At 42.4% G+C, this 62,144-nt stretch overlaps 1 protein-coding gene and 1 non-coding gene across 2 annotated transcripts; one reads left to right on the top strand and one right to left on the bottom strand.

Annotated features, from left to right (window-relative positions):
• Nucleotides 1–37,886: 37,886 nt before the first annotated feature.
• Nucleotides 37,887–37,991, bottom strand: LOC123840036 (U6 spliceosomal RNA). Its single transcript, XR_006789860.1, has one exon. It is a non-coding gene; the product is annotated as a U6 spliceosomal RNA (small nuclear RNA).
• A 22,649-nt stretch (nt 37,992–60,640) lies between these two features.
• Nucleotides 60,641–61,714, top strand: RNF228 (ring finger protein 228). The gene has a single exon (XM_045867443.2). The coding sequence runs from the start codon at nt 60,701–60,703 to the stop codon at nt 61,712–61,714; it is 1,014 nt and encodes a 337-aa protein (XP_045723399.1). The 5' UTR covers nt 60,641–60,700.
• Nucleotides 61,715–62,144: the final 430 nt, after the last annotated feature.

The following is a 62,144-nucleotide window of genomic DNA, read 5'->3' as shown; positions in this document are numbered from 1 at the left end:
TGTATTTGAATTTCCTTGATTGAATTTCACCCATCTGGACCTTTGTGGAACTTCACTTGAGGGTATGTTTACACGTCGGCAATTTTAATAAGGATATTGTCTTGTTCAAATAACACTTATCTCCCCAGAAAAATTAGCCAGCGTGCTAATTTATAATTTTGCTCATCATGCTTTCTCATTGCTAATAGCCTTCTTTACTGAACTCCCTCTCCTGTTGCCAGTAATTCTGGGAGGCAGAATGATCTGGCATATCCCTCGTTCAAATCCAGGCCTTTCATTTAGTCTTCGGTCAATTCTCTTAATTCTCTGAGCCCAGGTTTAACCCTCTGTAACCATGGGGAATATCATTCCATAGCCTACTTTTTTTTTTGAGCATCATAGAGTTTTCTCCAGATGCCCCAGTTTTTTCCTCTCTGCATTATCGTTGACTCAGCTTCCCCTACGTCGTCATTTGGCTAATTCGCTCTGTGAGGTGAGATTCAGAGCTTTGTTGGAATACGGCGAAATGGCCTCACGCTGACATGCCTGGCCGACGTGAGGTTCAGAAGAGCTGTCTTCGTGGTCAGTGAGGGCAATGGCAGGAGGCAGACGGAACAACCAAACACACTTTGATCTCTGAACAGTGCTTGTCACCTGTGAGTTCGAGAGTCTCAAGTACTAACCGCTTCTCCAGTGGTTTTTATCGTTGATGTTATGTCTCAGGAAAATACCAGCGTATGACTTGGGTAACAAATACCCGTGGAGACGTCAATCCACATTCTGGTCACGAATGGAATTTATGAACCAGGGTAAATACTATTTGTAGAAATGAGGTCATTGGTAGCTGTGGGTTTGTCGAATCGTGGAAAGAATGCTGGAGAGTTCTTTCAGTTGGTTGGCGGATTGCTTCCACACCCGTGAGCTTTTAATTCATACGAGATAGGAAGTTGCCCCCCTCTTTTTGGTGGGCGCGAAATCCTCTCCCGAGCCTGGGTTAAACAGTCAACTTCCTTTTCTGGACTCGGTTAACCTTCACTTTGGTGACTAGTTTTGGGGAGTAGCAGAGCTCCCAGTGTCCGTGACCCATGAACAGTAAACATCACCCACATCTTGCGGGCTTCTAGGAGAAAGTGCCAGAGCCAGAGTCCAGGGCCAGGAGGGCCCATGGCGCCTGCCAGCACCTTCACAGCTAAAATCGTGGGCTTTTGCTGGCCTTCGCTGTGTGGAAGGAAGAAGGAGAACAATTTTTTGGTTATTGAAGTTAATATAATTTCACCTTATAGATTCATGTCTTCTCTCTGATTTTTTTTTTTAAAAAGAATCCTTCTAAGCTCTCCCTTTACCACAGGGTTGGAGGCCTCAAGACAACATTTCCCAGACTCACGGTCCCTGGCAGAGGTCCAGTTTAGAGTCCTCCCGCAGGAGCTGCTGGTGTGATATTTGAAGCGGGAGTCGTCTTGCTCCCGTGGCATCAGCTGCCTAGTGTGGAAGGTTCCACAGACGACAGATATTTGGCCAGCAGCTTCTGGGTGCCTTGCTATGAATCACCCACTTCTTATGACTCACCACACAATCCTGCGATTCCAGGCGTGGATTCCTGATTACAGCTGAGGCCAGGAAAACCAGTGGTATAGTTCTGGTCTGAGTCCTAAGGCCCCAGAACCAGGAGAATCCATGGTGTAAGGTGGCACTTTACAAACATTATCTCTAATTATCACAGCAACTGAGAAGTTTAAAGAAGTTCCTACTACTCTACTTGACAGAAGAGAACACTGAGAACTGGGAAGGTTAAATGACTTGCTATAAAATAGAACTTTATTTTATTTTATTTTATTTATTTAACAGAGACAGAGATAGCGAGAGCAGGAACACAAGCAGCAGGAGTGGGAGAGGGAGAGCAGGCTTCCCGCGGAGCAGGGAGCCCCATGCGGGGCTCGATCCCAGGACCCTGGGATCATGACCTGAGCCGAAGGCAGACGCTTAACGACTGAGCCACCCAGGCGCCCGACTTGCTATAAAATAGAACTTTAATCCATTATTAACTAGCATTATCAATTCATGAGTGGCCTAACCATTGATGAACAATCCTGTGTTTTAGGGGAAAAACAAGTTTCTTTTCCATTAAGCTGCTGTTGGGGGGGTGTCCCATTTAATCCCTTTTCCCAGCAGCCACCTATGAAATCACCTGGATGGCCAACATTATGCACTGGCATGGTAAATAACTTTTAGCACAGGGTGAGGAAGGCAGGATTGGACTAGTCCATTCTGCAGGGATGTCAGGCTGACAAATAGAAATCCGGGAAGGATACATCAGACAAAAGACAGAAGGTGCAGCACAAAGAAAAGCAGAACCAGAATGGTGTGGGAGGAAGTCAGGGAGCGATGTGAAGGGGAAAAGTTAGGTCACAGGTTGAGGGAAGAGATTAACAAAAATGGCCTGATCATGATCTACAGAGGAGGCCAGCAACAGGCCTTGTACGGATGAAGTTAAAATAACAAACCATCTAATTCTAGACAATAATTCAAATATTTTTCTGATTAGTAAATTTAATTATGAGGTCAGACTGACAAAATTTTACTGAATATTAACTTACTAAGTAATTTACTAAATATTAACTTATTAACTAGAAAATATGTAGCTACTAAGTGCTAGCAGAGACATTGAACTACATGTATTTGTCTTAAAAAAATGAAAGTGAAACCAGTTGTCATCTTAAGAAGTTATAGGTCTCCATGCAGTGCTTTAATATTTTAAAGAAGAATTCCATTATGTTTAGAAGCCAGCAGCACTGGATGTTTGTCACATACACGGGGTATGTTTTTTTTTTTTTTAAGATTTTATTTATTTATTAGAGACAGAGAGCACATGAGAGGGGGGAGGGTCAGAGGGAGAAGCAGGCTCCCTGCCGAGCAGGGAGCCCGACGCGGGACTCGATCCCGGGACTCCAGGATCATGACCTGAGCCGAAGGCAGTCGCTTAACCAACTGAGCCACCCAGGCGCCCGGGGTATGTTTATTTTAATACAAGTAGTTAAATGCTGGGTTCATGACACCATTAAAGTGGATTAGGATCTTTTTTTTTCTCAGATGATTTGGATCTGCATATCTTCATTTCAAAATATAAATGGGGCACCTGGGTGGCTCAGTTGGTTAAGCATCTGCCTTCAGCTCAGGTCATGCTCCCAGAGTCCTGGCATTGGGCTCCCTGCTCAGCGGAGAGTCTGCTTCTCCCTCCCCCTGCCTGTGTGCGTGCGCTGAGTATGTGCTCAATCTCTCTCCCCATCTCAAATAAAATATTTAAAAAAAAAAGAAATATAAATGAAGAAGAAAAGATTCATGGTACCAACTTTAGGTGGACAAATATTAGATTAGTAGATCATCTACTAATATTATTTATTATTTGGGGAAATATTATTTGGTAAGACTTGTGTTGCTTTAGGAGAGGGTATAGCTTCTCTAAAAATGAGCCAAAGGAAGAAACCCGTGACTGATGACAGCAGCAGAGCTCCTATGGCAGGCTGGTCAACTAACGGGTCCTTGAATTGGCCAAGAGATCAGCTTCTGCAGATACAGGAGGAAGAATAATCATGTTGCTAAAAATACACATCAGTGTTTGGCTCTTAGATATCAAATGGCTCACCCAGTACCAAATGCATGAAGCTAAGAACACCTTGCAAAATAGCTGTGAGGAGGTGCCCAGAATAGGTAAATCTATAGAGACAGTCAGTAGATCAGGGGTTGGCTGGGACTGGAGGGCAGAGTAGACGTGGGGAATGACTACTAATGGGATTTCTTTGGGGGATGATGACAATGTTCTAAAATTAGATTGCAGTGATGTTTGCAGGACTCTGTGAATATATTATAAGGCAATGAATTGTATGCTTGCAATGGGTGAACTTTCTGGTATGTAAATTATATTCCAATAGAACTTTTTTTTTTTTAATCCTTTAGAAAAGAGAAAATCACAGAGACACCAGCCCACAACCCTGATATTTAGCTGCTGAACCAGCGTCAGCAACGGTGTACCTACAAACAGCTTGTTGGGTAAAAAAATAATCCTGGCTTTAGTCAGGTTTTCTGTGTCTTGCAGTTAAAAGTATTCCTAACTAATGAACCTGAAGTTTTCATTCAACTGATATGTATTGAATGCATTCTATATGACAAATTGTGCACATAGTTGAGAAACAGATCGACAGTCACTGCGTTCCCATAATGTGCCAAAGGATTTATATACTTAGGGTCATCGGTGCCTCCTGGCAGCTCTGGAAAGAATGGGCTGTCCCCTCAAGGCACGTATAGTGTCGAGAACTGTTTCTCTCCAGTGGTCTGTGGACCCCCCACCTCCTAACTCTCCAATGGTGCTGTGGAGAAATGCAGATTCCTGGCTTCACTCTGGACTTGCTGAATCAGATCCACTAAGGATATATCACCGCTGACACTCTGCAAAGATGGCCCATTAAACACACTTGTGCCTCAGGTATGTGACAGAAATCTGCAATCACTGAAATAAACTCATCTGAACAGAACTTCAGACAGAGGGAAAACATCACAAGGACCTTGTGATAGGAAAGATAAGGAGTTGAAAAATATGTGTAAGGCCCAGCCAGTCTCTGTCCTCCAGAAGGTGTGCCGGGCAGAATTCCCAGCCCCTGATGTACACACACCTCCGAAATATCCAATCAAATGCTAACCAGGTACTGCTGGGAAGGGATCTGAAGATGTCTTTAAGGTTGCAAATCAGTTGACCTTAAGATAGGGAGGTTGTCCAGGTCTGGGCCCAAATCTGGGTCTAGAGAGACAGAGGAAGTCAGAGATTTGAAGCATGAGAGGGTTTGGGTGTGTGAGAAGTTGTCCATTGCTGGCTTGAAGATGAAAGGGGGCAAGAGATGCGGGCGGCCTCTGGGAGCTGAAAGCAACCCCTGGCTTATGACCAACAAGGAAATGGGGGCCCCAGTCCTACAAATGCAACGAATTGAATTTTGCTGGAACTGTGTGGGCAGCCCAGCTGACATCTTGATTTCAACCTTGTCAAACCCTCAGCAGAAAACTTAGTTTAGCAGTGCCTAGACTCCTGACCCACAGGAACTGTGAGGTAATGAATTGACGTTTCAGACTGCTAAGTTTGTGGTAATTTTTATGGAGTAACAGAAAACTAATGTAGAAGCAAACTTGGGGAAGACATACTATAGAGGGAAAATCAGTGAAGTCAACAACTAATGGAATACTCAAAATGAGAGAGTGGGAAGAACCAGAAATGGCTTCTCTATATTGAAGTACTTCTATGTCCTTTAATGATAAACATTTAAGGGTGGTGTCGGTAAGGAACGCTTTTGGCTGTTAAGTAAGTGGAATGCCCAGCTACTACTATTGAACACCGAGTAGCACAAGCAATTTTTCTCTCAGAGTTAGTGTGGCCACTCAGTGATGCTGGCGTAAGTCCTTTTTATCTTTCCGAGTTCCCGCCATTTTTTATTTGTTGGCTTTTTGTCCTCATGTGCCAGTGATGGTAAGATGCCTCTGGGCATCTCATGTTTTCTTGTCAGGAAGAAAAGGATGGGCAAAGGGTTTTCCCGACTGAATCTGATCTTTCATATTGAGAAAGCAAAATGTTTTCTGAAAGCCTACTTAGAAAACTCATTTACATCTGGATTACATGGCCACCCTTTGAGCAATACTGGCCAAGGGGAATGAATTTACCAGCACTGGTTTAGACCAATCACAATTCATCCCCTTGCTTTGGGAGAGAGACACCTATCACCACCAACAACAAATCAAGGTTTTCTTCACAAGAAGGGCAGAGATAAGAATGGATATTGAGTAGGCAACAAATGGTGTCTCAAAGGGCAATTCATCACTAATTCAACAAATATTTATTGAGCACTTGTTAGGGTAAGGCCCAAGGTTTACAAAGATGGTGTGTGTGCATGCCCATATATACGTGGGTGTGTGGGTGTGTGAGTTGGGGAGGGAGGAGGACACAGGCATGTAAACAATAATCACAGTGAGAACTGCTTTAATTGCAAAATGAAAAGTCTCTCCTTCTGTACTGACCATAATGTACTCCTGACCATAGATACATCGGGTGAATCACAAAAACAGCAATAATAGGACCCAAGAAAGCATCTATTGATTTGTGCTTTTAAAAAAGAGAAAATGTTTTCATTGGTAGAAAATATATTTAGAGCAAACTTCTAAGAACTATCGAACTAAGTATGAATCAATACCTTGAACTAAATCTGGCAAGAGACATAGCTCTCATTTAAAATGCAAAAGTATGAGCACATAGGTGTGCAATGCTCTCCGAATGAAGTATTGCAATCTGTCTCTTTTATGGGAACTGTAATACTGAGTTTTAATAGAATTTACACAAGATTCTCAGGTGCACCACCCCTTTTAATGTACTTTGTTTAACGATTTTATTTATTTGTCAGAGAGAGAGAGAAAGAGAGAACAAGCAGGGGGAGAAGCAGGCAGAGAGAGAAGCAGGCTCCCCGCCGAACAAGGAGCCTGATGTGGGACTCGATCCCAGGACCGTGGGACCATGACCTGAGCCCAAGGCAGACGCTTAACCAACTAAGCCATCCAGGTGTCCCAATGTACTTTGGATATATATATCTATCTTTTTAAATATCAAATATCAAAAATCTTTTTCAAATATCACTATATATATATCTTTTACAAATATTTAGCCTTTGGTTCACCAACTTCATTCTTGTGTAATGTCTTTATGGAAACAATAATTTTTCCCAAACCATAATTTGAGGATATGGAATGTGACACTTGAGCTTACTCATATTAGAGAAACTAATTCAGTAATTACTCATTCTGACATAAACTTGACTTTAATCATGAAAACTGGTTCACACTAGCATAATTAACCAGATGGATTTTGCTCTGACATCCTAAGCCCCTACAGTGACTGGAGATGTACTCTAAGAGACATGCTAGTGTGCTTTCCTACTCCATGGTGCTCTTTAAAGAATTGTGTAGGGGCGCCTGGGTGGCTCGGTTGGTTGATTGGCTGCTTTCGGCTCAGGTCACGATCCTGGAGTCCTGGGGCTTCCTGCTCAGCCGGGAGTCTGCTTCTCCCTCTGCCCCTCCCCCTCCTCATGCTCTCTCTCTCTCTCCCTCAAATAAATAAAATCTTTAAAAAAAAAAAAGAATTCTGTAAAAATAAAACTCTTTGTTAAAATAGCTGAGCTTGGGCATTGTGGTGGTGCTCTTTGGGTCTTTCTGATTTTCCACCCCGGCTATCTGCTAACTGCCCCATTCTGCCTTCTCTCCCCTGTGCTAAGCACTGCCTCACTCTCTAGGACAAGTCCTGGCTCCAAAGAGAGGAATCAGCATCAATAGCGATTCAGTTTTGCTGTTGGTTCACACATCCCCTTTGGAGACCATTTCTCGCAGTGACGCACTCTTTGGTTCTGGTGGCTCCATTGGCTGGGCTTCCAAACCCTCCTTCCTGCACCCTGTCCCAGCCTGCAGCTTCTGGCCTCTCCAGATGGAGATTCACCGGAGCGCTTGAACTTTCTCTTTTGTCAAGGTAGTAGACTGCTTCTTAAAGCGCGGGTATTTTTCGTCCGTAATGCTTGCATGTAGGAAAACAATCCCATCATTTATCTAACTAGCCCACATTGCTGGCCACCTGGAGCTGTTCCTAGCTCTCAGAAACCAGGATGCAGTGAGCATTCTATGGTATTCAGCTTGGTGCAGAGCGTCTCTTAACGTCTTCGGGATCAACTCCTGGGGGTGAACTTGCTGGGTTAAAGGGTTGTGCATTTTTAATTTTGAAAGATAGTCCAAAATTATCCTGCAGAGAGCCGTCACCAATTTCAAGGCCCTCTAAGAACATATGAAACTCCTTTCCTACTCAATCGCTGCTATTAAGCATTATCAACATTTTAAATATTTGCCTATTTGGTAGGTGAAAAGGGCATCTCATTACTTTAATTGCTTCTTTGTAATTAGAAGGGTTTATGGCCCTAATGTATCTCCTTTGTTATGAACTGTCTCATCATTTTCCTTTGCTCATTTTTTTCTATTTTTTCCATATATTTTTTTCAGTTGCTTATGGATTCTTTGTACTATCACAAAAATGGCTCTTTTTCCATAGTACGTATGGAAATTTCCCCCGTTTCATGTTTTTACTTTGATGTTATTTTTGCCATGCAGAACTTTAAAATTTTATATGGTCATGTTTAGCAATGTTTTTCCATCATGGAATTGGTTTGGGTTTTGTAATATGCTTTAAAAGGTCTTCTATATGCTCATATTATTTTTTAAAAATCCACCCACATCTTCTTCCAGCACTGTTATTATTTCAGTTTCTAAGTTTAATATGGATCCATGTGGAATTTATTTTAGTATAGGGAATGAAGTAGGGATTTGGCTCTCCCAACCCAATTTGGATTTATCTTCCATACATTTCTATTTCTTACTATCTATCAAGAGTGGGGTGGTTCCTATAAGTTAACTACCAAGGGCAGAAGCTGAGACGACTAGGATTCAACTGAATGAATGTATTAACCGGCTCCTTGTCCATCCCTCCCCCCTTCTCTTTCTCCATTCGCTTCCCATCTTCCTCCTCCCTCTCCCTCTCTGCCCCCCCCTTCCTACCCCTCCCTTCCTCTTCCTCCTCTACCTCATCTCATTAGTTGCTGTCTCTAAGTGAGAACTGATTTTTCCTTTATGCTGCAAATCCATGATTCTCAAGCTGCAGTGGGTTGGAGGAAGCACACAGCCTAGAGTCTGGGTGGGACATGGCCAAATGTAGATTAGAAACAAAGTGAAGAGCTCCACCCACTGATTTCACTTGTCTTGGTCCTAAAGGAGGGATAGAAGCTTTATGTTTACAGAAGGGTGTATGACTTTCAGAAGAAACATCGCTTTCTAGAATACCTACATCACAGTATCTACTTCCGTGCTTGATTGTGTGTCAGTGGCATTCATGCAGCCTGAGTGTCGCTGGCTCTTATGTCCCCTTCCCTTTCAGCATTGTCCTCGAGCTCCCTTTCTCTATCAGCTTCTCTCCCTCTGCCTTTGAGATTTCAAAGTTCTCCACTACAAAAGTAAGACCTTGTGAATCCTGCTGCCTAGTTTGGTATCTTACCAATTTCTTCCATTGTCCAGTTTCCCGATTCAATGTCCTCCTTTGCTGCTGCCTATTGACTCAGCCTGTTCTCTGTTTACCCTACACTCTGACTTCAGTGTCCACTGCCATATGAAAAGTGTTTTTATTTTCCTTACACATTCTCCTTTACCTCTTTGTTTCCAATTCCCCCCCCCTTTTTTTTTTAAAGATTCAGTTTTTTTGTTACCTTATACCCAAGTGGTTCTCAACAGGGAGGTGGGATTTTGCCCCCAGGGGACATTTGGCAATGCCTGGAGATATTTTTGTTTATTACAATGGGAGAGGGGTGCTCCTGACCTTGACCGAGAAGAGGCCAAGGATGCGACTAAACATCCTACAGTACACAGGATGGCCCCTAGCAACAGAGGACCCTCTAGCTCAAAATGTCAATATTGCCAAGGTTGGGAAATCCTGCCATAACCAGTAGTAGAGTGCCTGGAGGGGCATTCAAAAATGTGAGGAGCAATGGCCATCACTTTGGTGGTTACAATGGCTGAATAACTGGAGCTAAGAATGCAAAACATCCTGGGGAGCTGCCCAGCCCAACATGCAAAGAGCACACTTTTTTTTTTTTTTTTTTTTTTGGAAATGAGCAATCCTGTTGTACCTCTACTTGCTCTATTTCCTTTATTGGTCTTCCCCTCTTGCCAAAATTGTGAGTGTTATTCAAGCCCTCAGTTTCTCTTTCTACTTCTGCAAGCTCATCCTATCTCTTGATTTACTCCAGCTTTAACCACCTAGCAATGACGTTGGCGAGATTGAGCTTCTGTGGATGACAGCACGAGTTTGGCAGTCAAGATAAAAGCTTGCAGTTATCTTTCAGTGCCTGAAAGATGTCACTTGATTGTGTTCTGGCCTCCATTGTTTCTGGTGACGTCATCCACTATTTGTATTGTGTCCACTATTTGTATTGAATGTGATGTGTCTTTTTCTTTGCCTGCCTTTAAGATTTGCCTTCATTTTTGGTTTGGTTATGCTGTGCTTACATGTGGATTTCTTTGTACTTATTGTGCTTTGATTTTAGGATCTGTGAATTTATATCATTCATCATTTTGGAGTGTTCTTGACATCTTTTCACACATTTGTTTGCCCCATTCTATCTGCCCCCCATATCTGGGAATCACATTTCTCATGTGTGAAGCTGAATGATATTGTCACACAGATCTTGAGATATTCTCTGTTCTGTCCTCTCCCCCCACCAGCTTTTCTGTGTTTCAGTTTGTGATTCAAATGCTCATCTCTTCCAGATACATCCTCACAAAAACATCCAGAAATAATGTTTTACCACTATCTGGGCATTTCTCAACCCAGTCAAGCTGATGCATAAGCTGAATCAGCACATCACCACCAGACCCCATACAGTACATCTTGTGCCTCCAACACCATCAGCTCTGATAATTGGATGCTGCCTCTGGAAATTCCATACAGTTTTCCCAACTGCCTCCCCTTGCCAGGATGGACTCTGCATAGTATTCATTTATTCAGGTGACAAATATCTACTGAGCATCTATCATATGCCTCTTCTAGGGGCTGCAGAAACCCCAATAAGCAACCAAGACTCCTGCCTTTGTAGAGCATATATGCAAGCTAGATAAACAACTTGCCCAGTTTGCCTGGACTCTCCCAGTTTAGTCCCAACCCCAGGAAATCCTTCAGTTCAATGGATACCTGGAGGAAGAACGTTCTAGGCAATGGGAACAGTAATGACCTTGAGGTGACTGAGGCTCTGTTATTAGAGGAATGGCAAAGACCACAGTGTGGTTCTGGTGGACTGAGAGAGATTTATATATTATATATTAAATTAAATAATTTATAATAATAATAAATTAATAGTATCTCCAAGTTTTGGTTTCTTCATTAGTAATTTGGAAAAAATAGACAGTCTTTTGCTAGTTCCTGAGAAGGACCAAAAGATCATTATATTCAATTACACAGAAGGCTCTTTGGAGAGATTAGGCATATGGCTCAAGGATCCCCTTGGTCATCTCACCAGAAGCCAGGAATAGATTTGGGATCATTCAGGAAAGATTTGTGGAGGAACCTCTTGTCTAATGGAGTAAATCTCTGTGACAAATGACAGAGACCCACAATGTGGTTGAGAATGTTATACCATCACAAACACTGCCAATTTGGATTGTAAGGTATAGAGAGGACAAAAGGAAAGAACGCTGACACACTTCTCAAATTCTACAGTCAGGAAACGGACAGATAAAACATTTAAGCTACAAATATGTGTTACCTTTCATGAAAAAGGAAGGACTACTTCCAGTGCAGAGCAGTGAGCCCAGAGGGCAAAGTTGTTTTTCAGAACACTGGGGAAATGTCCAAGTTGTAACAGTGTTTTAAGAAATGAAAACAAGATATGAATACATACCTGTTGAAGGCAGAGAAAACTTTCAGCTTTAGCTAGAATAGACACATTACATTCTATGTCATAAAATCTGCAAATGAAAGTTCTCAATTTCAATAATATAATAATAAAATGTACCCCACCTTATTTTAAAAAATCCTTTTTTCTCCATAGTTTAATGTGTATGATATGCTTGCCAGAGTATAAAAAGCTGTCTAGTTGATACTCTTTTGTCTTTATTTAATAAACAAAACATTTATTCATTAATTAAAAGAGCACGTACTTTTCATCTGCCATCTTTAGTTTAAGTGGGTAGGATATGAACCTTGCTTGTAGGAATGAATAATTCCTGAAACTCTATGAAGCTGACCCTAGGACCAACTGAACTAACAAGAAGTCTTGTCCATGTTCAGTTATGACTGAATGATTTTAAAGTAGCTTCAAAATGACTACTGAAAAACATTCTGCAGGAAGAGACATCTCAAAGCCTACAAGAGAGAAGCAAGCAAGAAAACTCTAATTTTAAATATAATTTTTTGGCAGCTGGGTCTTATATCAGTTGGCTTTCTTTTAGTTATTATGGACCTCAAAAGCCAACCTAAATAAAAGATACTAAATTAATTTGAAGTGATTCATGTTTCTAATGCATATGGGATATAAAGAAACCTAATTGTCTAAGACTGGTCGAAACTACTAGGCTGCTTCTCATCGTAGGAAAAATAAAACCAACATCCTTGCAAAGAAACTTTTGGAATATGCTACTTAACTCCTCTACAACAGGAAAACACCCAATCTCTGATGAACTTTGAAAACCCTGAAATAATGCATTGCTCCAACTCACAATATTACCAGCCAAAGGGAAGAGGTTTAGGCCTTATGCTCTACAGAATATGTTAACAAGGGAGAGAAGTACAAAGAAAATAAAGAAATCCAAATCTGCTTTCCAAGGACTAAAATAGAACTTCTCCAAAAGATGGGAAGGATTTCTCCATCTCATGGAAAGGCAGTGGTCCGTGGCATTGCCGACTTTGTGGGGTTGAGGAAATAACTCTAGTTTATTTTAATGTACCGTGTAATCTGGCTCATTTCCCATATTGTTCTGTGATCTTAACTATGCAATTCAAAGGAAAAGTTGGGCCAGCGTTTCAAATGTCATCTTGATACAACCTTTCCCATTTCCAAACCCACTTCAGTAATTTATTTGCTTTCCTTCCCCCCCCTTTCTTATTGCTCTTAGAAAGTTAAGCCAATGATAATAAAATAAACAGAAACGAGCGACAATGAAATAAGTTAGCACAGTACACAAAGAGCAGGGGTTGGAAGGCAGATTCCTGGCCCTTGCGACACGCTTTCCAGTACATGAGGGGCATTTTACTGGGATTACTTCTTGTTGGTAAATGCTTCACTTCCAACTCCTTCTGCTTTTATTCTGTTTCTCCCTAGAGTGTCCAGGTGTGTTGTACCCCTTCGGTATTTGGGTGGGGTTCTCTCTGTCTCCCTCCCTCTCCCAGCCCCCACAGCAACTTCTACTGCAAAGTCTCTGGTATGAAGGTTACAGTTGACACAGTTCGGGCTCTAACGGAAGGTCATTTTCAACAAAGGAATTCTGGCTCGTGTTTGTGTACGGCAGAGCTCCACTTAGGAACATGCAAGGTTGACATAAGTTTGCCATCCGCATGGTCCTCCGTTCGGGCACAGTAAGCCTTGGCAGAAGAACACCCCAAAACCAAAAACGACTCCTGGGAATGGAGTCTATCCCAATAGGCTGTGACCTTGGCCAAGAAGGATAAGATGATCTCTAAAGCCCCCTACTGGGCATTTCTATCTATTTTAGACATAAAGAGATACCCTTAATGCGGAGAAAGGAGAACCCTCCTACACCCTTGGTGGGAATGCAAGCTGGGGCAGCCACTCTGGAGAACAGTGTGGAGGTTCCTCAAAAAGTTAGTAATAGAACTACCCTACAATCCAGCAATTGCACTACTAGGGATTTACCCAAAGGATACAAAAATACAGATTCAAAGGGGTACATGCACCCCGATGTTTATAGCAGCATTATCAACAAGAGCCAAACAAGGGAGAGAGCCCAGGTGTCCATCGACTGCTGAATGGATAAAGAAGATGTGGTGGTATACATATACAATGGACTATTACTCAACCATCAAAAAAAATGAAATCTTGCCATTTGCAATAATGTGGATGGAGCTAGAGGGTATTTTGCTAAGTGAAATAAGTCAGTCAGAGAAAGACAAATGCCATATGATCTCACTCATATGTGGAATTTAAGAAAGAAAACAGATGAACATAGGGGAAGGGAGAAAAGAAAAAAAAGGAGAGAGGGAAGCAAACCATAAGAGACTCTTAAACATAGAGAACAAACTGAGGGTGGCAGGAGGGAGGTGGGCAGGGGAGGGGCTAGACGGGTGAGGGGGATGAAGGAGGGCACTTGTGATGAGCACAGGGTGTTATGTAAGTGATGAATCACTGATTTCTACTCCGGAAACCAACATTGCCCTGGATGGTAACTAACTAAAATTTAAATTAAAAAAAAAGAGAGATACCCTCAGATGGATAAATGTCCATCCTCAGACATAAGAAATGGGGTTCTGTGGTATGAAGATAATGACTATCCCTAAGCCCCCAAACTCTTTGCATGAATCCTTGCCACAATGAAGTCAAAGCCTTTTCAACATCAACGATTTGTCTGCCATTATAATCAGGTGATTTGACAGAAATTCTCATCTCTCTTGTAGTGGTCTAGAAAATAGCGCGCTTCCAAGCTCTAAACTGAAGAAACACTTTTCTCTTAAAGAAAAGAGCCTGTATCACATGTTCTGTTTCTTCGTCAACATAAACTACAGCCCCAAATCATTTCCCATATTCGATTACAAGAGTCAGGATTTGGTCCAGCTCTAATTGACTCCAGGAATATTTCATTTTTTCATTTAAAAGATAATTTAATTCACCGCCATATGTTTGCTGGAGTCGTTCGCTGGTCTTGGCCTCAAGGACGCCTCTGTCCTCATTGCCAGGTGTCGTTCCAAGGAACTCTGAGACCCCCTCTTTGCTCTGGTCTCCACAGTTTTCACTGCCTAATCTTCTCTGAACGGCATTTATTCTTCCGTGGGTTTTTTTTTTTTTTTTCCCTCTAGTGTCTTTTGCTTTTTTTTATTTTTTATTTTTAAAGATTTTATTTATTTATTTGACAGAGAGAGACAGCGAGAGAAGGAACACAAGCAGGGGGAGTGGGAGAGGGAGAAGCAGGCTTCCTGCCGAGCAGGGAGCCCGATGCGGGGCTCGATCCCAGGACGCTGGGATCATGACCTGAGCCGAAGGCAGACGCTTAACGACTGAGCCACCCAGGCGCCCCTCTTTTGCTATTTTTTAATCATGAAAGTATCCACGCTTGAATTGAAATAGTGAAGTCAGCTTCAAATGCTTAACTCAAAATATCAGAGAGGAGCTACCAATTTCATGGTTCACAAAATAATGGTATCGATCTGTACTGTTTAAGAGATACCAGAATCTTTTGACCCAAATGCAAACTCCAGTGGCCTTGAAATAATTTTTCTCATATCTGATAACGGAAGAGTCATATTAAGGTTTTGCTTGGAATTTTCCAGGTCAATGACTATCATCACTGACCTTCATCCTTAAAGGGGTAGAATTGGGGGGTTTTAAGAGAATACTCATTTGAACCTCAGAAGATTCAGAATTACATTTTTCTGGAAAAATCAAGTGCCTTCATCCAACTTATAAGTTCATGTAACTCACTTTTGTGCAGAAATAGGTTGGCCCTCGATTAATTTAGGTGTGGGATTCATTTTCCCCTCTATATCAGTCAACTATTGTTTGTATAATAAACTATCCCAAAACTTAATGGCTTAAAACAACAATCATTTGTTACTTCTCTTGAGTCTGTAGGTTGGCTCTGTAGTTCTGCTGATCTGGGCTTGCTCATGTGTCTGTGGTCAGCTGGCTGGTCGGCCAAGGGCTGGCTGGTCTAGGATGGTCTCAGCTGATGATGGTCCCCTTGCACATCTGCTCACACTCCTGCAGCAGGCTAGCTTGGGCATGTTCTCCAGGTGGTGGCCCAATTATGAGAAGGAGGGCTCAATTGTGCAAGAGAACAAGTGGAAACCTGCACCACTTTTCAAGCCTATGCTTTGTCAAGTTAGGTCTTGTCCCGTTAGCCAAAGAAAGTCACATGGCCAAGTCCAGGGGCAGCGTGGGAGAGTATGACCAATGGCCATGGATAGAGGAAGGCAGGAAAAGTTGGGGCTATCAATGCAATCAGCCTGTCATCCTTACCCAGATATAACTAGAGAATGACAGCCCCAAAGGCCAGATGTGCTGCTGATGTGCAGGCATGGGGGAGGAAGGCAATGGAAGTAGAGTCTAAGGATGCCAAAATAAAGACCTGGACGTCCAAGTCCAAATCAGTCGGTCAAACAAGAGGTGAAGGACAAAATTGGCGTGTGCTTCTATAACGAAGGGGTCAAAGAGACAGAAAAGCCTAGAATGGGGACATGGAGTGTAGCCAGCCATGAGACATTTTACCTTGCCCGGGGGCAGCACATTTGGAAGAACCTAAATGCAAAACCTTCGCATATTTAAAAGCATACAGGACATAACCTACGCAAAATGGCCATTAAAAGATTCCAACACCTACAGGCGACAGAAATTGTGAAATTTCTATGCAAAGGAGTTTTTGTTTGCTTTGAAGAAATAGTTGCTACTATGCCATTTAGAATATATATTCGGTCAAAGCCACAATGTGAACCATTCTACAGGACATGTGACCAGGTTTCTTGAAGAAGTCAATGGTCCAGAACAAACAAATAAAAGTGGGAAGAGACCATTTCAGATTAAGAGTCAAGACAGATCTAAGATTATGAACAGCCAAGTACAATGAATGGACCTTGTTTGGATTTTGAGATGTACCATTTTCTTGATATGCACAGTTTTCAAGATGTTTTTTAGCAAATAGGGGAGATTTTATTATGGCCAGGGTATTAGATAGCATTAGACATTATCATTAGCTTTATTGTGTGTGGCCATGCAATGCAGTTAAGTAGGAAACTGCTCCCTTCCTTTTTTGAGATTCGTGCTATAGTATTTAGGGCTAAAATAACCTGATGTCTGACATTTGCTTTAAAAACTTGAGAGAGGAAGGATAGAGGCAATTAGTGTGGAAATTAATGGTGGACATTGATGGCGGCTGCAGAGTCCTGGGATGATTGCATGAGTTTGTGATATTCTCTACTTCTGTGTACTTTTTGGAAGTTTATATACTACAATATAAAATTCGGCATAATTTTTTTAGTGTAATTTTGAAATATTACATAGAAAAGAGCCTAAAAGGACACAATACTTTCTTTTTTCAACTTTTTTTTTTTAAAGATTTTATTTATTTATTTGACAGAGAAAGACACAGCGAGAGAGGGAACACAAACGGGGAGTGGGAGAGGGAGAAGCAGACTCCCTGCCGAGCAGGAAGCCCAATGTGGGACTCGATCCCGGGACTCCAGGATCATGACCTGAGCCGAAGGCAGTCGCTCAACCAACTGAGCCACCCAGGCGCCCAACTTTTTTTTTTTTTTTAAGATTTCACTCATTTATTAGAGAGAGACACAGAGAGAGAGACACAAGCAGGGGAGCGGGAGAGGGTGAAGCAGGCTTCCCGCGGAGCAGGGAGCCCCATGTGGGGCTCGATCCCAGGACCCTGGGATCACGACCTGAGCCGAAGGCAGACGCTTAATGACTGAGCCATCCAGGCGTCCCTCTTTTTTCAACTTTCAAATATTCTTATTAACATCATTTGCTGTTTTGTTTCTAATTATGAAAGTAACATATACTCAATATTTTAAAAACGAAACAATACAACAAAAAGCAAAGAGAAGATGAAAGTTACATGAAATCATATATAGATGATTTGAGGAGAAACAAAAGAGATCACCTGAAGAAATAACCATAAATTTCCCCTCTGGTCTTTTGCAATTATTATTGTATTTACTTGTTTAAAGAAGTAGCTTTGGGGTCAGCTATGTGTCTAATAAATTTTCTTTTACTCATGGGTGGGTTCTATTCAACGACAAGCCGTTGGCATTTGATAAGAACCTCAAATGTTGGATCATTTCAGTGATGTGGCTTCCCCACTGTAGCAACTGGGACCATTTCCAACAAGAGGCCCAGAACATTACAGATGATCAATAAAAATGCTTTCATTCTTCTACTTCTTCTCTTCACTTTCTTTAACTTTTCTTATTCAATTTCAGCTTTTTTTTTTTTTTTAAGAGATTTATTTATTTGAGAGAGAGGGAGAGGGAGTGCACGAGCGGGGGTAGGGGCAGAGGGAGCAAATCCTCAAGCAGACTCCCCGCTGAGCACGGAGCCCACTACAGAGCTCCATCCCATGACCCTGAGATCATGACCTGAGCCCAAATCAATAGTCAGTTGCTCAACCGACTGAGATACCCGGGCACCCCATCAGTTTCAGCTTCTGATTAAAACAATGCCATAATTTAGTAATTTCTTTGCAAGTGGTAATGGGTGGAAGCGCTCCTTTTATTTTGTATTAAGTAACTACCTACTTCTTTAAAATGGGGAAGAATGGAGTAGTTACCAATTTGGTCAGCAGAAGTTATATATTAGCTTGATTCTGCCTATACAGAAGGCTACTGACACAACTCCAAAGCTGGGTAGAGCAAAGTCGTCAGACTGATGATACCTGTTAGTGTTAAAATTTAGAACAGACATATGTGGCTGTAATTTGGTGAGATAATCTCCCCGCAACCAATGTGGGTGCTGCTGGTGGGTGTTGGTCAGTCTGAACATGAGGGAAGGTACCACTTACTACCCATAGTGTCTTACAAACCCTGACGGCTGAAGGGTGACCTGACATTAAAATCCACGGGAGATAGCACCTTGAGGGATCCCCTTAGCAGGAATCTGTCTTCTTAATCCACATTTAATCAGGTTCAAAAGTCAGCCCTCTATTGACGTGATGGGCTTTCTGTTGTCGCTGTTTTTTTTAAAAGATTTTATTTATTTATTTGACAGCAAGAGACAGGGCACAAGCAGGGGGAGTGGGAGAGGGAGAAGCAGGCTTCCCGCGGAGCAGGGAGCCCGATGTGGGGCTCGATGCCAGGACCCCGGGATCATGACCTGAGCCGGAGGCAGGCGCTCAACCGACTGAGCCACCCAGGCGCCCCAGGGCTTTGTGTTATCATGTGATGGAAGTACCCAGCATCGTCTATGAAGTTTTCTTGCCAAAACATGTAACCTGAATTTAATCAAGCCTCTATATCTGCATTACCTGCTTTTGCTGCAGAACAGATCAGCCCAAAACTTAGTGGTTTAGAATAACCATTTATTATTTCCTATTGTTCTTTGGATCAGAGAGATGATTCTGGGCTGAGCCAGCCCGATAGCTGAGGATGGCTTCACGCTCGACGTTGGCAAGGGGTATGGAGATGTTAGCACACGCCGCCCTCAGCCAGCAGGCTGGCCCACTCAGTCCCAGGGCCCCCAAGGGCAGCAAGGACTGGCAAGTCCTGCCGCACAAGCATATTTCAAGTCTCTGCTCCTGTCACATTTGCTTGGACAAAGCAAGTCACATGGCTGGGCCTGGAGTCAAGGGGAGGAGAAAGAGACTCTAAGATGTAATAGAAAAAATACTGTCAGTTCTACAATCTAACCACATCTAACTTCTATTTATATAAACAGAGTCTGGAGAGGAACAAGTTAAATTAGATCATAAGGAAATAATTGGTCAAATCTAAAATGTGAAGCATTCTATAGACAACCTGCCAGTGTTTTCAAAAAATTAGTGCTATATGGGGGGTGGGGCAGGGAACAAAGATGCGATGGGTGGCAGGGCAGGATAGACTATTCTAGATGTTTTTTTTTTTCTTTTCAGATTTTATTTATTTGAGAGAGAGAGAGAGAGAGAAAAAGCACGAGCAGGAAGGAAGGGCAGAGGCAGAGGGAGAAGCAGGCTTCCTGCCAAGCAGGGAGCCTGATGTGGGGCTCCATCCCAGGACCCTGGGATCACGACCTGAGACGAAGGCAGACGCTTAACGACTGAGCCACCTAGGCGCCCCAAGACTATTCTAGATTTTAAAAGACTAAAAGGACATAAAAACCAAATTCAAGTATGAATCTTATTGGATCATTATCTAGGAAAATAAAAAACAGTCGTAAAAATTCTCTGGATAATTGGGGAAAATCAATATGGATTAAATACATAGAATATTTTAAATTTTCTCAAGTGTGATAATGGTATTAAGGTTACATAAAAACCCAACATTCTTATTCTCAAGAGATGCAAAGTGATATATTTAGGGGGCACCTGGGTGGTGCAGCTGGTTGAATGTCCGACTCATGGTTTCAGCTCGGGTTGTGACCTCAGGGTCATGAGATAGAGCCCCTTGTCTGGCTCTAAGCTCAGTACAGAGTCTGTTTAGTATTCTCTCTCCTTCTGCCTCCCTCCCTCCCCACCGCCCTGCTCAAATAAATAAATCTTTTTAAAAAGTGACGTAAGGGTGCTTGGGTGGTTAAGTGTCTGCCTTTGGCTTAGGTCATGATCCCAGGGTCCTGGGATCGAATCCTGCATCGGGCTCCCTGCTTGGCAGAGAGACTGCTTCTCCCTCTCCTTCTACTGCTCCCCATGCTTGTGCTCTCTCTCTCTGTTAAATAAATAAGTAAAATCTTAAAAAAAAAAAAAAGTAATGTATTTAGGAGTGAGACGTCATAATGTCTGTTACAGATTTCAAGTGGATCATCAAATCAATACATCTATATATTTATATATGATAGGAAGAAGTGGGCTGAATTATGACCCCCCACCAAAATTCATATGTTGACATCCTCACTCCTAGTACCTCAGAATATGACTGTATTTAAAAATAGAGCCTTTAGGGGCACCTGGGTGGCTCAGTCGGTTAAGTGCCTGCCTTCAGCTCAGGTCATGATCCCAGGGTCCTGGGATCAAGCCCCATATTGGGCTCCCCACGCAGCGGAAAGTCTGCTTCTCCCTCTGCCTCTCCCCCTGGCTTGTGCTCTCTCTCTCGATCACTCTCTAATAAATAAATAAAATCTTTAAAAAAAAATAGAGCCTTTAGGGGTGCCTGGGTGGTTCAGTCGGTTGAGCTTCCAACTCTTGGTTTCAGCTCAGGTCTTGATCTCAGGGTCATGAGATCAAAGGCCCATGAAGGGCTCACGCTCAGCCCCTCCTTCTCCCTTTCTGCTCCTCCCTGCCCTACACTCTCTCACGCTCTCTTTCTAAAACAAATAAAATAAAATCTTTAAAATAAATAAATAAAATAAAAATATGGTCTTTGAAGAGGTGCTTAAGTCAAAATGAGGCCCTTAGAGCAGGCTCTAATCCAATCTGACTAGTGTCGTTATAAGAAGAGATTAGGATACAGACATATCCAGAGAGAAGGTCAAGTGAAGACACAGGGAATATGGCCATCCATACAAGCCAAGGAGAATGGCCTCAGAAGAAACCAACTCTGTCCACACCTTGATCTTGAACTTCTAGCCTCTGGAATTGTGAAAAAATAAGTCCCTGTTGTCTGAGTCACCCAGTTATGCCAACCCTCGCACACTGATAGTCACAACAAAATGCCGTCAATTGTTCAATCTGAATGTGGGATACACAGATCTTTGTTGTGCTACTTTTTTCAACTTTTCTGCATGTTTGAAAATTTATGTATTAAAAAGCTGGAAGGACAAAACCTTCTAGGACATTGTCTTTAGTCAACTGGCTCTTAAGAAAACATTTTCAGTCAATTATGATTGAATTCTGAAATATAGAGGTTTGGCTGCAACTTTGCTTATAGAAGAGCTGAGGGGTTGGAAGTCTGACAAATTAAATGGGAAAGCCATTTCTCCCCAGTAGCAGTTCCATTGTTTCAGATTTCAGGCCATTATATCCAGAGAGACACCTAGTGAGATGATAGATTTGGGAAATTATTTTATGCATCAGAAGAAAAGCAGTGGTAGCTTTGAGTTCCAGCTCCAAGTTCTTCCAGAATAGGAGCAATGGTAGCCAGCAAACCCTGGGACACGGTGACATGGATAAACGTCAAGGCTGGAATTATCCAACGGGTGCATTAACTCTGTCAGTCGGCCAGCAGCTCAAATATTTCCTGATAAAGTTTTATTGCTTCTTGAGTAAACACTTTGGAGGTCTTGGTCATCAGATTTGATCGAAGCAAAAAAGGAGTTCATTTTGTATATGAAGCCTGTACTTTTTCTTTTTTTTTTCTTCCCTGCACCTTCCAACAATTGCCCAGACGCCCATTGTCCTGGCTATTTCGTTTCTCCTTGGGATCAATGAAATGTAGAAGGTGTTATTATTATATATTATTATATATATTATTAGCATGCTATTATATATTTAGGTGTTACTATTCTCGATGGGTGTTGGCTTGCTTAACAGAAGGGTTCTCGACTCTGGCTGCACATTAGAATCACCTGGAGGATTTAAACAAAACAAAATACCAAACAAAGACAATGATGCTAAGACAGACCCCTAAATATTCTGGTTTAATAGTTCTGAGGCAGGACCTTGGTATCAGGATTTGTTGTAAAACTTCCCAGGTGATAACAACGGACAGCCATTCTCTAACCTATAGAGAATTCCTAAACACAAATCCAGGCACTTCTTGGGGAGCTCTGAGGAACCTTTGCAGGGTTCTTTAAATCTTCTCCAAAATGATTTTTCTTTGATTTTAAAATTCATTTTGAAAAAAAAAAGTTATGCCTAAGTATGCTATTAAAGTAGAAATTCACTCAAAACAATTTTAGAGTATTTACCAGCCTGGGATGCTGTTGTGCATAAAAGGGTAAAAAAGGTCTAATGACTGTAGTTGCCAGGCTATAACATCTAAAATATTTTTCCCCATTGACAATGTAGACTTCTAGAGAGCCCAGACTTTGATTTGTAAATAATATTTTCTACTAAAGGGAAGCAGGACTTCTTAGAGAAATGAGCCATTTCAGGTCTGGAGCATGGAAAGTACATGGCAAGGCGAACATCTGTTTGCCCTAAGGCAAGAAAGTGCTCAAAGTCTAATGGGGATGTTTCAAAAGGGCCCCAAAGCCAGAATGAAGGAGCTAAATTTAGGACAACTGGAGCATCAGAAGGAATAATGACTATACAGTGATGGTAAAAGTAAATAAATAAAAATCCCTGGTCCATATGACATTCAAACTTAAAAAGAAGGAAAAGAACGGGGTAAAAAAGAAGAAATTCATTTAACACTATTGGAAGTGATTATTAATCATAAGGCTTTATTCTGGGAGGAGAGGAAGAGACTGTAACTCTTACCTTATAGAAGGAACAGAGGCTCATCTCCAGGTGATGAAAGAAAGCTCTTCTTTATAGAGAGATGCTACCTAATAAAGAAGAAATGGAGAAATTGTCAGCTATGCCCTTAGCAGGACCTACCATGGGATCACTTTTTGATTTTCCTCCCTTGTGTTGCACTACCACCATCAAAGAATACCTTTTATAATCCCCTTTTAGATATGCAGAGACCACTGATAACTTTAGAATGGAATCTGCAAAGTAAAACTGCCACTAGAAAAACCATCTCAATATTCTCTATAGAGATGGAGCTCTGTGATGCTTTGCAGAACATCTATACCTCCAGCTTTGGAGAAGAAATGTATGTGCTTCATGGCTTTCTACCTAGGCAAACACTGATGGCAAAGAAAACTGCGAACTTTCCCGTGTTAAGCCTGGTGGCCCATTTTCATGGAAGACATCCACTTCAGATCCTCAAACCACCACTTCTTGAGGAGTTAGTTTGAAACAAGAAGGGCAGCAGAAAATAATGTACTTTTCTTATATACAGAAATTTGCTGGCTTTCTAGAAGACAGGTCTTCAGCACCTGAATGATCTTCAGGAAAACAAATATGTTACAAGTAAAGGAATATTTACTTAGGACAACTGGACATGGATGACTTTATTCATGGCTTATTGGTGGATACTTCTAATCAAATCAACGAGGTCATTCTTTCCATTCAAATCCTTACATTCTATTAGGAAAGCTGCTAACCCTCTCTTCCATGCAAACTGCTCCTCTGGAAAAGAAGGCAGGAAGAGGCAATCACATTGAATTTTCAATGCTAGAAAAAAGTATTTCTTTAGGCTGAAATAGAGAGTGATTTTTTTTTTTCCAATTTTTCTGCAGGCAAAAATCTGTAGGCACCTGGAACCCTACAGAATCCTTTTGATGGTTATTTCTGCTCCAGTGATCTTGAAATTAAATGTGTGTTCATGACCCTTAACTTGCTGACATCAAGCATGCAGGCAATGCCAAAAATGACCTCACAAAGGAACAGATGCTACATGGATTAACCCAAAGAGTCCTGGAAAAATCTGCCTCAAGCCTGCCCTTGTCTCAAAAAGCGTGCTGTGGGAGCTCTGATTCTATTACTGCGTTAGTGAACTATATTTGTGAACAAGAGTTTTTCATCACTTGTCGGCCAAATCAAAAGCTAGAAACCACTGAATGTCAAAGATGGCATTTCTGTTTTATCACATAGCACTCCACAATTTCATCCTCTCATTCAAGCTCAACAGCAGCAACTTTGCTGTTAAATTCACTTTGAACAGATGAAAGAGTATCTTTTATTTGTCTGTATGGAACACTTCACATTTGCATATCTTTGTAACAATTTTGCCTCTTTTTCAAAAAATGGCCATTAATTTCTGCCTGAAAAATGGCAGTGAAGTACAAGCATAAAGATTGTTTTTATATTCTGTACGAGCGTAAAAAATAAATTTCCTTTGTTGCAAATGGTGTGAAACATGCTTTTTCCTCGGATGCATCCCACTCCTTCCCTTAGTTTCTGAAGTGATGCTATAACCTGAGGCAGTAAGGAACTCTGCTAAAGGAATGGAGCTCTGACTGGAATTCCAGGCATTGGGCAGTAGCCAGGACAGAATTCGTCAAGGACCCAGCTCTTTCCAGTGGCCTAAAATCTCACCATTAAGGGGGTCTTCTCCATCATCTCTTGCACAGTGTACTTCAAGAAATTAACAAAGAAAGAATATGGAAAGCCAACAGCTGATCGTTAAAAAAAAGAAAAAAAATCCAAATGTAACCCCTTGCAAAAGTGACTTAGAAATACTATGTTTGGGGCACGTGGGTGGCTCAGTCAGTTAAGCATTTGCCTTTGGCCCAGGTCAGAGCCTGGGGTCCTGGGATCGAGCCCCACATTGGGCTCCCTGCTCAGCCAGGAGTCTGCTTCTCCCTCTCCCTCTGTCCTTCCTCCTGCTCATGTGTTCTCTCTCTCTCAAATAAATAAATCAAATCTTAAAAAAGAAGATTTAGGGGTGCCTAGGTGGCTGAGTCAGTTACGCGTCTGCCTTCAGCTCAGGTTATGATTCCAGGGTCTTGGGATCAAGCCCGTGTCAGGCTCCCTGCTCAGCGGGGAGCCTGCTTCTCCCTTTCCCTCCCCCTGCTCCTGCTCTCGCTCGCTCGCTCTCTCACTCAAATAAATAAATAAAATCTGTTTAAAAAAAAGAAGGCCAAGAGGCTGATAATGTTCTTTTGGAAGTAATAAGAGAAATTGGTAATGTGATTAGGTACAAGATAAATATATGAAAAACCCAGAATAATAATTGTATCTATAATAGCAATAACCAGTTAGGAGTAGAAATGGAAAAAAAAATTCCATTGATATTAGCCAAACCAAACCAACAAAACAAAAGCCCACAACACAAGAAGGGCATAGGACCTGTATTTGGAAAACTATAATTTTTGTTTAGGGGTATAAAACAAAACATGAACTAATAGAGAAACATTTCCTGATTCCGTGTGGGCAGTCTTAATATTAAAAAGGCCAATCATTTCCCGATGGTTACAATAATTTAATGCAAATGCAATCATAATACCGATGTTTTAAAACCAGGCAAAATGAACATAAAGTTTATATGGAGGGATAAGTATCTGAGAATAGGCAATAATTTTAAAGGAAGATGTGTGTATGCGTGCATGAACAGGTGCACACGCATACATGAGCAGAGCATGGGTACCATCTTGCCTTGCTAAACATTAAAATTTATTACAAAGCTACTGTGATAAAATGGTATTCCTGCCCATTAGCTTAAAACATTTTATATTTTAATGTCTATGGGGCAATACCGAAAGAATGGAAGAACACTATGTTCATAGTAAACAAGTCAACATAATTATTTTAATTTACTTACTCCAATAGAGAACACTAGCATGATATATCGTAGTTGAGGTCTTACTAGAGCAACGAAATAAAATAGAGACAACAGGAACAAATCCAAAGATAGGTAGTAGCTTGATATATAACCAAGCTGACATTTCAATTCAGGGTAATGTATGACTATTTGAATAAATAGTCTTGGCACAATTTACTTTCCATCTGAAATACACCTCCCAAACAATAAAGTTCCATACTTAGTTTTTTAATTATGTGAGAAAAGATATAATAAATTAAGTTGAAAAGCAAATGGTAGATTGGTACAAAATAATTGGCATAGTGTGTGACAGGGCAAGTGTCATTTCCCCTAATGTACAAATTCTTCCTATTAATTCATAAGAAAACAAACAACCCAGCAAAAGGATGGGCAAAGATATGAACAGGGTATTCACAGACAAAATGCAATCATCAACAAACACCTGAAAATATACATAACTCTATTAATAGTATGGAAATGCAAGTTAAGCAGGACAATGTTTCAAGTTCAGATTGTCATTTATTAAGAGCAACTGAATTTGATGTTATTGAGGGTGGAGCTGCAACTGGCAATTTCACACATAGCTGTCAATTGCTACAATCTTTTGTGAAATTAATCTGGAAATATCTCCTGAAAATTGAAATATCCATATGCTTTAGGGATTCCACTTAGAAGAATGTAGCCCATAGAAATAAAAAAGCAATGTATAAGAATATATGTTGAAGAATCTTTATTATGGCATTATTTGTAATGTAAAAAAATCTACCTCTAAATGCCCTGAATGTACACTATTAGGAACAGTTGAATAAACTGCTATACCCATACCATGTACTATTATGCAGCAAGTAGAAAGGGTGTTAGGTGTATATTATTGCTTTGGAGATACCCATGATATATATATTACTAAGTGAAAAAAGACATTGTAGAATAATGTATGTGGTGTAATGATATGTTTTATTTTTTTTTAAAGATTTTATTTATTTATTTGAGAGAGAGAGAAAGAGATTCAGAGAGCACGAGAGGGAAGAGGGTCAGAGGGAGAAGCAGACCCCCAGCTGAGCAGGGAGCCCGATGCGGGACTCGATCCCGGGACTCCAGGATCATGACCTGAGCCGAAGGCGGTCACTTAACCAACTGAGCCACCCAGGCGCCCTGTAATGATATTTTTAAATAACAAAATATCCCAAGCTCCCCCTGTGTATGTGTGTGTTTATGTATATATATCACATATCACTAAAGGATCATGGTTATATACATAAACATGAGCATAAAGACACAGAAGGTTACACAGCAAACTGTTACATTTATCTTGGGGGGCAGGAGTAGAGGGCAGATTGTTACATTTCTTAAATGTTTCTGTATTATATGACTTGTTAAATCATGTCACTTTTGTTATTTAAAAAATCTAATAGGGGCACCGGGGTGACTCAGTTGGTTAAGTATTCGACTCTTGACTTCAGCTCAGGTCATGATCTCAGGGTTGTGAGATTGAGCCCCGTGCCCAGTTCTGTGCTGGGTGTGGAGTCTGCTTACAATTCTCTCTCTCCTTCTCCCTCTGTCCCTCCCCCCCTAAAAAAATCTAATAAAGTTCAAGCAAAACACCAATAAGGAAAATATTCCAAATATTACACTGAATCACTTTACCCAGACAGTTCTCAGAGAAATGCCTCCAAAAACCAAAATACATTAGCATTAGTGACTGAGTCCCTGAGAATATGATCACAGAGACTCTAGGAACTCCCAAACTGTCTTCAAACAAACTAGAAAAACTCAGAGGAGTGACTCTTTAGCATTTTTTTTTTTTAGTAAATTCCTTTGCGTCTTAAGTATAAATATCTAAATTTCCTATGAATTAAAAAGATCTATCGTGAGTGACTCTTTGAAACAACTAAGCAGATTTAAACAAGTAAAATACAGATACTAGAAAGATGCTCCTACATTCTAACAAAAACTTACTTTAAAATATTCAAAGAATAAGCATTAAAATTATTTGGAAAGAACTTAAATTTCCACTTCCAGATGATAAAGTTAATGTACGATGAAAAACTGTGTTAATAATGAATTACATTTAGGAAGACCTCATGAAAATTTGGAAAACGCTAGAGATATTATATTATCTTTAAAAAGTACAAAATTCTATATGCTTACAATCACAATCAAGGAAAATGACAGCAACAATAATACAACTTTCGTGTAGAAAATAGATCAAAAGGAAATAGACTAACACATCAAGAAGTGATAGTTTTTGGGAGTTGTGTAATATGGGATTTTCTGTCTCTTTTTCTATCCTCTTTTTTTTTTGGATGTTTCATCCTGAAGCCTTTTTTTTTTTTTTAAGATTTTATTTATTTATTTGACAGAGAGATAGTGAGAGCAGGAACACAAGCAGGGGGAGTGGGAGAGGGAGAAGCCCGCTTCCTGCCGAGCAGGGAGCCCGACGCGGGACTCGATCCCAGGACCCTGGGATCATGACCTGAGCCGAAGGCAGACGCTTAACCACTGAGCCACCCAGGCGCCCCTCTTTTTCTATTTTCTATATTTTCCAAATATTCTGAAATAATTATTATATAGCACTTTATTTTTATAAGTGTATGAGAGCTTTATTTTCAAGTATTTATGTATGTGTATTTATATATTTATTACTACATCTAGCTTGTTTTATACCTAAATAATACTAATTATTAGCAATAAGTGATTAGTTGCTAGGACTACTAGTACAAAGTACTAACACTACTATGTACTAGTAATTAGATAGGAGTAAAGTGTTATATATTGTAATACAATGAACAGTATATGAAATGTAGATAGTAGATATTTGAATCAGCATAGTAAGTTCTATATGATATGTATAAATAATGACTTTATTTATAATAATTATTATTACATGTAGTACTTTACTCCTTAAAACTAGTAATAGTTATTTAGTAAATAATAATTATTGAGGGATAAAGAGCTAAATATTATAAGGCAATAAATAATATTTGGACAGTTAATTTTTTTTTAATTTGGACAGTTAATTTAACCTTGTAATTGTATAAGAGATTTACTTCCTAGAGCTCAAGGCTGAGACCTCATAGGTAATTTGCTTCAGCTCTTAAATATCACGCTTCATTAGCAGTGTGGAATTTCAGCTTCCATTCACTAAGCCCTGCAGGTTCTGTGCCCAACATTCCTGTGCCTTAGCTTAAAGCAGTTTCTGTCAACAGTGTTCAAGACTTTGGAAAAAGTCATATTAATAGCGATTAAAGAAGGGCCATTATGTTAATCCAGCGTAGCACACCCCAGCAGGACAGGTCATTGCAAAGAGGCTATATGGTACCGAATAACGGCCACAATAGAGAAGAGAGTTGGGGGAAAATGGGCATTTGTCTCTTGCAATCTTACTGGACCCTCACTTAGCATCCTGGAGCCTTTGTCCTCCAAACTGTCAACAGGTTTCATGTCTCTAAGTGATCATGTTAGTTAGAGGAATAATGATATATCAATATAGAATATTCCTATTTCTGGGGCACCTGGCTAGCTCAGTCAGAGGAGCATGTAATTCTTGATCTTGCGGTCGTGAGTTCGAGCCCCATGTAGGGTGTAGAGATTACTTAAAATTTTTTTAAAAAAAGAATATGCCTATTTCTGACTCTTCCTTTCTGTACCTACTTGAATGTTGGTGCTGCCCTCATCATGTCCATTTGCCAACCAGCAAACTTGGTAGCATTAAACAAATGGGGGAGGTAATGATGCCAAGGATCAAAGTCCCATACCACTAACTCCCCCTAAATGTTCCTTTTTTGGGAGGATCACCAGAATAAGAGACACTGATACTGGTATGATGTTTTGACTCTCACTAGCTTCAAGGAAAGAGTTTCCACCCTGAGTCAACAGGAAACCCAGGAAAGTTATGAACTCCAAAGGAAACTGTTTTTCAGCATCCACTATGCACCAGGCTCTTCTCTTGAGTTGTAAGGCATGGAAACCCATTTAACCAAGAGTGGGTACAATGGGGAGGGAGGTGGCAAAAATTTAGGGTATCAGGGAAATCTCCCAGAGCCAAAGGGTCATCGGTGTGCGTGAGTCTAGAAACAGAATCAGTCCTAATCAAGGCCTTGCCCCCATCTGGCACCTGTTTCTCACTCATGTTGGCTCCGGTTCTCACTCTCTCCCTCATCTCCCTCCTTCTGCATCCTTATCTCCTGCTTGGCCCAATTTAGCTGTCTCAGCCTTGTTCTAAATGACCTTTCAGCCTCCCATGGATTAAAATTTCCCCTGGGTCTTAATTCAGATTCTGGACAGAGGGAATGTGAACACTGAATCCATGACTGAATACAGTCATGAATGAATCGATCAATAAATTAGTAAATTCAGCATTCCTCTCCTTTGAGTTAGAACCTTTATAAACAATCTGCTGAACTCACTTATTTGCCCAAAACATCCACAGGTAGAAATTTGCAAAGATGACTCCAGGTAAGCATGTTAAGCCATGCATTTCATCAGGAAGGAAATTTTGTATTTAATATTTTGATGTTTCTGTTAAAGTCCCTTGTATTTATGCTCCCAAACTGTATCTATTAAAATAGCATCATGTTGAATAATTTCCATTAAAATGTAACAAAAAATCTTGTATCTTATAAGTCAGGCACTTATCAAGTACTTTATTTCATTTAATATTTATAACACCTAAAGAATAGGTACGATTATTAGGCCCCTGAATGAAGAAATTTAGGCTCAGAGTGTTTAGAAATCATTTTCACGCTGTCAGAGCAGAGGTAGGATTCCCTTAGGTCTCTCTGACTGTAGCTCGTGTGCTTAGCCATTGCCCTATGAATTCTACTTTTTACTCCTCGGTGAAAAAAGACGTTTAAGCCCTGTATTACATAAATCTACTTAATACAGACATTTTGCTAAACTTTTAGCAGTCAAGCATTGTGACTAGTCAGCAGCTAATTTGAAAATATAGTAGAGTTGGAAAAATGAAAAGCTGATATTTGTCATCTTTAAAGTTTCTTTTAAGCACTTGAGATGTTCTAAACACTGGCAATTGATTCAGAACTCTGCATTTTGCAGAGTTCTGATGTTCATATCAGCCCCCACACTGTTATCGGTCAGCATTAGTAGGACAGAGCTGAAGTTATTCCTTATTCACAGTGAAGGTATCCTGTGGAATTGTTCCTGACTTGCAAAGTTTAAAATAGCATTTCTAGATTCCAACTCTAATTGCCGTATCATTTAAAAATCATTAGCTTCTACTTTAAAATGGACATAAATTCACATAATTTAAAAAGCCAAATCCAATATATCATGTTTTATGTGTACTTTCCTTCGGACTGTGATTATTATATATTTTGGTGCTCTCAAGTATATACTACTCTGCTGTTTATCACCAATAAACCACCATGTCACTGTGTATCCAATTCTGCGTTACTGTAAAGTAAGATGTCCTTGGCCTTATTACATGAGATCACAGCAGCTCATCTTCAGTGCATCCTCTTGGCTCCATATAGCACTTTTACCCATCATGGCCCAAAGACCATCTTACCAGTCGTCTAAATCTCCAACAAAGAAAGATGTGCCTTTGTTATCTACACAATGGCCTCAATTCTCCCTTGCCCTCTGGGTATAAACATTGTCTGGAACGGCTTTACATCAACTGGAATTTCATGTTTCATTTCTTCAGTAAGTTGAGCTCTAGATGCTGCATAGGGGCTGGTGGAAGGTTCTAGTAAGCCATACTTCAGTTCTCCTTTCGTTCTGCTTTTCTGCCCTGCTAGGATCTTGACTCTAAGGGTCATATTCAGGTCTAGCCTCTCATATCATCATGGTATCTTACACCACTGAAGTTTTCTTCTCTCTCATAAAGATGATTTCATTGGCCAATATTATCTGGGCATGAATCTGGCTCTAATACCTTTCCCAGGCTTACAGGTTCTTTTATTAACCTTGCTTAAATTTCAAGTATACCTTGAGTTTTGTAGAGCTATTTCAGAGAGAAATCAAAGGCAAATGTGGCTTAAATATCTGAATACAGGGCAGAGGTTTTTGCAAAATTGTCACTGGTTTGCCTGCCTGCTTGCCTTCCTCCCTCCCTCCCTTCCCTCATTTTTAACCTTTTGATCCCCTTCTCCTACTAAAAAAAAATTGGGGGGCGCCTGGGTGGCTCAGTCGTTAAGCATCTGCCTTCGGCTCAGGTCATCATCTCAGGGTCCTGGGATCGAACTCCGCATCAGGCTCCCTGCTGGGCGGGAAGCCTGCTTCTCCCTCTCTCACTCCCCCTGCTTGTGCTCCCTCTCTCGCTGTGTCTCTCTCTGTCAAATAAATAAATAAATAAAATCTTTAAAAAAAAAAAATTTGGCAGAATGCAGGCAGAACTCATCTGAATTCATCATTCAAATCTTTCCATTCCAATCAACTGCAACACAAATCTATTTTGCCAAGAATTTCCCTTTTTTTCTTTGAATAGCACAGGCAAAATACCAATACTCAGCCCATAAAGCACAAAAAGAGAAATCTTAAAGATTAATTGGCTCAGTAGAAAAAGATATATTGAGGAAAATAATATTAGCTGATAACATTTCCCCTAGGTTAGGTGTTTCTATCAACTTGCTAAGAAGAGAAAATCAGAGCTAGAGGACCTTTGTGAGGGCTCTGTACTTCCTTGCTGCTGTACCTATCTCAAGGTTTCTAGAGATGGCAATTTCACTTCCAGCAATTAATTAAAACAATAATTAAAATAACGAGACAAGCTATATCCCTTGTTCCTGACTCCCTTGCAAATTGTACCATATGAAGCAGTGGCTCTTTGCATTTGCCTCACTGCATTCTGACTCCCCCACATACGTCAGTTATCCTATAAATTAGGAACCAGCCATAACCATTAAGCACTACATTGTTATTCCTTATTTTGATTAATTCTCTTCCTCCAGAGCACATGTCGAGATGATGTGCATCTGTTCTGAAGAGCTTCCATCTGGAGAGCTACAGTTCTCATTTCTTTCCATCTGCATATGTACAATTCATTGTCATGAAATGGGTTTTTAAAAATAGTATTAAATATTTGATTTAATTAACCCGCAGAAAATGTCAGTCTTTTAAAACTTCAAACTGAGGAAAGGAAACATGAGATTAGTATAATTAAAGCAGTTCCATCCTTTAAAAAAAAAAAAATCACATGCCTAATGCTGTCAGTATGGTTTGGATTTGTAGCAATAATTGATTAATGCAGGGTGCATATGCTGCCCTTCCCAGAGTGGAATCCTACTACTATGGGTGTTCAATAATGTACATTGTAATTAATGATTTTTTTTCTCCGAAACTGAAATGCCAGTATGATTGTAGTGCATTTGCTGAGGACAGAGTTCAGCAGAGCCTCTCAAGAAGAGAACTAAAATAAAAGACAACAGCCTGCTTACCACAAAAGACTTGTGGGTCAATTAAACCTGCTCCCTCGGAATGTTCAGTCTTAGGCAGAGAGAAGAGTACCTTCTCCTCACAAAGAATTTCTGGTCACCTTTGTTGTACACATGGACTGTGGCCACAATCAATGGAACTAGATATTTAGGGTCTGTATTTTATGCTCAGAAGTTGCTTCTGTTGGCATCCTTCATACTTTGTATCAGCCTATGCCCCCTCATAGGCAACATGCACCGTGTAGGAAGCAGACGGAACTAGGTTTTGAAACTGAATTGCCACTCGCTAGTTGTGTGGCCTTGTGTAAACTGCTGGACTGGGCCTCAGTTTCTCCATCTGTAAAATGAGCATTCAAGGAGGCAGTACCTGTCAGGTATTAGACACAAGGAGTTCTCATTCATAATGAGAACTTAATTGTTTTATATTCAAATATATATATATATATATAGATATAGATATATATATAGATATAGATATAGATATAGATATAGATATATGAGGAAGTTTATCCTTATATATAAGGAAGTTTATCCTTACAGGGTCCTCAGGAGAAACATGTCATAAACTGGCTAGCTTTTCTACACGTCTATAAGTTTTTCAATGAGGGCAGAATGGAAAATCCTTACTTTTTTTTTTTTTTGATTCATGATGGCATCTACCTGCTGAGCACATATTTTTGATTCTCTGTAGAAATCCCATTAAAATAATAGTACAGGAATAAAAACAGGAATAAAAGCAAGCTATTCAGAGGGTGACCTTGCAGATGACAGATGTAAGCAAATTTCTGGAAGACAGCAACAGATAGAAGTTTAATAGCTGAGGAGGTGGCAGTTTAGAATATTCTAGGAGGAAGCTGCGGTGGAGAAGGGAACCAATCGTCTCAACAGAGCTCCAGAGTGGTTCTGGGTTCAGGTATGACAGACAGGTATGAGAGAGGAGCTAAAAATATAGGGATGGGGCGCCTGGGTGGTTCAGTCAGTTAAGTGTCTGACTGGCTCAGGTCATGATCTCGGGGTCCTGGGATTGAGCCCCATGTGGGGCTCTCTGCTCAGTGGGGAGTCTGCTTCTCTCTCTCCCTCTTCCCCTCCCCCAGCTCATTCTCTCTCTCTCTCTCTTTTTTAAAGATTTTATTTATTTGAGAGAGAGAATGAGATAGAGAGAGAGCATGAGACGGGGGAGGGGAAGAGGGAGAAGCAGACTCCCTGCTGAGCAGCGAGCCCAATGCGGGACTCGATCCTGGGACTCCAGAATCATGACCTGAGCCGAAGGCAGTCACTTAACCAACTGAGCCACCCAGGTGCTCTCTCTCTCTCTCTCCTTCAAATAAATAAATAAAATCTTTCAAAGAAAGACATAGTACTCATAGAAAGTACTTATATAAGGGGACCCTCAGAAAGCAAGAATGAAACTTCAGGTCATAGGCTAAGTACTGGGGATGCAATATACAGCATGGTGACTATAGTTTACAACATTGTATTGTGTAATCTTCAAGTTGCTAAGAGAGTAAATCTTAAAAGAAATCATCATAAGAAAAAAATTGTAAGTATGTGGTGACAGACGTTACCTGAACTTATTGTGGTGATCATTTTGCAACACATACATATATCAAATCATTATGTTGTACACTGTAAACTAATATAGCATTATATATCAGTTATATCTCAATCTAAAAAAAGAAAACAAGAATCAGCTCTTTGAAATAAGAAAATTTGGTAATAAAAAATTTAAAATCAAAGGAATAATTGGAAGATAAAGTCAGAGAATTTTCCCTCCCAAGAAATAACAGTAACAACAAATCCTCAAAGAAATAGATAATAGGGGGTGCCTGGGTAGCTCAGTCGTTAAGCGTCTGCCTTCGGCTCAGGTCATGGTCCCAGGGTCCTGGGATTGAGCCCTGCATCAGGCTCTGTGCTCTGCTGGGAGCCTGCTTCTCCCTCTCCCACTCCCCCTGCTTGTGTTCCCTCTCTTGCTGTCTCTCTCTGTCAAATAAATAAATAAAATCTTAAAAAAAAAAAGAGAGAGATAATAGGAGAAAAAAAAGAGACACAGAGGATCAATCCATTCCACTAATAAAAATTCTAATAAGGGGGACCTTCGCAAGCCAAGGAGACTAAATGAAAAAAGCATGTCCAGTGTTTTATTTCCATTATATTATTCTTTATGCCCCTTCATATGTCTTAAATATTTCCTAATTTTTAAAGACCCAGGCTCAGATATATCACTGTGAAATTTCGGGGCACCAAGAATAAAAGAATATTCTAAATCTTCCAGAGAACAACAACAGGTCACCCTCGGGAAATAAAACTCAACTGCATTAGCCTTCTCAGCAGCTAATTTCTGAGGAAAAATAGTTTTGAATCAAGGGTACCATACAAACTCTATCAACTTAGAATGGGAAATGGTCATTTTCTTTTTATGACATGCAAGAACTCACAGAGTTTAGGTTACACTATTTCTGAAGAATTTACCTGAAGGTGAACACCAAGACAAAGAATGATAAGGGATCTAAGAAACCATGTCACTAACCAGGCATCTAATGAAAGCACACTTCAAGGTGACACTTGAGCAGCTATTCTGAAAAAAAAAAATCAGTCCATGTTAGAATGTGAAACCAGAGCACTCCAAGGGGACACTCTCCAAGATATAGGAGAAGGAGAAGAAAAAATTCAATCAACAGAATCAATAAGATATGCAAATAACAGTGAATAAAGCCCATTATTTTTCATTCGCCAGCAACAATAAGAGAGAAAGCAATCAGAAAGTAGGAAAAAAATCAATTAAAAAATCACAATTCAGGGGCACTGGGGTGGCTCAGTCGGTTAAGCATCTGCCTTGGGCTCAGGTCATGATCCCAGGCTCCTGGGATGGAGGCCGCATCGGGCTCCCTGCTCAGCAGGGAGTCTGCTTCTCCCTCTCCCTCTGCCCCTCCACCCTGGCTTTTGTGCTCTCTCTCTCTCTCAAATAAATAAAATCTTAAAAAAAAAAACACAATTCAAATCTACAGCAACTAAACTGGAGTGTGGTTCTGAATAACGGACAGAATATAAGAAAGGAGAAGACATTTGACCTTGATGCCTAGAACATTTCCCTTGGGGAGGTTCAAGTTTCATGACAATGAAACCACAAGGAGGTATGTTCGAAGCACATGACATGGGTCTCTGATAAACCAGTCATGACTCATAGAAGAGGGAACGCTGTTTTTTTCCATTTCAATACGTAGAACCAACCTTTAGACAAAGTTAATTATGATTACCACAGAATAGAAATTTATCAACATTGACATAAAGGTTAGAGAACAGTGAACAGAGGTCAGGAAATAAGGGAGGGAAGAGATGAGGAAGAAAGGATAAGGGTGTTAATATTCTCATCATAAAAGGAGCAATCACGAGAGCCTTTGAAAACCAATGGAATAAGACATAGTTTTTAGCATATTATTTACAGTTACAAAGAAACTAAAAATAGAAATACAAAAATACAAATTGGGACAATGGAGGAACTAAATCTTTACCCACGATAGCAGAAAATCCATATTTAATATCCAGAGTTGACAGATCAAGAAGTGGCGATGTAAGTATGTAATTTAGAGATGCATTAGGTAACCACTAACAGAACTTACAACGTAAATGATTAACAGGGCTGCTTCAGGAGAGACAGGCTGGAAGTGAGGAGCACTGATGTGGGGGGTCTTTTCTCATAATAAGTTGTTCTGAGCTATTTCAATTTTTTAGCTGTGTGCTTTATGGCTTGGATTAAAAAAATACATTTTAAGGGCGCCTGGGTGGCTCAGATGGTTAAGCGTCTGCCTTCGGCTCGGGTCATGATCTCAGGGTCCTGGGATCGAGTCCCGCATCGGGCTTCCTGCTCCTTGGGAGCCTGCTTCTCCCTCTGCCTCTCTCTCTCATGAATAAATAAGTGAAATCTTTAAAAAAAAAAAATACATTTTAAGAGTCTAAATTATGATATTTTACTCCCTTTTCAGAAAATAATTTAACAGGGACTCTAAAAACTCTAGGCCTCTACTAAGTACATACTCTCCACAGCTGTAATGAAATAAAACCGAGGTTCAAAATCATTCGTATCATTGTTTTGAGATACCGATATGCCTTTGTGAATGAAAAATAACACTGTGTTCTATGGGCGCCTGGGTGGCTCAGATGGTTGAGCGTCTGCCTTCGGCTCAGGTCATGGGATCGAGTCCCGCATCGGGCTTCCCGCTCCTTGGGAGCCTGCTTCTCCCTCTGTTTCTCTCTGTCTCTCATGAATAAATAAATAAAATCTTAAAAAAAAAAAAAAAAAGAAAGAAAAATAACACTGTGTTCTAAACAGTCTCAATGTTGAGTTTAATCTTATTTTTATTAAAAAAACATTTTATTTATTTGACAGAGAGAGAGCACAAGCAGGGGAATGGCAGAGGGAGAGGGAGAAGCAGGCTCCCCACTGAGCAGGGAGCCCCACATGGGGCTCAATCCCAGGACCCTGGGATCATGACCTGAGCCGAAGGCAGACGCTTAACCGACTGAGCCACCCCAGCACCCCCTTATTTTAATTTTTAAAATTTTTGATTGAAAACATCTGACGAAGACAATGACTCCTTCCTACCCAAATATTTAATTAAACTAGAAGATCTTTTTCCTTACACAACTTCTTGTGAATTTACAAGGTCCTCAAAGTTTGGCAAAATCAAAGAAAATGTTTCACTCTGATTCTTAAGAGAGGCTAATAAAAAGAACTGAGGGGGGAATCTGCACTTTTTATTTATTTATTTATTTATTTATTTATTTATTTATTTATTTATTTATTAAATAGGGAAGGCTTCATGAATTTACGTGTCATCTGCCGCAGGGGCCATGCTAATCTTCTCTATATCGTTCCAGAAATCCTCACTTAAAAAAAAAAAGTTATATAAGAACTACCAACTTAGAAAAAGCATTCTATTTTATTATTATGCAAATACATGGTTTAGTTTTTTCAATGTGATATCCATATTTTAAAATTTTTTAAAAATCCCTGTATAATTAAGTGTTGTATTAGTTTCAGGTGTCACAATATCTTGTTTTTTTAAGGGAGAGAGAAGGAGTCCTAGGTCTTTTTTTTTTTTTTTTATGAATTAAAACGTAGTTTGCAAGTTGCAGGTTTCTTCTTACTTCAAATAGGCCGATTAAAATGTAACCTAATGATACTTATCACAGGGTGGGTTTTCCAGAAGCAGATACTGAAACCAAGTCTGGGGTTCAAGATGTTCACTGGGGATCAATATTGGTGAAAGCTTGTGGGAAGAACTGGGCAGAGGGGGAAAAGGAGCTGCAGGCCTTATAAAGCCCCTGGACGGGTGGAGAGCTACAGAGCAAGCAACGGCTATTAAAGTTGTCCCTCAGTGGACTGAACTAGCCGGGCCTTCATACTCCATATCTAGATGCAGGCTGCCTAGGGCGGGCATGATCTCAGACCCAGCTGCTGTTGGCTGCCCAGGTAGGCCCTGAAGGAGCCATCAGCTGAGATCTGTGCCATGACAGACCTCTCCACAGCTCAACAGTGAACCTTCCTTGAGGGGGATATGGGTGGCCCATCTCTGGGTCTGCCTTCCCACTGACTTGTGATAGTGTGATAGTTAATGCAAAAAAGCACCTATCTCATTACGGAGAAACATGTTTGGTGAGCGGATCGTGGGGTTAGCTGTTCTGGGCCCCCCAACAGCTGCAGGAGATGGCCTTGCCAGTTGTTCTAGCTGTCCTTGCTTCTGTTCCAAAATTACCTTCTCGCATGCACACCTCCATGTACTTCGGAAACATCCTGTTGTCAACCTCTGTTGACTTTGCCTCCTTTGGCTTTGGATCTTGACTCCACCTCTCCGCTTAGTCTCCTCTGATTCACAACCTCATTTTGGACTGTTGCAAAACTGCTTGCAGGCACCTCACCCAAACAGGAGGTAGACAGCCGCAGATCACCAGACAGGTTCCAGAGCACCCCTCCCCATCGCCCCATGGCCCCAGTTGTCAGGAACAGGGCATTAGACGTGCACGGCACTGGAGCTGGGCAAGTCTGAGGCCTGAGCAAAGACAAAGCAAGTCTGCCTTTAGCTGGAAGTGGCTCCAGAGGTCACTGAGCCAACCACCCATTCATCAGTTGTTTCTGCCTGCAACCCTGATTTTCCTTATAGGAACAACCACCCCCTTTCTCAGGTCCCATGGGTCAGTGAGGCTGACCAACCCTGAAGGCCTGAGGTGGTCCTCTGGCTCAGGTCTGGCCAGTCAGATGGTCTGGATGTAGCGATTGGGTCAGAAATAGACACTTGATCCAGCCAGGGCAATAAGACTCTCTTCCAAGACTCATTATTGAAAGGGGTGCTTTCTCTCCATGGGAAATGCTCTGCGGAAGGCTATGTGAAACCTCAATTCAGCCACGCCTGAAAGGGACACTGGCCACAGGAGCCCATAAGTTCCTTTCGATGCCTAAACTAGTTTGAAATTGGAATTTCTATTTGCACCCAAAAGAGTCTGAGCTAATATAAAACCTATGACAATCTCCTTACTAACTGCTGGTGCAGTTGACTTGATGGTGAACTCACCACTCTTGCTTGCACCAAACCAAAAGCCTCTTTGTAAGTTCACCCTTTATTTTGTACCATGGAACTGTGGCAGGCAGAGGCATTCACCCAAATATTGTGTCTACATCAGTGGTTCTCAAACTTGGCAGCACATCAGAATCAGCTGGGAAACCTGAAAATTGGAGATTCCTAGGCCTCACCCTGGGTCTACTGAATTAGAATTTCTGGGTGTATTGTGTATTGTATTTTTAAAAAGCTACAGAGATGATTTTAACCTCAGATTTAAGAGCTACTGATCCCATAATGCCAAGTAATTGTTCTATTAAATGTAATAAATTGGCCAGCTGAAATACGGCCATGTGCACTTCTCCTACACGGTTGTGTCATATTTTTGACAGATCTGGTCCTTCGGTTCAACAAGCAAACATGCATCCTTTCTAAAGAACCTACAGCAGCTCCACCAAAGAAAACTGGAGTGGACAAAAATGAAGAAGTGGATTTACCATGAAACCAATAAAGCTTAAGTTTCATGGCTCCTCAAGGGGAGCACTTGTAAGTGCTTCCATGGCCATGTGTTCTTATGAAATTTATAGGAGTACAATATTTTGGCCCCACAAATGGCTGGGGCCACTGTTTCTTTCCCACTGCAGCTTCTCCTCATAGTTCCCTTTGTGTTGGGTTCTATAGGAGGAGCCATGGGCATTTTTGGATCATGACTAAGGAAGTTGATGGGTTACATCTAGTTTTGGTTTAGTAGGACATTTATGTGGTTCACAGACTCTTCTGTGTATAGGTTAGTTATTTCTAGCTGCACCCTCTACAGGAACAATTGTTAGTAATGGTTCTAACACCCACTCTACCAACACAGTCCACCATGATAAATGAAAGTGCAGGGTCTGACGTGACCCTCATAATATGCCACAACATTAGGGATCCCGAAGACAAGCTGACCCATGAGTGTTACCAATTCAGAAAGTATTTAAGATTCACTTCTGCAACAACCAACCTCTGAAATGCCTTGAAATCATACAGCTCGTCTGTGAAAGACACTTGAGAGAAGTTTTCCTAAAATTGATAACAATCCTAAAAATTGTACCAAGAGTAAGTTGTGAAGCCAAAAGAAATCTTTCCACACAATCAATAATAAAAAAACATCCTTTCACCCATGGCAACAAAACAAAACAAAAATATCACTTCATCCACCATCGTGATTCACCACCAATCCATTACTGGATTGATCCAATCAGAGGAAAGTCTGATTTCTCCTTCTATTCTCTCCATAGAAAGCAGGACAAAATCACTGTTGCAGGAATAGGCAATCAAGCATATGCAGACAAGAATTTTATTGAGTCGTGTATCAGATAGCTAAATATTAAATATGTGGTTTTTTTCCTAAATTTTGAGATCTTTCCAGAGTTCGTCAGCTTCAAGTATTTTGTTGTTATGGTGGTCATTTACATGATGATTCTAAGTGAATATTCAATGTAGTGTCTAATAATTTGAATTATTTAAAAAGGGCCCCCAAAAGTGTCTGAGCTGCAGGCCCACACATGTTCCCCTGGTTTGAAGTTAGCACCTCGCCCCTGCATGCTGGTAATGGATGTGATACCACCTCATGGGTCTGTCCTCTACAGCCACCTGAGTCTCCCGAAAACCAAATCTGCTGATTATTAAGTCAGCAAATGCGCCATTGATGGATTTAATGACTCTGTAGGAATGAGTCAGTAATGACTCCAAAGGAATCTGTGTGGCCAGAGAGATAAATAATACATCATTTAAAGGTTTTTGGACTCTTAGTGTTTTGGAAGAAGCCATTCTTTCAAAGAAATTAGGAAGGAGAATATATCATGGCCAGGGAGAGAAATATATAAACAATCAATATGATTAATCATGCTGGATGAAAGGTAATTTATTTTGCTCTATAGGAAATACTCCAAATCATCATCATGTGAAGAGGGATTAAGTAGATCTCATCTAACAGATCTCGTCTGGCCTGGCTCAATATAACTTCAGAATCCATTTGCTCTTTTTCAGCAAGGGTATTGCTGCAAATAGGATGGTACACCCTTTCATGTGTATAGCGTATGGAAGAAATGGTCCAGTTTCTTTATGACAAACACACCCAGGTCTCCATGCATGCCAACTGTCACCCCCAGCTTTAGCTCCTTCTAGGCATGAAGGAAGAAATCAGTCCTGTGCTGACTGATGTGCTCCCTTGTCCTGTGCATGAAATAAGAATTTCCTGTACCACTGTGAACAAACTCAATATTTGCAATGCAGCATTTAAAAACTGTTCATTTAGGGGTACCTGGGTGGCTCAGTCGGTTAAACGTCTGCCTTCAGCTCAGGTCCTGATCTCGGGGTCCTGGGATCAAGCCCCATGTTGGGCTCCCTGCTAAGTGGGGAGCCTGCTTCTCCCTCACCCTGTGCCACTCCCGCTGCTTGTGTTCTCTCTCTCTCACACTCTCTCAAATAAATAAAATCTTTTAATAAATAAATAAATAAATAAATAAATAAATAAATAAATAAATAAAAACTGTTCATTTAAATTCTCTGCTCTGAGTGCCTTTAGTCATACCTTACATTCATGGGACATTAACAAAGTTTACTAAAAAAAAAAAATTGTAGCCATAACAGTTTGGTAAACACTGGTTTATATAAAACTGAACTGATTTCTTTATATATCTGCAGCAGGACTTCTCATAGCTTTTAACAATGAATCCCTAAGTGCAGAGTATAAAAGAATGTAGTTTGCAATGATTCCCAGGAACCAGTATTCCAGGGATCATAACTTTGGGACATGCTGCTTTGGACTAAAATAAAATGATATAATGAACTATAATGCTTTATATAAAATAAATGCTAAACAAATTATATGATCATGGCAATCACTACTATTATTGTTATTATTAAAATTACTATGTTCTTGGGATGCCTGGGTGGCGTAGTTGGTTAAGCGCCCGACTCTTGGTTTCAGCTCAGGTTGTGATCTCAGGGTCATGAGATCAAGCCCCGCACATCAGGCTCTGCTCAGTGCAGAGTATGCTTGAGATTTTTTCTCCCTCTCCTTCTACCCCTCCTCCACTGCTCACTTGCTCTCTCTCTCTCTAAAATAAATAAATCTTAAAAAAAAATTACTGCTCAAAGGAAACAACTGATTCTCTCTTCCCTTTCTCCTAAGGACCCCCATTTAATTTGTAGAGATCTGAGAAAAAGACATACTAAGACAAATACATTTACTGGTATAATTTTCTGCTGTGATAGTTTTATTTTACAAAGAGGTTGAGAAAATTATACATGCTTCTAGCTATCAAGCTTCTGTCTGCTGCCTTGGTAACTTTCACCACTTTTTTTGAGATTCTCCATTGCATTTATTAAAGAACAATGACTGTCAGGGCAATTTCTATCAAAAATCCCAGGGGCATTTTTTGAAGATATAGGAAAATTCATCCTAATGGATGGAATCTTAAGGAACTCTGAATAGCCAAAACAATTTTAAAAAAAGAAGAAGACAACTGGAGGACCCACACCTTCTGATTTAAAAAAAAATTACAGGGGTGCCTGGGTGGCTCAGTCGGTTGAGCATCTGACTCTTGATCTTGGGTCAGGTTTTGATCTCAGGGTCATGAGCTCAAGCCCCGTGTTGGGCTCCATGCTGGGGTTTATTTATTTTACTTAAAAATAAAAAAATTTTAAAAATTACAAAGCTACAGTAATCAAAGCAGTGTGGTACTGGCATAAAGACAGACCAATAGACTAATGCAATCGAATATAGAGCTCATAGGGGTGCCTCGGTGGGTTCAGATGGTTAAGCATCTGCTCTCAGCTCAGGTCATGATCTCAGGGTCCTGGGATTGAGCCCTGCATCAGGCTCCCTGCTCAGCAGGGAGTCTGCTTTCCCTCTTCCTCTGCCTCTCCCCATTGCTCATGCTCTCTCTCTCTCAAATAAATTAAAGAAAAAAAAATTTTTTTTTTTTTAATTCAGAGCTCAGAAACGAATCCTCACATATATGGTCAAATGACCTTCAACAAGGGTGCCAAGATCATCCAATGGGGAAAGGACAGTCTCTTCAACAAATGGCGTTAGAAAACTGGATATGCACATACAGAAGAATAGAGTTGGACTCTTATTTTGCACCCTATATAAAAATTAAATAAAAATGGATTGAATCGTTAAACATAAGACCTAAAACTACAAAACTCCTGGAAGAAAATGAAGGGAGAAAGCTTCATGATATTGGATGTCACAAGGATTTCTTGGATATCACACCAAAAGCACAGAGAACAAAAGCAAAATAGACAAATGACACTACATCAAACTTAGAAACTTGTGCATCAAAGGACACAATCAGCAGAGTGAGAAGGCAACCTACAGAACGAGAGAAAATATTTGCAAATCATATATCTGAAAAGGGATTCATATCCAGCGTATATAAAGAACATCCATGAGGCACTTGGGTGGCTCAGTCAGTTAAGTGTCCAACTCTTGATTTTAAGTCTTGACCTCAGGGTCGTGAGTTGAAGCCCCATGTTGGGCTCCACACTGGGCATGGAGCCTACTTAAAAAAATAAATAGATTTGTAAAAAAACCCCCAAAAATATGCACAACTCAACAACAGGAATCAACCAATTAAAAAATAGACAAAAGACATGAATAAACATTTCTCCAAAGATGACCGTATAAAAATGGTCAACAAGAATGTGAAAAGATGCTCAACATCACTAATCATCAGAGAAATGCAAATCAAAAAAATAAGATATCATTTCATACCCATTAGGATGGCTACTATCAAAGAAAAAAAAACACCAGAACATAACAAATGTTAGTGAGTGTGTGGGGAAATTGGAACCCTTGTGTACTGTTGTGTGTGTGGGGGGGGGGGGGGTTGTAAAATGGTATAACTGCTATGGAACACAGATTAAATTTAAAAATTAAAAAGAGAACTACCATATGAGCCAGCCATCCCACTTCTGGTTTATATCTATAGAATGGAAAGCAGGATCTTGAAGAGATATTTGCACATCCATGTTCATAGCAGCACTATTTACAATAGCCAAGATGTGGAAGCAACCCAAATATCCATTGACAGATGAAATAGATATACAAAATGTGGTATATCGGGACACCTGGGTGGCTCAGTCGGTTAAGCTGCTGCCTTCAGCTCAGGTCATGATTCAGCTGGGATCGAGGGTCCTGGGATCAAGTCCCGCATCGGGCTCCTTGCTTAGCTGGGAGCCTGCTTCTCCCTCTGCCTGCTGCTCCCCCCACTTGTGCTCTCTCTCTCTCTCTGACACATAAATAAATAAAATCTTTAAAAACAAATGAACAAACAAAAAACCCCACAAAAAAACAAAAAACCAAAAAATCAAAATGTGGTATATACATACAATGGATTGTTATTCAATCTTAAAAGGGAAAGAAATCTTGTCTATGCTACAACATGGATGAATCTTGAGGATGTTATGCTAAGTGAAATAAGCCAGTCACAAAAATACATATACTGTATGATTCCACTAGTATGAGGTATCTAAAGTAGTTAAATCCATAGAAATTGCAAGTAGAATGGTGGTTACCAGGAGCTGGGGGGAGGGAGCAGAGGGAGAGCTGTCTAATGGGTATAGAGTTTCAGTTTTGCAAGATGAAAAATTTCTGGAGATCTGTTTCACAACAATGTGAATATTCTGAAAACTACTAAGCTGGACACTTAAAAATGGCTAAGATGGTAAACTGTGTGTTACGTACTTTTTGCCACACAAACACAAAAGAACAGCGACTGTCCTAGGACTACTCACAGATGAATCGAAGTCATTTACATCCGACATTTTTCGTGCTTCTTCTGTTCACCTTTATTTTTGTTCTAACCAAAGGTAGAAGATCTTTTTAAAAATTTGTCTTGGAGTCAGAAGACTTAAGAGATTATAAATTGACTATACAGGTATGCAAAACAAAAGAGCTCAAGAGTGAGAATTTCACAGTGGGTCTGAAATTCTTTTAATTCAATTTAATTTAATTTAAATTCAATTAATTAACATATAGTGTATAATTAGTTTCAGAGGTAGAGTTCAGTGATTCATCAGTTGTATATATTACCCAGTGCTTATCACATCACGTGCCCTCCTGAATGCCCATCCCCCAGTTGCCCCATCCCCCACCTCCCTCCCCACCAGCAACCCTCAGTTTGTTTCCTATAGTTAAGAGTCTCTTATGGTTTGTCTCTCTCTCTCCAATTTCATCTTATTTTTCCCTCCCTTCCCCTATGATCCTCTGTGTTGTTTCTTAAATTCCACATATTTTCATTTGAAATCCCCTTTCCTTTTAAATTTTGCAGTTGGAGATTAATCACATCAAGGAGCTGCTTGGCCATCCAGCGTCTGGGAAGACTTTCACTACCCAGGACTCTGCAAAGAATTCAAGACACTAGAGTCTCAGAGGCTGGGCCATCTCCTCAACACCTGTGGTCCACTAGCACCCACAATCCCTCTTCTTCCAGTTGAAGGTATGGTTAGATATTTTGTGTACAGCCTTATATCATCTTTGGCCTTTATTCTCTCTAGAGGTCAAGACAACCCCTGGTGTCAGGCTGGGAACTCCATTGCCTTATATTTTCCCGCATTTGGGCAGCCTTTAGTTTTGGGATTCATAGCAGCGATAGAAGCATCCGCACAGACACCAGTCAGAAATGCAATACAAGGGACGCCTGGGTGGCTCAGTCGGTTAAGCGTCTGCCTTCGGCTCAGGTCATGATCCCAGGGTCCTGGGATCGAGTCCCGCATCGGGCTCCCTGCTCCGCGGGGAGTCTGCTTCTCCCTCTGCCTCTGCCTCTCTCTCTCTATCTCTCATGAATAAATAAATAAAATCTTTAAAAAAAAATGCAATACAATCGCAGCTGTCTTTTCTCCTGTGTGGCATCCAAGAAGCTGCTTATCTTTGTATTAAAAATACTGCACTTGGTTTTTGCCTCTCAAAGAGAAGATTCATAGCTCAAGGAGAAGAGATTTTCTATCTTTAAAACACATTTTCTACCTAATTATTTTTATAGCATCTAATCAAAGGGCAGATTTAACAAGAGGGGAAAATTTTTTTCTCCATCAACCATACAGACTTGATTAAAAGGGTCAGGCTGCAAAAAGGCCTTTTGGAGAAATGTACATTGCATGCATGTCCAGTTAATTTTGCCTTTGTCATACAAAGGATACCAAATGATTGGAGCATGGAGAAGCTGGACTAGAACTGAGCCTGCAGCTGGTTGGCACATGAGGCACGATCTCTTGGCTCCCAGAGATGAAGGTGGGGCAATTTTAGCCTCATAGACTTTCTGAGGTGAGGAGAGGACCCACCTGCAAGACCTGCATCTCTCTGAATCTTTTAAAAGATCTGAGTAACAGGGCGCCTGGGTGGCTCAGTTGGTTAAGCGACTGCCTTCGGCTCAGGTCATGATCCTGGAGTCCCGGGATCGAGTCCCGCATCGGGCTCCCTGCTCGGCAGGGAGTCTGCTTCTCCCTCGGACCCTCCCCCCTCTCATGTGCTCTCTTTCTCATTCTCTCTCTCTCAAATAAATGAATAAAATCTTTAAAAAAAAAAAAGATCTGAGTAACAAAGAGCAACACAGACCATATATGGTCACTGCTTAGGAAGCTCTAGTTTTTCCATTCTGCTCATATAGCATTCATTGATAACCTCCTACACATCCTCTTCGTCTCCCTTGATCCACTCATTCCGGGTTTTGGAGCAATGACTCAGAGATATCTGGAATGATAAGGGTAGGGCTCTGGGCTCTAGTGATGCCTGAGCAGCCTGTGGGAGAAAAGATAGGAGAGAAGAACCCATAGGACTTGCACTGGGCAGTGATCCCGTAAAGACTTGGTTTGACATCCGGGTTCCCCAACCCTCCCCTTAGCTCTTCCTTGATTTCTTAATGAAGGCTGAGAAAAGAGTCAAGAAAAAATAATGAATGAAAGAGCTGAATTCAAGATGATTTTCTCTAGTCCCTTAAACCAAAGTGCTAGTGGGACCTTCAAAGATGTGAGCCATATTAGGGCTATTTTAATAAGAATGTTGCCAAATTTGAGTCTGTCTCTAAGATTAACAACTGATAGGAACATTTTCAAATATCACAAAAGAAAGTAGTATAATTAATACCTGAATTCCTATCATCCAGCTTGAACAATTTTTATACATGGTGACAATCTTATTTCTTCTATTCTCTCACTTTAATTTTTTTTTTTAAGATTTTATTTGTTTATTTGAGAGAGAGAGAGCACAAGCAAGGGGAGGAGCAGAAGGAGAGGGACAAGCAGACTCCGTCCTGAGCACGGAGCCCCACACGGGACTTGATCCCTTGACCCTGAGATCATGACTTGAGCCAAAATCAAGAGTTGGACGCTTAACCGACTGAGCCACCCAGGTGTCCCTCTCCCACTTTTAAATGTATTTATCTATATATTTATTTTTGCTGGGGTATATTAAAGCAAATTAAAGATATCATACTCTTTCTCCTATATCACTAGACAGAGAAGATAAGAACTTTTTTCATAATCCCACTGTTATTATTATACCAAACAAAATCAACAATAATCCCCTCATATCACCTAATAACAAGTTCTGAGGCTCCACCTCACCTGTTGGGGTTCATTGGCCAGAAGGAGGGAGCCGAGACACATTTGTCTGACACCTTAGTCTCCTGTCCCTTCTCTCTGCAGACCCTCCCAGGCTAGCCTTACCTGAGCTCTTCATGAGGCCTCTTTCCCAACGTGGTACTGACCCATCCACTTCCTTAGAGCCATAAGGGCATAGCAGTTCAGGGGAACGTGTGTGTGTGTGTGTATGCACTTGTGTGTGAACATTGAAAAATAAATTGGTTTTAGTTTAATACGTTTATGTTATTCCATATTATCCAGTTAACCTGTGTTTTCCTAGGGTTACTTTCATGGTGCCACATGAACGGTGGACCACAGTTAAAACACATAATGGGAAATGAAATATCTTCTCCAGTGGCAGGTGTAATATTATATGCTCCTGAATTATAACCCCCCCCCCAATTTTTCTTGAGTAATAGCAAAAGAACAAACTTAATTTTGCCAAAAATTTGGTCACTTCTTTTCCAGTTTACAAATCACCTTTTTGGGGTAATGGTTCAGTCAGTTCAGGACTGTGGCCTTCTCTCTCCTCTTACTCTGGATGGCATCTGGGGCCAAGGAGGGCAGAGGCAGGAGGTGGGGAGGCACAAGTGGGTCCTTGCTGGCCTTTGCTCAGGTGACCATCATCCCATCTTGGTCCCTGGTGCACCTGATGCTCTGTTGCTGGGACCTCCCCTCTCAGGTCCATCTGCCTCTTCCCTCTCCCAACCACGACCTACCTCTGGACTGTCTCAGACACATCTGCTCCCCACTCAGGCTCAGGAGGCTTTGTGTGCTCTCCTGGAGTGCACTGGGGCATCAGGAGACTCGAAACTGGGTGGTGGAACGAACTGGGTCTAATTCTCTCCCCATGGAACTGCCCCTACCGCATTGCTACAATGTACTCTGAACCTTTGGGGTGCTTCTCTCAGCGGCTTGGAATCACCCCAGGACACGCTCTAGAAGTGAGAGACAAATATTCACATCCTGGAATCCCCTAAAATATATCTATGGGTTACTATTACCCCCACTCCAGTTTTTAGTTCAAGAAAAGTTCAACAAGAAAAGCTTCTGCAAACGTGTCTGAGCATTTTTTTTCTGCTCTCCCTTCTTTTCAAAGCTTTTCCCCACATCCTAACTGGAGTTCTTCCAGAATAGGTGATCCCAAGGGAACACCAATTAGGGAGGTAAGAACAGGAAGCAGGAAAGGGAAGACAGCCACTGAAGGGCACCCTGTCAAGCCAGCTCCCACTGTGAATGTCTGGAGCTTAATTCTGCTGGGGAAACTCTGAGAGCAAGGAGAAAACACGTGCCCCAGAATTCACTTGCCTGAGGAGGGATGAGGGAGCTGGGATATGAATACACCAGCTCTCATTAGTCCTTGGTTGAGGGCTACTCCTGGGGGCATTAATTCCTCAATACTCCAGGCAGCAAAGGGGACTCTCGTTGCAGGAGAAAGTTCTCAGGGATGGAAATGTGGGTGCTGGCACTCCTATGACAAAAAAATCTGCTTTTACATGATTATATTTTATAGAAAAGTTTCCTAATTGGTCTACTGCAGCCCACTGGTGGGCCATAATGGGCTGAGAAATATTGCTTCTCTCAGCTCTTTTACAAATGAGTAGGCGCTGGGGCAGATGCAACATAAGGACTAGTCACCAGCTGTGAGCAGCCTTATTGGGGCCGCAGAGCTTATATGGTCAAGAAAATAATGGCCCCTAAAGATGTCCACATCCGCATCCTAAGAACCTATGAATATCTTACTTTATATACCTGCAAAAGGGACTTTGCCAACGTGATTAAGTTACAGATTTTGAGATAGGATGGTATCCTGGATTATCTAGGAGGGCCCAGTGCAATCATGGGGTCCTTTGTGAGGGGGAAGCAGGAGGGTCAGAGTCAGAGTTAGAGGAGATGTAAGCTTGGAGTGAGGTGGCCATGAGGCAAGGAATGCAGGCATCTTCCAGAAGCTGGAAAAGGCAAGGAAACGAATTCTCCCCTACAGCCTTCAGAGAAATATAGCTTTGGATTTTAGCTGAATTTACCCCATGGCCTTGGGTAAATGATTTGGACCTTCATGGTCTATATTAGCACCATTATTGTAAAATGGAAGTAGAAAAACAAAGAAATTGCAAAATATTGCTGATCTACAAATTTAAGAGCAGAAAAGCATTTTTCAAATTCCTTACATAAAAGAAAAAAAAACATTTTAAGACACAAGGGTCTATGATGCTCTGACTTATCTCCCATCTTGTTTAGGCCTGATTCTGTTTTGTGCTGGGGTGTAGACACTTGACAAGCCTTGGTGACAGCCAGCTGACATAGAAACCAACCACAGTACCAATCACTCCACCAGCTGGGATAAGCTCTGGGACATGAAACACTTCATAGGTTTGCATAAGCAATGGCAAAGACATGGGATTCTGAACCCCGGAAGCCCCAAGCTTCTCTCTTTTGGTGGGCAACTCGAATAATTAAAGAAAGTGAAAACTCTTAAAAGCAACTACAAATAGTCCCTGGGGAGCATAACAGACATGCATCTTCTTACATAAACTAGAGTTTAAGCAGAGTATTAAAACACCAAAAATCAGGGCGCCTGGGTGGCTCAGTTGGTTAAGCCACTGCCTTCAGCTCAGGTCATGATCCTGGAGTCCCAGGATCGAGTCCTGCATTGGGCTCCCTGCTCAGCGGGGAGCCTGCTTCACCCTCTGACCCTCCCCCTCTCATGCTCTCTCTCTCTATCTCATTCTTTCTCTCAAATAAATAAATAAAATCTTAAAAAAAAAAAAAACACCAAAAATCCGACGAGACAAGAAAATATATGAGGAAATGGGATGAATTTATTATGTTAACTACAAAATCTATCTGATTATTCCTTCTTTACTCATATCTTGCTGAAACAAAATTAAAGCAAGCAATAGGACAAGATATGGTTTTATACTTGCACTAAAGTTCTTGAAGAGAAAAAAGTTATTCTTTTTGAAAAAAAACTCTTCCTTTCATAAACAGATATTAACAGAATGAAAGCATTTTCTCAGGTGATAAAATGTGTTTCTAAATAACAAGTCAAATTGTCAAGGATAATTAATGCTTAATATGATGTAAAGTCATCCAGCCAACACATTTTGCAAACTGCATTTTTCAAGGACAATGGTCTATAAAAATTTCACTTCTGAGAATCAGTCTTAGAGAATTAATCCAAAATATAGCAAAGGCTATATGATGAAGATTTTAATTGCCACATGATCTATAGTAGCAAAATATTCCACCCAAATACCCACTGATGAAAGAATGCTCAAGAAAATTATGGTAGAGGGGCACCTGGGTGGCTCAGTGGATTAAGCATCCGACTTTTGATCTCAGCTCAGGTCTCGATCTCAGGGTTGGGAGTTCAAACCCCACATTGGGCTCTATACTGGGTCTGGAGCCTATTGTAAAAAAAAAAAATTTATGTGAGAGTAATTGGGTAAAATGTTAATCAGCCATTTGAAATCACTTATTCCTGGGGCATAGGTGGTTAAGTGTCTGCCTTCGGCTCAGGTCAAGATCCCAGGGTTCTGGGACTGAGCCCTGTGGGAGGCTCCTTGCTCAGCAGGGAGTGTGCTTCTCCCTCTGCCTCTCCCCTTCCCCCAGCTCGTGCTCTCTCTCTTGCACTCTCTATCTCTCTCTCAAATAAATAAATAGAATCTTAAAAAAAACATAAAATCACTTATTCATTCAAAAATATTTTTTGAGTGTCAGTTATGTGCTAGGTGCTATTCTAGCCATTGTGATAGGGCAGGGAACAAAACACAAGAACCTTATCCTCCACAGACTTATGTGAATATGAGGAGGGACAGACAGTAAACAAAACAGCTAGTTAAACATAGGACATGTGTATGCAGGGCTGGCTTCTCAGGTTTGTGACAGGGCCCTGTACTCAGAAGGGCCTCCCACTTGCGTTAATGCTCTGCTGGCAAACTTCTTGAAATTCTTTTTTTTAAAAGGTTTTATTTATTTATTTGAGAGAGAGAGCCAGAGTGGGGAGGAACAGAGGGGGAGGAAGAAAGAATCTGAGCAGACTCTGAACTGAGCACAGAGCCCGATGTGGGGCTCTATCCCCTGACCACGGACGAGATCATGACCTGAGCAGAAACCGAGAGTCGGAAGCTTAACCAACTGAGCGACCCAGGCGCCCTAAGCTTCTTGAAATTCTTTTTTTTTTTTTTTTAAAGATTTTATTTATTTATTTGACAGAGAGAGAGAGACAGCTAGAGAGGGAACACAAGCAGGGGGAGTGGGAGAGGGAGAAGCAGGCTCCTGGCCGAGCAGGGAGCCCGATGCGAGGCTCGATCCCAGGACCCTGGGGATCATGACCTGAGCCGAAGGCAAACGCTTAACAACTGAGCCACCCAGGCGTCCCAGCTTCTTGAAATTCTTAATAATTTTTTAACGAGTGTTCCACATTTTCAGTTTGCATTGGGTCCCGACAATTGTAGCTACAGAATGAAATTCAGCAGGGTAAGAAGGACAGGAAGTGGGGAGGAGGTTGCAATTTTGGATTGGATGGTCAGCATCAAGCATCACTCTTACTATATTTGAACAAGGAAATGAAGGATGTCCTGATTATAAAAAGTATTAATATCATGGAAAAATGCTTATTCCATAGTTGTTAAATTAATGATTGCTATTGACTAAAACATGTAAGCTGGAGTTTTTGGATTTGGGACAAAAGCCCTGGAAGCCTCCTTGGAAACTGATCTCAGTCCCTCACTCCCCACATCAGCGAGTACTGTCAGCCTTCTGTTCACGTACAGAATCCAAGCAGTCCCAGAGAATCTGAGCACCTTCCTCTCTCTAGTTTGCTACTCAGAGCCACCTACCCAGGTTACCTGTTTCTAAACTTGCCCTCTAATCTATTCTTCACCCAGTAGCTATAGTGATTCTTTTGAAACCTAAAGCAGATCCTGTACTTCTCTGCTCGAAACCCTTCAATGGCTTCTCATTTCATTCTAATTAAAAACCAAAAATCATTAAAATGGTGTGCAAGACCCTATATGATCAGCTCTACTCTGACACCTACTGTGACCTCATCTCCTATCCCCTCCCCTACCTCACTCTGCTCCTGCCATTGGCTTCCTTGCTGTTCCTGGAACACGTCAAGTATGCTCTTACCTCAGGACCTTTGAACGTGCTCTTTACTTTGCTGGGGCACTCTTGGAGTACCACATGGTTCTGTCCCTCACTTCCTTAATGTCTGTGCTCAAATATCACTTTATCTGATGGGCTTGCCTGGCCTCTTCATTTAAAATAGCAAGCTAGGGGCGCCTGGGTGGCTCAGTCGTTAAGCATCTGCCTTCGGCTCAGGTCGTGATCCCAGGGTCCTGGGATCGAGCCCCGCATCGGGCTCCCTGCTTGGCGGGAAGTCTGCTTCTCCCTCCCCCACTCCCCCTGCTTGTGTTCCCTCTCTCGCTGTGTCTCTCTCTGTCAAAGTAAATAAATAAAATATTTTTAAAAAATTGTCTTTCCTGAGGCACCTGGATGGCTCAGTGGGTAGAGCATTTGACTCTTGATCTTGGGGTTGTAAGTTCGAGCCCCATGTTGGGTGTAGAGATTACTTAAAAACAACAACAACAAAATCTTTAAAAAAAAATAATACGATGGACTCTGAAAAACAAACTGAGGGTTCTAGAGGGGAGGGGGGTGGGAGGATGGGTTAGCCTGGTGGTGGGTATTGAGGAGGGCACATTCTGCATGGAGCACTGGGTGTTATGCACAAACAATGAATCATGGAACACTACATCTAAAACTAACGATGTAATGTATGGGGATTAACATAAGAATTAAAAAAAAAAGAAAAAAAAGAATAATAAAATTCTCTTTCCTGAATTTTCTTCAAAGTAGTTGAACAATTTCTATACATTTTTAAAAATTACTATTATTTGCACATTGTAAAAAGTATTAAGATACTCTAATGGAATAAATACTAAATCAAATGTTTCCTTGGAAGGTTTTCCAAATCTTGCTTACTGGATTTTACTTGAAGTGATATAAATGCACAGTAAGCAGATACGTCTTAATCCTAAGGAACGTTAGTGGCCTTGTGATTGCAAGTTCCCATGAATTGGCCACATTTAAAAAAAATAAACTTTTCATTTTAGAATAGTTTTAGATTTACAGAAAAATTACAACTATAACATAGAGAGTTCCCATATACTCCTTACTCAGTTTCCCCTATTATTCACATCTTATGTTAATAGGCCACATTTATCATAACTAATGTGTCAATATTGATACATGATAACACTAAAGTCCATGCTTTATTCAGATTTCCTTAGTTTTCGCCTAACGTCTTTTTTTTTTTTTTTTAAGATTTATTTATTTATTTGACAGAGAGAGACAGCAAGAGAGGGAACACAAGCAAGGGGAGTGTGAGAGGGAGAAGCAGGCTTCCCGCTGAGCAGGGAGCCCGATGCGGGGCTTGATCCCAAGACTTGGGATCATGACCTGAGCCGAAGGCAAACCCTTAACTGCTGAGCCACCCAGGCGCCCCCATTTTCGCCAAATGTCTTTGTTGTTGTTCTTATACCAGTCTCCCATTCAGGATCTCCCCTCACATTTAGTTGTCCTGGCTCCTTACGCTCCTTTTGGCTGTGACAGTTTCTCAGGCTGTCCCTGTTTTTTGTTTTTTTTTTTTAAGATTTTATTTATTTATTTGAGAGAGAGAGAGCACATGAGAGGGGGGAGGGTCAGAGGGAGAGCAGACTCCCTGCTGAGCAGGGAGCCTGATGCGGGACTTGATCCCGGGACTCCAGGATCATGACCTGAGCTGAAGGCAGTCGCTTAACCAACTGAGCTACCCAGGTGCCCTAGGCTGTCCCTGTTTTTGATGACCCTGACAGTCTGGGGACATCCTGGTCAAGTGTTTTGTAGAATATCCTTCTATTGGGATTTGTCTGATGTTTTCCCATGTTTAAACTGGGGCTACAGGTTTTTGAGAGGACTATCACAGAAAGTGCCATTCTCCATACATATCAAGGGTACACGTGATCAGCTTGACTCACCACTATGGAAGTTAACTTTGATCACCTGGCTGAGAGAGTTTTCCTTATGAATTATTTTTATTTACCAAAAAAGAAATGATAATTCTCCTAGAAAAAGAATCTTTTGGGTCTTTTTAAAGATTTTTAAAAATTTATTTACTTATTGGGGCACCTGGGTGGCTCAGTCAGTTAAGCATCTGCCTTCAGCTCAGGTCATGATCCCAGACTCCTGGGATCGAGCCCCTCATCTGGCTCCCTGCTCCGCGGGAAGCCTGCTTCTCCCTCTCCCACTCCCCCTGCCTGTGTTCCCTCTCTCGCTGTGTCTCTCTCTGTCAAATAAATAAATAAAATATTAAAAAAAAATAAATTTATTTACTTATTTATTTATTCTTTTAGAGAGAAACAGAGAGCGCATGCGCGCATGCTCAGAAGCAAGTGGGGGAGGGGCAAGGGAGGGAGGGAGAAGAACAAGCAGACTTCACGCTGAGCCCCAAGCCTGAAGACCTTGAGATCATGACCTGAGCCGAAATCAAGAGTCAGATGCTTAACCCACTGAGCCACCCAGGTGCCCCAGAAAAAGCATCTTTTGAATCACTGCAGATTGGGCCTGTTTGGTTAGCTTCTTTTCTTACCATGTACTAGGTAGGCACTGTTTGAAGCTGAACAAATATTAACTCATTCTGACCCTACAACAACCCTCTGAAGTAGAGAACACTCTCTCATTTTACAGGAGAGAAAACTGAGGCACAGAAAGGTTAAGTAACTTTTCCAGGACTACACAGCTAGTAAGCAGCTACTAGTATTCTTAACCACTAGACCATACTGTCTCTACACAATGGGAGAAAACTTACCACCATAAATGGAATACATTAATTCTTTTAGAAGTTATATCTTTGCAGGATAGAGCAATGAGATCTAGTGCCTAAAGTAACTTTTTAATTGATATGTACCACTCCCAAGCTCAACCTCTCACGGACACTCCTGCCCTATGCTGACCTTCGACCATCCAGCTGTCTACAGAATTAAGCCCAACCCTCCTAGTACAGTGTTCTCAGTTTCCCCTGACACTGTCCTACACACTGCATGCTCTCTCTGAAGCAGGCCACCTGCCATGCCCTCAACACACCGCTTTCCCTGCTGCTGCCTTGAATGTCTTTCTCTCTGCATTTTCCCAAATCCTCTACAATTCACTGACCATGAGTCTGTGGAAACTTCTTACCTCCCCAGAGCAGAAATAACTTCTCTCTCCTCTTTATTCCCACCAGACCTTGTCCCTGGACCACAAACTTGCCTCATTCTGCCTCCGAGTTTTGCACAAATGTTTAATATCCTCTATTAAAGTCTTCGTTTCTGGAGGCCAGGTACCTTAGCACACAGCAATAACGCCTGCCAGAGTAGGACCTCAATAAATGTCTCATTGAATCAACCCAGTTTCTATTTTTAAATGTCAACTTTTTGATTGACTCATTTACTACTTGCTTCTGAGTGGCATTATCTGACTATACATCTATTCTTCCAATATTACCAATGAGACTTCACTTTGTCCTCGTATTTTATATAGGGCTTTATTTATTATGGCTAACAGATCAATAACACGTGGTTAGATTCCTAGGTCAGGGCTCCTCCTCCTTGTCTGTCTGACTGAGATGCTAAATGTGTCTCTATCTCTGAAATAGTGGAAGACCTGGGTTAGAACCGCTCTGTCTCTATTGGCTTGTCACCTTGGGCTGGTGACACAAACCTTCTGGGCTTCTCTCAGGGCATTTGTGAGGACTGCTGAGGTCAGGAATAGAAATGCCTGATAGAAACAATATTGAGTGTTAACAGAGGGCGGGAACTCTGTGTGTTATGTGTAGAATATATTTAATCTTCACAACAGACTTAGGTCACTACTCATTCCCATTTTAAAGTTTGGAAAACTGAGGCACAGAGAAGCTAACTAGCATATCTAATGCTATAGAGGAGGTGAGGAGGAGACCTAGCGTTTGGACGCAGGACAATTAACCCTAAAACTAAACATTCTCTCTCTTTAGACAGTCGAAGGAGGAGATATATATAAAAGATTTACCCGAGACCACTGGTGTCTTTCATTTACTCGAAAAGAGTCTTCAAAAAGAAAACAATTCAGCCAATATTGAGTACCGAATATATTCAAGGCTTGAGCAGGATTCATGAGCAAAGCCAGTTCAAACCCTGATGTGAATATTGAGTTCCTTGTTTCTGACTTAAGAATCCCTTTCAACACAGTTTTCACCACAAGGAAAGCCTAATTCCTACACGAATGACCAAGCTTCACTACTTACTGCTGCAGACGACACTGTGAGCGCTGGGCCTTACAGCTCATCAGGGCGGACACCTGTGGCCTGCGGCACCCGAACTCACACTCTTCAGGCACGTCATGGCTCCTCACTGCACTCTCAAAAACCCCCATGTGACACCTTTATGAGTCCTAAAAATGAGTGACTGGCCCTAGGATATAAATGATTGGAGATGCTAGGTCCTTTTAAAAGCCATCCACACACAGAGAGTGAATTCCAGCATTGCTAACTGAATCCTGGCAATTGTTTATGATCCCACCAATAGAAAGTATGGACCTCTCAAAGAGGGTGCTAGGGTATTGAAGCGACCATGAGCTGTAGAAACAATGCTGGTAGCGACTAAATAATTACTTCTGACTACCAAGGCTATCTTTGCTTGTACCAATTAAAAGCTGGGAAATGTTTTTGCTTTTGGTTTCCCCATAACTAAATCTGTGACTTTGGTAGAGACCTGTGATTCTCCAGCAGGGGTAAGTATACCCCCCGGGTGGGCTTACCCCCCCCCCCCCATGTCACCACTGGGGAAAGGGTTGAGACTGACAAGTGGGTAGAGGCCAGGGATGTCACTAAACATCTGACAATGCACAGATTAGCACTACAACAAAGAATTATTCAGTTCAAGATGTTAATAGTGCTGAGGCTGAGAAACTCCGCTTTAGCCCCATGCTCCATTTCTCCATTCTTCCATCCAATACTGAGAATCCATAATCGAGTGAAAATTCAAAACCTTCAATTGTTTTGCCCAGCGCAGACATGTGGACTTTCAGAACTCTTTTTCCATCCCCTTTTGGCATGGAAGCTGCATATGTCCTAGGAACTGGGTGGATGGGAAGGACAAGACATAAATACACGCTAGCTCTCCTATTTTTGTGCTTTTTTCCCCATGCCCTGTTTTTAAATGTTCCTACATCAGCTTTATGTCTCTTCTCAGTAAGGGCCAATCAAGGCTTAAGTAGAAAAGGGGCGCCTGGGTGGCTCAGTCAGTTGAGCATCTGTCTTTGGCTCAGGGTATGATTCCAGGGTCCTGGGGTGAACCTGAGTTGGGCTCCCTGCTCAGTGGGGAGTCTGCTTCTCCCTCTGCCTCTCCCCCTGCTCGTTCTCGTTCTCTCTTAAATAAATAAAATCTTAAGAAAATAAGAAATAAAAAATTTTAAAAGGGCTTAATTAGAAGAACTCGGTTTAAAACTGCAATAAAATGCATGATTCCAGGCTATTCACAATCATACAGCTCAAGGAAAGAAAGAGAAGGACAGGCAGCCAGTTCCTTCACTGAGAGGCTGGTATGCATAACTTTGTAATATTCCAAGGCCAGATGAGGGCCTTCTCCTGATGTCCATCACCTTGCCCTCTGCTCATCACAGCCCCTATCACAAAATGACATACTTTAAGAAGAAAGAGTATTACCCCAAATCATATTTATAAAATTTGAAACTAGGAAATGGAAAGCTAAAGGGGTCTCTAATGAGTTTTCCTAAGATCCCTCACACTTAAGACATCTATCACATTCACTAGTCACTGACAATAAAAAGTAAATTTACTTTCAAATGTCATAGAAACTTACTAGTTGTTTATGACAATTCCTGCATTGGTGGCTTCTCCGTTTCTTTCTGTCCTTTTCCTTCAGCTGCTTTCCCGTTCATTCATCCTTTCCACAAACATTCTCTGGAGCATCTTACTGCCTTCTGCAGAGAACCCGGAGAAAAAGTGGAAACATTCCCGTCTCATGGGAACCCAGAGAACCATCCTCTTTCTCTCCCTTGCTGTGGTTCTCTCTTCATGGGGGAACGTCCAACCTGGAGAAAAACAAGGGAACAGAACTTTGTGGTTAGGAATATCTGAACAGCACCTTTTGGATGGTCCCCCAAAACCACTAGTCCTGTATTCTACTGGGTGTTCCTTCAAGAAGTGCTGCTTCTTGCTAACCTGCCCAGTGGGGCTTCCATTAGTTTTCATAAATCAGGAAGATCTGTCCTAGGTTACTCACGGAATTTTTGGCTCTCTACATTTGCGTATTAAAAGTTTAAGTGGAGGAAGGTGGTGAATGGTGCCAGGGGCTAGTTTAAGCCGGACTTTGAAATGGCGTGAACCTGTCTGACGATAACATTTCCCCCTGCTGCCTCTGTAAACGCCTGCGCACCAACGAAATAGCTACCTCCTCCCTTGTGGTCAGCGCCAGAAAATCAGCCAGACCTGGCTAGGAGTCTGTGTCTTCGTGCCTCCTTAAATCTCAGCAGGAAATATTTCAAGGGGAAAGAAAGATACTGTTTAGCTCCAAAATTTCCTCCAGATGGTGAAATGAAAATGCCAGCCCTCCGCTTCCAGCCTGTGAATGAATGCCGCAGGGTTACCTGGGCTTTGCTAACGCAAGTGGAAAGTGTAAATGGCTGGGTGATCACTGGCTTTCGCCCTTGGACGGAGAAATGAGATCACGATTTTCACGAAGGACAGGAACCCGCGCTGCTCATCAGCTGCCCAGGCTGCCGCTGCCCCTCCCTGCGCGGGTCCCGCATTACATCACCGGTGAGCTCTTGCTGGTGGGGGGAGAGGAGGCTCCGCCAGGGACTCAGCCCCAGACCAAGGGCAGTAAGCGCGGAATAACAAGGATAAAGGGAAGTAGGGCGAGGGAGAGGAACAAGGAAAAAGCAGGACCAGGATTCCGACCACCAGCCCCTGCCTGTTTGCCGGGAAGGGGGAGGGTGTGTGCGCAAGGGCTCCACATCCTTAAGCAGCCGCACCCCAAATTTCGTTCCCGCACCGCCCCCCAACATCCCTCCACTTCCAGTTCCAAGTCCAACAAAAACCGACATCCAAAGGGGCCAGTACAGTGGCCTTGAGAGGCTCAAGGGGGACCGCAGAGAAACGCCAGGGGACTGGGAGGGACCCAGGCGCCCGCGCCTTGGGGCAGCGGCGGGGGGGTGGGGGTGGGGGTGGGGGCGGGGGGAGGCGGTCGACGCTGCGCCCCCGCCCGGCCCAGCTAGCGGTGCCTCCCCCGCCAGGCGACAGCAGCCCGAGGGGGGGAGGCAGAAGCGCCTCCTCCCCGGCGGGAGCCGAGGCGGCGACCGAGGGGGAGGAAGGCGCCTCACCTTGCCCCCGATGAGGGGCGGATCATGCCATGGCAGCGCCGGCGAGCGACAGCGGCGGCGGCGAGCGGAGCCCAAGCAGCAGCCCCGGGAGCTCGACAGGAGCCGGGGTCCCCGCGGCGGGAGCCCGGGACAGCGGGGACGCGGGAGCTCGGAGCGCCGCGGTGACGGTCCCCGGCCTCCCTCCGCTCGAGGACTACGAATGCAAAATCTGTTACAACTACTTCGACGCGGACCGGCGCGCGCCCAAGCTGCTGGCGTGCCTGCACACCTTCTGCCAGGAGTGCCTGAGCCAGCTGCAGCTCCGCGCCGCCGCCGCCGCCGCCGCCGCCAGCGCCGCGCCTGAGCGCCCGCTGCGCCCGCAGCCCTGGCACGGCCCGCTCGGCACCATCGCGTGCCCCGTGTGCCGCCACCGCACGCCGCTGCCCGACAGCCGCGTGCACGGCCTGCCCAACAACACCAAGCTCGCCGAGGCCTTCCCGCTGGCCCTGCGCGCCGCGCACGACCCGCTGCCCCAGGACCGCCTCCCGCCGCTGCCGGCGCGCCGCTCCGCGCCCGCCGCCGCCCCGCCGCCCTCCCCGGCTCCGGCCCCGCGGCCGCCGCCCGCCGAGGACGCCGCCCGCGGGTCCCGCGCCCGCGCCGGCCTGCGCGCCCCGGGCGCCTACGAGAGCTGCCAGAACTGCAAGCGCGCCGCGCTCACCGCCGGCTGCGTGTGCGTCGTCTTCTCCTTCCTCTCCATGGTGGTGCTGCTCTTCACCGGCCTCATCTTCGTCAACCACTACGGCGGCGGCGGCGGCGGACCTCCCGGCGGCGGGGCGCCCCCTGGCGCTGCCCCGGCAACCGGGTCGCCCTCGCCTTCGCCCGTGGGGCCCATCTGCCTGTCGGTGGCCAGCATCCTGGCGCTCTTCTCGGTCGTCGTCACTTGGGTCATCTGCTGGCTCAAGTACCGGCCCGAGGGTGCGGCCGCGAGCTCCGCTGGGGGCGGCGGGGGTGGCCCGAGGGCGCGGGCGGCGGCCGGCGGCGGCACGCGGAGGAGCGACACGTAGCGCGGCCGCAAGCCGGGCCTCCGCCAGCACCTCCAGCCCCGCGCCGCCGGGGAGGAGGGGGTCTCCGGCTCCGCGGGCTCGAGCTTCGCCCTCTCCGTGCGGCCCCCGGACGCCCGGCCACCGCCGGGCCGGGGTGTTGCGCTCTCCGGCCTCCCACGCCCCGCCTGCCCCGCCTGCCCCGCGCGGGGTCGGAGAGGGAAACCGAGGAGCCGGGGATGCTGCTGGGGAGTCCCGTCTGCACAGACTGTGCAAGGTCAACCGCCGCTTCACGCACCACCCTCGTCCTCGCCAGAGTGCACGACCGCCCCTCCCCAGAGTCCGAGGATTTGCAAAGAGAAGGGGAAGAGGAGTGGGACCCCCGCCGCCCCGCCTGAGAGCTGGTTTTCTGGCGGCCGCGACCGAGAGTTTGAGGGGAGAGGTGCGCGCGCAC

The sequence above is a fragment of the Mirounga angustirostris genome, unplaced genomic scaffold (genome assembly GCF_029215605.1).
Source record: "Mirounga angustirostris isolate CCGP_5_RB_7025 unplaced genomic scaffold, mMirAng1.0.hap1 SCAF_3, whole genome shotgun sequence".
NCBI lineage: Eukaryota > Metazoa > Chordata > Mammalia > Carnivora > Phocidae > Mirounga > Mirounga angustirostris.
The sequence above is the reverse complement of the archived record's forward strand: the minus strand, read 5'-3'. Positions and strand labels throughout refer to the sequence as shown.

Coding starts and splice junctions, on each gene's coding strand:
- RNF228 (XM_045867443.2), top strand. CDS start 60,701: ATGGCAGCGCCGGCGAGCGACAGCGGCGGCGGCGAGCGGAGCCCAAGC.